The 72,089-nt window shown below is 42.1% G+C and overlaps 2 protein-coding genes across 3 annotated transcripts in view; one reads left to right on the top strand and one right to left on the bottom strand.

Annotated features, from left to right (window-relative positions):
* Positions 1-25,506: 25,506 nt before the first annotated feature.
* On the bottom strand, positions 25,507-35,738 carry ZNF75D (zinc finger protein 75D). Its single transcript, XM_011948753.1, has 4 exons — positions 35,465-35,738; positions 33,403-33,932; positions 30,706-30,832; positions 25,507-27,578 (listed from the first exon to the last, which is right to left on the bottom strand). Exons 2-4 carry the CDS (start codon positions 33,811-33,813, stop codon positions 26,869-26,871), a joined length of 1,248 nt encoding a protein of 415 aa, XP_011804143.1. The 5' UTR covers positions 33,814-33,932; positions 35,465-35,738; the 3' UTR covers positions 25,507-26,868.
* Positions 35,739-69,144: 33,406 nt separating this feature from the next.
* Positions 69,145-72,089, top strand: part of ZNF449 (zinc finger protein 449) — a 17,267-nt gene continuing 14,322 nt past the window's right edge. The window contains exons 1-3 of one of the 2 annotated variants that reach the window (XM_011948756.1): positions 69,170-69,209; positions 70,180-70,274; positions 71,378-71,831. In XM_011948756.1, coding sequence (XP_011804146.1) covers positions 71,478-71,831 — 354 coding nt within the window. In that variant the 5' untranslated portion in view covers positions 69,170-69,209; positions 70,180-70,274; positions 71,378-71,477. Of the gene's footprint in view, positions 69,210-70,179; positions 70,275-71,377; positions 71,832-72,089 lie in introns of both variants that reach the window. The other variant, XM_011948754.1, reaches the window with a different exon arrangement.

The following is a 72,089-nucleotide window of genomic DNA, read 5'->3' on the forward strand; positions in this document are numbered from 1 at the left end:
AAGTATCTCTCTTGACTCCTGCACCCAGCACATGCCAGGATCACTTTCTTCGGTACAACCACAGTGTTCTGTTTGTGCATCCTTTGAGGCTTCAACATGGTCCACCTTTGAAGTATGGACTATTTCAAAGACATAAGGGCAGCTCATAAGCACAACAAGGGACAGTAAACACTGGCCAACACATACATACCAGGAAGATGAAATATTGGTGTGCAGGTGCTATTCACAGTGAGCTTTCCAAAACTATCAGCTTATTGTACATTCCTTCTGTGTTGTTTGAAACAATAAATGCATTTAAGGCTGTGAATTGTACTTTACGTCTAGCTTTGGTCACATTCCATAAGTTACAGACAATGTTCTTACTTCTGATTTTGCATGTTTCTTTTTTCAGTTTCTGTTTCATTTCCTCCTTGCCTCAAGAACTGGACAATGTGGACATGTACCAGTCAATTTGTTGTTATATTGCACTTCGATTAATAATTGAGGTTCTTTCCATTCCTCCTTTGAAGTTTACTTAGATGTTCTTGCAGGCTTATATCCTAAAGACCATAGAAAATAAGGATTTGATGTGTAGAGCACACTTGTAGCATGCAATCTGGGGACTCACAATTGTTTTTGTTTCATCAGGACACAGAGTAGATGGCCTTGCTCCCTATTCTGAATGCCTGCATTGTTGTCTCTCCATTCCTTCTTAAGAATTTGCTGTTATAGAGCAATTTGTAATCTTTTGTCATGGAGTGATTTTGCTATAGAGAAGTTCTCTGTTACGGAGTAAGCCTTAACAGTAGCCTAGGTATGAAGGTAGCAATAGAAACGGGAGCTTAAATTGAAAACCTAGGAAAGACCTAGCCTCACTAAATCAAGCTCACAACAGTCTCCTCCAGAATCCCTTACTTGTCTTCCCTCCTGAACACAGAGAAAACCTGTAGGGGTCCCTCTAAGGCTTTTGCAACCTTGACCCCCGTTCCCGCCCCCCACCCCAGAGTCAGCAGGGATGGTTTCATAGTGTGGCAAGTATGTCGTCTAGGCTAAAATCCAGGAAAGTAGGGAATACACAGGGTAATCAGCCCCCAGGTTGCTCAGCATCAGGTAAGGGAGGAGAGACATTACACTTTGTGCACTTGCACCTGTAGCACACAGGCCATCCCAAGCAGAAACAGTCATGGGCACCTCCAGGAAACTGCACGGACTTTCTTCCTGCAACAATTTCTCATTTCTAGCCCGGTGATATGGGCTGAATACTGCCATATATAAACAAAGCTCATCCTTAAACCGGGGCTGGCCCTCTAATTCTTGCTCTCCAGTCCTCTGTAACAGATGTGAAGTAGAATGCATCCAGAGCTCATCCCTCCAGCTCTCTTTTGCATTTATACTAAGCTCACTCAGCCCCCACTTCTTGGTTGTTAACAGTTGGGTTTGGGGGGTTGGTGGATTCCTTTCTCCCATCCAGTTGTTTACAGTTTGCATTTTCAGACAGGACTTCTCAGAGGCCTAGCAAGTGTTGGTTTCACATTGTTAAGGATCTTGAGTATTAAAATGTTGCAAACATATTGATATATTTTAGATAATTACTTTAAATTGGCATCTCTAATACTGAACACAAGAATAAGAATGTATAAATTATTGAAGATTACTTCAAGAACTAAAATGTGAGGCCTTTCAAAAAAAGTCAGACGATCTCTGTGAGGTCTGAGAGTGTTCTCTTGAGTCTTACCAGCATTGCATTTTACAAACATTCTTCTTCAGACATCTCTTCCCAGCTAGATTCCCTCAAAAAGAAGGAGAAAGTCTGAAAGGTAAGCAGTGAAAGACAGGAGGTCTCTCATCCTAGTCTGCAGTATGACAGGCAAGACCTCCACTGCTCTACCTGCTGACCCTCTTTGGTCTATCCTGGGCAGAGTGAAGTACCTCCTCCCAAGATGTTACTCTCAGGGCAATTTCCCTCATGCTAAAGAGCACTCCAATGCACCAAGGCAGGAAAGAAGGGTGAAGGACATCTGTGGTTCTTGCTACAATTCTTCCCCTTCATTACGAGAGATGACATAATTAGCACTGAGAAATCTCCCACATGTTTACCAAATGAAGCCCCTTGACAAGTCTCCAGGTCTTTGTTACTTTCTTGGTTGTTGTTGTGCTAAAGATGGCTGTAAATGATGTCCTAACAATCTATGGCAGGCAGAAAAAATGCCCTTCAAGATGTCCAAGACCTATTTCCCAGAACAGATTAATACGGTACCTTCCATCACAAAAGGAAGTGTGCATATGTGATCATGTCAAGGGTCTTCAGTTAGGGACATTATGCAGTATTCTCCAGGTCAATCCAACCTAATTACAAGAGACCTTGCAAGAGGGGGGCAGGAGGGTCAGAGTGACATATGAGGACAGGAGCTAGAGTTTGGAGTGATGCCAGGATGGGACCCTGAGCCAAGCAATGTAGGTGTCCTCTGGAAGCTGAAAAAGGCAAGGAAATAGTTTGTCCAGGAAAGCTTCCAGAAGGAATTCGGCCCAGCTGGCACCTTGATTTTAGACTTCTGGCTTCCAGAACTGTACTAAAATAAACTTGTGCTGTTTTAAGCCACTAAATTTGTGGTCATTTGTTACACAGCAATAGGAAGCTCCTACACCTATCAACAAGAAGCGGCCGGGGGGTCTATGCTCCCTGCCCTTGCATCTTGACAGGTTGAGCTAGCTTTAACAGAGTACAGCACAAGTGAAGCTGTGTGGATTCTGAGGCGAGGTCCTAGAAGACAGCACTGCTTCCATTTTGTTCTCTAGGGGTAAAGGGGACAGACGTTGAGCACCAGTTAAAGGTCTGTGTCTATGTTAGTTTGATGCTTGCCCTGTGTATGCATGTGTGTAAACATTCATGCTTCCTTTGAAGAGAATGCTGTGCTGTGTTTACTTCCATATTGGCTAAAGGTTCCTCATTTGCCTTGTGTCATTAACACATCCAGTTGGAAAACCTCACAGATTTGTTTCTCTATGAGCACAATCTGCTTTTAAAAAATCACTTTCTGAATCCTCTGTACTTGAGTGAAGTGAATACCTCACAGCAAGGGATTTTATCACTTTCTAGCTGTACGTTATGGAGGAAAACATCAAAGGCCCCTTTCACGTTAAATTTGCTGCATTTTCTGTTTTACCATATTGCTTTACGCTGAAAGTATACATTTACAGAATATATTTGTTGCGACAAAACATGTTTAAATGCTTATTGAAAAATATCAAAATACAGGACACTGAATGAAAAGCATAACTTCTCTCTTGTCCAGTTCCAAAGTCTAGAGGCAGTCACGATACTTTCGTGATTCCTTTCAGGTATTTTGCTATAGAAGTTTTCTCTGGCATTGTGAAAATAATTTCATATTACATACATTGTCCTGTAAACTTACTTTCTTCGTTTTAGAATGTACACGGGTTTCATTGCACATTACACACAAAAATTCATCACGTTGCTTTCAATGAATGTTGTGTCATCCACGGACGGATTCACCAGATTTCATTCAGACAGGCCCCTGTTGATAGACATGTGAGTTGATCCCAATTGATAACCCCCTGGCAAGGGGGACAGGCAGAAGAATGTGGCAAGGCGATGACAAGGATCCGAGTACAAAATTGCTACTTCACACGGTCATGGATCCATTGTCGAACACAGTCTGGATATATGTTGACCTGGGGAAAGCAAACAGGATGAGCATCTTGATGGATAACCCCCTTACAAATGGAATGTTCAAAGTGGAAATACAGATAGATATATCACTTGGTTGGTGGGATTTTAACAACTTTTGTTTATACCAGTTATGAGGAAAAAGATCAAAGGCCCCCTCTAACCCTTAGCTTGTCATATTTTCTGTTGTTCCATATAATTTTACCCTGGACTCTACGCATAGATAGTATGTAACGTGACAGGAAGCATTTCAGTGCTCATAGAAAACCAATCAAATGTATAGCCCCCAGAGGAAAAAATCACATTGTCTCTCTCTCCAGTTACACTCCATTGTGGTCACATGTTATTTAACCATCCAAATATTTAAACACTAAAAAAGCTCACCAATGTTTGTAAAAATGGGGTCACAGGGTGTGCAATGTATGTACTTCCAACATGCTTGCTTTCTTCTTGTAATGATGTATGTGGCCAAAACATTACCATACAGAAATTCAACACATGTTTTTAATGGCTACAAGGTAATCCACTGAATGGATTCACCACAATCTATTCAGACAAGCACCTCCTGATAGACATTTAAGGTGTTCATATTTTATAAGTAATTGCCCAGTGCGGCCTGAAGGTAAATGATCTAGGAAGATGGCAGGGAGGTAAATGGCAGGGATCTGAGTAACAACAACAACAAAAAAAGTCACTTCTGAGTGCCAAGAAACTAGTTAAAAAAGAGATGGTGAACACACTCTCATGTTTTACTTGAAGAAGTAAACAGAGAAAGTGTCTTAAAGGTGAAGTTTGTACAAATGTTATGTTGAAAGTGGTAATCCAGAGAGACCATCTAGCTGGTTGTTTCCAAACTATTTTCTGGAAAGGTCGGGTCGTCCCTTTCCTCAGTCAAAGACGACGATTCTTTAGCCTAAAAATCTAATGGAATCTGCCCTGCCAGATTTTAGATTTGCTTGGGACCCATCACCACTTTCTGCTTTCTGATTTCTCCCTTTTGAAATGGGAATGTGTATCCTAAGCTTGTCCCGCTCATATAATTTGGAAGCAGATAGCTTGTCTTATTATATGGGTTCGCAGGTGGAGAGGAATTTTGCCTAAAGGTGAATCATACCTCAATCTCACCTACACTTCATTTAGATGAGATTTTGGACTTAGAGTTGATGACAGAAGGGTTAAGACTTTTAATGCTGCTGGAATGGAGTGAAGGTATTTTGCATGGAAGAACGACATGAACTTTGGGGGGCCAGAAGGCAGAGTGTTATGGGCTCAATTGTGCCCCCACCCCATTCAGATATTGAAGTCGTAATCCCCAGTACCTCAGAATGTGTTTGTGTTTGGAGACAGGGTCTTCAAACAGGTAATTTCATTAAAAATGTCCTCATGGTGGGCTGTAATTCAATATAACTGATGCCTTTGTAAGAAGGGGAGACTAAGACACAGACACAAAGGCACAGAAAGAAAGGCCACGTGAAGACAGAGGGAGAAGATGGCCTACCACAATCCAAGGAGAAAGGCCTCAGAGGAAGGCCACTCTGACTACGTCTTGATCTCAGACACAGTTCAGAACTGTGAGAAAATAAATCTCTGTTGTTTAAACTACCAAATCTGTGCCACTTTGTTATGGCAGCCCTAGTGAGCTAGTGCATATGAGCTTTTCAAGACACCGCCGATTCTCTTCAGGACGCACCCCGGCCCGCCTCCTCTTTGATTCTAGACCTATAACTAGACTCAGCAGGCCCCTCACTGTGAGCTACAAAGTGTGACCCATGAGGAGGTATATTATGTTTCACCCCAAGAGAGATACGTGATTGTTCCTACTTACACAGTTATCCAGAAAATACGTGTGGAAATGGATATTAAGTGTGTAGGATAATAATGGTGGAAGGGATATAAAGTCAGAACACGCTGAATTTATTGATATGGGCTGACGAATCAGAGATGGTGGTTTACCTGCAGCTCCAGGGGTTAGAAGGGGCTTCAGCAGTTTGGTCGCTTCACTGAAATGTGGACCTAAAAGATGGCCCACAGTAAATAATCTTGACATGCCAGACCTGCCCTGGTATTGTGTAGAGGGAAGGAAGGCCTAGGGAGATTGGAATATTAGACTAGATTTGTCATTTATGACCTGCTCACCCACCCTGGAAGGGTCCAGAGGACACACCTTTCATTACAGCCATGAGAAATCAATTTACGAACTGAGCTCAATCGTGTGAAATATATTCATGTTATTGTGCAACCAATCTCCAGAACTTTTCCATCCTGCACATGAAAGAGCAACTCTCCAGCTTTGTCCTTTTGACTTAGGATTGTCTTGGCAATGCGGGCTCTTTTTTGGTTCCATATGAACTTTAAAGCCGTTTTTTCCAATTCTGTGAAGAAACTCATTGGTAGCTTGATGGGGATGGCATTGAATCTATAAATAACCTTGGGCAGTATGGCCATTTTCACGATATTGATTCTTCCTATCCATGAACATGGTATGTTCTTCCATTTGTTTGTGTCCTCTTTTATTTCACTGAGCAGTGGTTTGTAGTTCTCCTTAAAGAGGTCCTTTACATCCCTTTTAAGTTGGATTCCTAGGTATTTTATTCTCTTTGAAGCAATTGTGAATGGAAGTTCATTCCTGATTTGGCTCTCTGCTTGTCTGTTACTGGTGTATAAGAATGCTTGTGATTTTTGCACATTAATTTTGTATCCTGAAAAGAAGACATTCATACAGCCAACAGACACATGAAAAAATGCTCATCATCACTCGCCATCAGAGAAATGCAAATCAAAACCACAATGAGATACCATCTCACACCAGTTAGAATGGCAATCATTAAAAAACCAGGAAACAACCGGTGTTGGAGAGGATGTGGAGAAATAGGAACACTTTTACACTGTTGGTGGGATTGTAAACTAGTTCAACCATTATGGAAAACAGTATGGCCATTCCTCAAGGATCTAGAACTAGATGTACCATATGACCCAGCCATCCCACTACTGGGTATATACCCAAAGGATTATAAATTATTCTACTACAAAGACACATGCACACGTATGTTTATTGCGGCACTATTCACAATAGCAAAGACTTGGAATCAACCCAAATGTCCATCTGTGACAGACTGGATTAAGAAAATGTGGCACATATACACCATGGAATACTATGCAGCCATAAAAAAAGTTGAGTTTGCGTCCTTTGTAGGGACATGGATGCAGCTGGAAACCATCATTCTTAGCAAACTATCACAAGAACAGAAAACCAAACACCGCATGTTCTCACTCATAGGTGGGAACTGAACAATGAGATCACTTGGACTCGGGAAGGGGAACATCACACACTGGGGCCTATCATGGGGAGGGGGGAGGGGGGAGGGATTGCATTGGGGAGTTATGCATGATATAAATGATGAATTGATGGGTGCTGACGAGTTCATGGGTGCAGCACACCAACATGGCACAAGTATACATATGTTACAAACCTGCATGTTATGCACATGTACCCTAGAACTTAAAGTATAATAAAAATAAAAAAATAAATAAATAAATAAAAATAAAAAAAAAAAAAAAAAAAAAGAAAGAGCAACTCTCTATTTACTCTCTCCCCAAACCCCATCCACATTATGGAGGGCAATCTGCTTTACACAAAGTCCACCAATTTAGATGTTAATCTCATCCAAAACACTCACAGAATCATCCAGGATACTGTTTCACCAAATACCTGGCTACCATGGCCAAGCTAAGTTAATACATAAAATTAATCGTCACAAGCCCAGCCATTATCCACTTGGTACCCATGTGCATCTCCTCAAACCGTATTTAATCATCAGATAAACACAGTAGCCAAGTCAATATTCCACCCAATATAATACAAAGATTGTGTGTACAACCAAATGCTCACTTTCTTCCGAAGAGGATGCAAGGGCTTTGAGTGATGTGTCATCTTCTTGATATCTTGTAACTTAAGTACTATACTGTAAAGTTAACAATGTTCAAGTACTATGATACAAAGTCAATGTTTCTTATGTTACAAGATAAGGGAATAAGAGAAGTAAGAAAACAAAGATGTTTGCCATATACACACACACAAGCATTTTCATGACAAAATGAGGAAATACTCATGACAGCTTCAGTCCTCATTTCTGTAACTGGTCACATGGCAAAAGTTGGCATTTGTAACTACAGCTTCTTCCCTACCCACTCTGCATTCCCCTTGCCTTCAGCAAGCATCTCTACTGGTCCTGGTTCTTTATCTGGTGTGGTGACTCGAATCTTCATTCCTGAAGGGTGTGGGCTATTAGCGGTCCTGCCTGGATCGGGCTGTTGGAGTTTTTCATTGACCTTAATCACAGAGCGTGGTAGTATTAAAAAGTGCACCAAGGCTTCTCAGGTATTTCTGACACACTCTTTCTGACATCCATTGTGGAGTAGTAGTCCAACGTTCACCTGGTATCAGAACCAGTCACCCAGCCAACACTGTAACTCCCTTTTTTACCTGTTGATTGAGAGGCATGGAGATTTCTAGTGACTGGATGGCAGTCTTAGCTTCCAGTTCAATGGAATCATTCTTGTGTCTCCTGATGGAGGTAGCATTCCTCCCTCTGGGTCAAGGCATCTAGGCCAGTAGGGCATAAAGTCGTGGGAACAGAAAGCTGAAATTTTGCTAGTGGGTCACTGGAGGCAATAGTGAGTAGTGCCACTCCCATTTCCACCCAGTGAGTCCTGGACCCGTGATTCCTGGCTATGGGAGAAAGAGCACCATATATTGGACACCGAGTCAGAGCATGGACAGTATTCTGGAGAACCTTTCCCCAGCCCTGCTAGGTACTATCACTTAGCCTGTTCTGTAACTGAGACTTCAAATGGCCATGGTATCTCTCTGTCAAGCCAGCTGCTTCAGGATGGTGAGTAACATGCTGAGACGAGTGATTTTCATGTATGTGGGTTCACTGCCACACTTCTTTTCTGTGCAGTGAGTTTGCAGTGTAAGGGCTAGTGGGAGAGAATTTCCTTGGACAAAGTAGTGGTGTGCTGGGTGTTTCCCTCCCCACTCCCTTGACTTGCTTATTCCCTGCCACCTCCAACCTTGTGAGAAGACTACTGAGAGAGTTTTACACCTGGTCCATGTCATTTGAGAAACAAAGGAACTGGTATTTGACCTATGCTGTGAAAAGTAAAGGCTAAAGGCAATAGCTGAGCTGTCTATCTGGCAGCAAAGGGACCAGCCTTGCTTTTGCTGCTGATAGGGGAGTAATATTTTGTGGAATAAGAGAGGACCATGCAAGAGTGGGGAGCCTTCTTGGGGTCATTTACAAGGAAATTCTGTCCCGGAGAGCATCTGGCCAGGGAGAAGACGATCTCAGCAGGAAGAGGCAGTGGGATGCCATCAGCTACAGAAACCAGGGTACTTGAGTCAGGGGACTGGGGACAGCATGGCCCTACCTGTGGCTCTATGGCTGGATGTTCTCAGTGAGGGATTCTCTGGGAATCCCACAGAGGCCTCAAGTGAACAAAATAGTCTTTGACTCTCTGCCAGCTGCCAGAGCACCTGAGCCAGTACACTGCAAGTCGCAGCCCACAAGACTTTTCCTTCCCGTCCCCTCTCCTCGCCAGACTTCCCATCTCAGCATAGCTCCAAACCTGGAGGTGTGGAAAAGAAACTGCAGCTAAAGGGTGCTGCAGAAGGGAGCAGTATTGGAAAAAAGAGAAGCATATGGCAGGACAAATGGAACAATCAACCACACTTCCAAAGGCTTACCCACTACTGAACCAGAAGAGGGGATAACTTTGCATTTTAAGGAAGTTGGAGTTTGGTTACCCAACCAAAACTCCAGCTGTGGCCTAAAGTGACCACAACACGCTTCATCAAAGAGCAGCCGAGTACATTCTGGGACTTTCCCAGATTCCATCCAGTAGTGCAAGGAAGAAATTGCCTTATGAACAGGATTGAAGAGCCGTATGAGACGAATCAAGAGGGGTGGTTGTTATTGTTTTAGCTTTTTGTTTTGCTATGTTTTCTGTTTGCAAATTTGCAATATAGTTCTCTCAACATGTGGCTAGGTCGGAATGTGTCGTGCACATTAACAATCCTATGAATTTCGTGCTATTCCTGTTCACATTTACAAATTATTGATATGACATTTAGTAAGCACCCTCTATGCATGAGCTGTTCTATTGTGACGGGGATACAGTGACAAAGATGGACCTAAAGATGAGACTTAGAGATGGTCAAAGCCTGGCCCACCGTCACACAGCCAGTGAGTTACAAAGCCTTGGCTGTGCACTGCCCGTCCCTGGCTTGTCCCTTGGTTCTGGTCTCTACTCCAATATCCCCCAAGAGATGCCTTCCTTGACAACCCTAGTATTGACTCCCTCGCCGGGCACACTGCACACCCTTACCTTGTTCATGGTTTCTCAAAGTACTTATTCCTATTGAAATTTCATATTCTTACAGGTTTGGTTGGTTATTGACAGTGTCCCCCACCAGAATGTAAGCTGTGAAGCTGTGGGAAGGGGGCTTTTGTCTTGGTCACGGGTCTGACTCTAGCCCCCAGAAGCACGGTCTGGCATATGGGTGGCATTTATTGGAAGGATGGGTCCTTAGAATCTCGGCATAGACTGCAATTCCCCTGACCCAGTTCCTGCTCTCAGTTTGGCCTCGATTTCTCTGTGCTCCTACAACAATCAGTACTACTTCTGCCCTAACATTAATTCCACTCCCTTGTATCTATTTGCTCATGTGTCTGGCCCATTAGAGGGTAAGGACCCCACATCTGTCTCATTTATCCATTATAGCCCAGCATGCAGCACAGACCTGGGCACACAGTGCAGGCATAGAAAATATATATTGGATTAAGTGGTTGAATGAGAATATACTTGGAGATGTGTGGAAGATCAAGAAATGTTAGTAATTAGGGAATCGTGCTTTTTATGTAGAAGGTTAATTGTAAACTTTTGTTGAATTGACTTGGATTTCAGCATAATGTTTAATATAATCAGAATACTTTTGATAAATGTTACGTCCCTTTCATGCCCCTCCTCAGTCCCATTGACCTCCTTCTTTCCCTAGAAGCAATCATTGTCATGATGTCATTGCCAGTCATAATCTCTTATTTCACGAAATGTTAGCCATAAATGACAGGCCAATGTTGAGTGTTGAACCTGGGGTAACGGTGCCACAGGAATACTACTGCCTCCATGATGGTCCTCAGCAGCAGAAACAACAGACACACAGCCACTGCCTCTGCCTCTCACTACTCCTCGCCCTCCTGTGGGTGAACCTAACTCCTGTTTCCACCCCAGTCCCTTTGGATATGCATTTCTGGTCACAGCAATTTACTTTTGGCCATGGAGTGTGGTTGTGTGTAGCTTCAGCTCCATTTTTCCTCTGTTCTTTGCATCTCCTTTTGGTCCATGGAGATGGTTATCTCACTTTTATGCAGGGATATATCTTTTTTACCTCTTTACAAAATATACCTCCTCTATCATTGTTGTGGACTTGGAGAAGATGGAGGATTTTTTTTTCCCTATGAAAGGTTACTATTTTGCTCTCCATTGAACATTTCTCCCGAGTGTAGCATATCTGAAATCAAGATGTGTATTATATTCTACGACCTTTTAGATTTGATGAAATGTGATAGAGAATTATACAGTGATATTGCACATTTCTCAATATCTGGTTCACACTATTATATATAAAAATAAATGGCCAGATTTGTAACATGCTATCTGTAATCGCTTTTGGTGGTGCCTGTTTTAAATGCAGAGAGAATCAGGATACTTTTGAGAAGTATTGATCTGATGATATAAATGTTGAATTGTTACTGAGAAGTGCAGACTCCTCTGTCTTTTATGTTTATGGGAGAATGAATTTGGCCAAGAGACAATTGAGCCACAAAAGAGAAATTATTGAAGGAAAATAGTAGAGAGTTTATTTAGAGAGACAATACATCCTCAATGATAAGGCAGAGCAGGCTGCTGTAAGAGAACAAGCCAACAGCAGTGAGATTTCTGTGTTGCCATTTTATTTATGCCCTGTTTTCTCATGAAGTCCTCGCCTCTGTCTTAAGCCTCTGTCTTTTTCTTTGTCTAGTTTTCCCAAGTCCCTGCCTTTTTCTTGCCTAGTTCCCACCCCAGGGTTGTGGGATACTCCCTTACTGTCAGTTGATGCACATGTGTTGGCCCAATGTTGGATATGAATTCTACCTAATGGGTGCATTGTTCATTATCACCGCCCCAGGAATGTTGTAGAGTGGTTAAATCTGTATGTATTGCACCAGCATATCTCTTAGGAATTTCTCCTTTGCCCTCTTTCTTTTTCACTTCTTTACAAAATATAGCTCCTCTATCTGGAGCTATATTTTGTAGCTAGCTACATTCTGACAGGTTAACTGCAGAGTGAGCGATTACTGGGCATCTTAAGGGCCATTTCTTTGTGCATAGGTATTTCCCCTCTTCTCTGCTCATATCTACCATACGTATTTTGGGTGGTCTCCGGGGTGTCAGATTTTCCAGACCTCATTTTTATCAAGGGCTCCTCCTTCTCCTCATGTCATGCCCCTCCTCAGTCCCATTGACCTCCTTTCCTCCCTAGAAGCAACCATTGTCATGATGTCCTTTCAGGTCATAATCACTTACTTCTATTCCACAAAAAGTTAGCCATAAATGACAGGCCAATGTGAGTGTTGAACCTGGGGTAACGGTGCCACAGGAAAACAACTGCCTACATGATGGTTCTCAGCAGCAGAAACAACAGACACACAGCCACTGCCTCTGCCTCTCATTACCCCTCGCCATCCTGTGGGTAAACCTGACTCCTGTCCCCACCCCACCCCCATCAAGACCCTTTGGATATGAATTTATGGCCATAGCAATTTACTTTTGCTCATGAAGCCAAACAGGCTGTAACTTCAGCTCCATTTTTCCTCTGTTCTTTGCATCCCGTATTGGTCCATGGAGATGATTATCTCACTTTTACTCAGGGATATATTTTTTTGCCTCTTTACAAAACATAGTTCCTCTATCATTGTTGTGGACTTGGAGAAGATGGAGGATTTTTTCCCTATGAAAGGTTACTATTCTGCTATCCATTGAATGTTTCTCCCCAGCATGGCATATCTAAAATCAGGATGTGGCCAGGCGCGGTGGCTCAAGCCTGTAATCCCAGCACTTTGGGAGGCCGAGACGGGCAGATCACTAGGTCAGGAGATCGAGACCATCCTGGCTAACACGGTGAAACCCCACCTCTACTAAAAAATACAAAAAACTAGCCGGGCGAGGTGGGGGGCGCCTGTAGTCCCAGCTACTCGGGAGGCTGAGGCAGGAGAATGGCGTAAACCCGGGAGGCGGAGCTTGCAGTGAGCTGAGATCCGGCCACTGCACTCCAGCCTGGGCGACAGAGCGAGACTCCGTCTCAAAAAAAAAAATTAAAAAAATAATAATAATAAAAAATAAAAATATGGTTAACAAGGAAATAGCTAACTTTAAATGATAGTGTCTAATATCTCAGTATACAGAAGTAATCTAGATAAACTGTTAAAAGTGAAATTGTGTACAGTGAATGGGATACATGTGTACAGTGAATGGGATAAATGTTTTAGGCAAACTTGTGTGTAAATTAAAATCTTAAAATTATTTCTGATGCACACTTAATATCTGCGTCATTTCCAATAAAGAAAGGGTTGTGATATGGTGAAATATGTTTCTAAAATCATGTATTGTTCTTATCTATAAACGCCCATATCTGATAGTTCAGGGTTTCTTGCTCTTTAGGGTTTCACTACAGTTTTAGGTTACTAAGGATAAGAATTCTAGTTAACACATAATTCTGCATACAAAAAGTGCCAGAAAGTGCTGTGCTAATAGTGAGAAAAAAGTAATTTTGTCTAATTCATAAGTTCCTAAACGTTAGTTCAAATTACAGATTTGAAAAGGTTATCTATGAAACAATGTAGTAAGGAACCAGTAAATATGGGGAAAAGATGTAGAAAAAGTTTAGATAATAAAATTTTCTTTAAAATATGATAGAGAATTGGCTAATTAACATTTTCATAGTTAAAGCTCTTAGTCTTGATTAATGCAAAATAAGTATTGTAAAGAAAGGCATCAGCAGTTTGGCAAATTTTTAAAATGTAGTTAAGCATGAAGTTGGATTTAGCGTTGAGCCAAATTTATCACATGCACGCTTTCAATTGCTTCACGCTATTTTAATGTTTTGCCTGTATACTGATGGCACTGCAGTACATATTGGTTGTTTGCCCAGAGTAAATCTCTTGATTACAGCAGGATGTATGAAGATATTGGTGAACTTAAGGTTATTATATTGTGTATCAGGAATAAAGCATTCATTGTGTGGGTTTTTTGGGGCTGTGCGTAACATGCCTCCAAGGTAGATTGAATAGAAAAAATTTAGGGTTGGTTTCCTGTTTGTTTTTTGTTTCTAATTTTTATTCATTTACTGTTTATTTTCCTCTGGCTTTGCTTGTGTATGCACATATCAAACCATATTATATATATAAGTTTCTAGTGGAAGGCTTTTATTTGGTTCTGTGAATTGATATTTTGTTTCCTATGCATTTCTAGCAAGTCATCATTTGTTCCATTTATCTGAAATTCCTAGGCTAACTTCGTTGGGACCACAGGAATTGATAGAGCACACCAGCTTTTTAATCTTACACTAACTTTTGGGATTTTAGGCTTCCTGATACTTTATATATGTTGAGTATACTTTTGCAAACAGAATTTGAGTCACATTTCTCTTTCTGCCTGATTTCTCAAAAATTTGTAAGCTATTTGAAAATATTCTTAATTCATGGCAATGGTTTGCATACAGTCAAGCGGGTCACTAGGGCCGCTCAGGGAGACAGAACCCAAAAATCTGGCAAGACAGCAAAAGGGTAAACATTTTTTACCATTCAGACTCTGGCCTCTCTCTCTCTCTGTGCAAATTGGTTAAATGAATGGTAAAAGTCACCATTTATCTCCTCTGTAAAGTTTTGATTAATACAAAAGAGAATTCTGAGGCTGGTCTTAAGCTGTAGTGAATCTGGTGTGTTTTGTGTGTCTTTCTGTATTTCTCTGTCATAAAGAGGAGTACCTCAGGATAAAATGCATGCCTAGAAAGGAACTTCCTCAATCTGATAAAGGGTATCTATGAAAAACCTACAGCTAATATCAAATTTAATGGTATAAGACAGAAAGCTTTCCTCTTGAATTCAAGAATAAGACAAATACATCCCCTTTAACCACTTCTATTCAACATTGTACTGGAAGTTCTGGCCAAAGCAATCAGGAAAAAAATGCATTCAAATTGGAAGGAATAAAACTATCTCTATTCCCAGATGATATGATCTTATCATAGAAAATCCTAAAGAATCCAGAAAAAATAAAACATATCAGAACTAATATATAAATTCAGCAAAGTTGTAGAATATAAGATCAACACACAAAATTCAGTCATATACCTACATACAAGCAATGACCAATCTGAAAATAAATTAATTCCATTTATATTATCAAAAAATAAAATACAGTGAAATAACTTCAACCAAGGAGGTGCAAGACTTGGACAATATGTACTATACAATAGGGCTGAAAGTAATTTTAAAAACATCTAAAAATGGAAGGACATTCGGTGTCCATGGACTAAAAGACTTAGTATTCCTGAAATGGCAATACTGCACAAAACAATCTACAAGTTCAATACAATCTCTATCAAAATTCCAATTTTTTTTTTTGTAGAAATGGAAAAGCCAACACTAAAGTTCACATGGAATTGCAAGACACACCCAATAGCCAAAACAATCTTGAAAAAGAGGAACAATACTGGAGGACTCTCACTTCCTTATTTTGAAATTACTGCAAAACCTATAATAATTAAAAACAGTGTTGTACTGGCATAAGGGTAGGCATATAGACAAATAGAACAAAATTGAGACCCCGTAAATAAAATCATACTTTTTTATATACCACATTTTCTTTATTCATCTACTCATGAACACTTAGGTTGATTTCATATCATGCCTATTGAGAATAGTGCAGCAGGAAATATAAGAGTACAGCTACATCTTTGACATATTGATTTCATTTCCCTTGAACAAATACCCAGTAGTGGGACTGCTGGATCATATGATTAGTTATATTTCTTTCTTTTTTAAATTATACTTTACGTTCTGGGATACATGTGCAGGTTTGTTACATAGGTATACATGTGCCATGGTGGTTTGCTGCACCCATCAACCCCTCATCTACATTACGTATTTCTCTTAACGCTATCCCTCCCCTAGGCCCCCACCCCCAGACAGGCCCCGGTATGTGATGTTCCCCCCACTCCTGTGTCCATTTGTTCTCATTGTCCAACTTCCACTTATGAGTGAGAACATGCAGTGTTTGGTTTTCTGTTCCTGTGTGTGTTTGCTGAGAATGATGGTTTCCAGCTTCATCCATGTCTCTGCAAAGGACATGAACTCATCCTTTTTTATGACTGCATAGTATTCCATGGTGTATATGTGCCACTTTTTCTTTATCCAGTCTATCATTGATGGACATTTGGGTTGGTTCCAAGTGTTTGCTATTGTGAATAGTGCTGCAATAAACATACATGTGCATGTGTCTTTATAGTAGAATGATTTATAATCCTTCGGGTATATACCCAGAAATGGAATTGCTGGGTCAAATGGTATTTCTGGTTCTAGATCCTTGAGGAATCACCACACTGTCTTCCACAATGGTTGAACTAATTTACACTCTCACCAACGGTGTAAAAGGGTTCCTATTTCTCCAATCTTCTCTAGCATCTGTTGTTTCCTGTCTTTTCAATGACCACCATTCTAACTTATGTGAGATGATATCTCTTGGTGGTTTTGATTTGCATTTCTTTAATGACCAGTGATGATGAGCTTTCTTTAAAATAGTTTGTTGGCCACATAAATGTCTTCTTTTGAGAAGTGTCTGTTCATATCCTTCACCCACTTTTTGATGGGGTTGTTTTTTTCTTGTAAATTTGTTTAAGTACATTGTAGATTCTGTATATTAGCTCCTTATCAGATGGATAGATTGCAAAAATTATCTCCCATTCTATAGGATGCTGGTTCACTCTGATGATAGTTTCTTTAGCTGTGCAGAAGCTCTTTAGTTTAATTAGATCACATTTGTCAATTTTGGCTTTTGTTGCCATTGCTTTTGGCATTTTAGCCATGAAGTCTTTTCCCATGCCTATGTCCTGAATCGTATTGCCTAGGTTTTCTTCTAAGGTTTTTACAGTTTTAGGTCTTACATTTAAGTCTTTAATCCATCTTGAGTTAATTTTTGTATAAGGTGTAAGGAAGGGGTCCAGTTTCGGTTTTCTGCCTATGGCTAGCCAGTTTTCCCAACATCATTTATTAAATAGGGAATCCTTTCCCCACTGCTTGTTTTTGTCAGGTTTCTCAAAGATCAGATGGTTGTAGATGGGTGGTGTTTTATTTCTGAGGCCTCTGTTCTGTTCCATTGGTCTATATCTCTGTTTTGGTACCAGTACCATGCTGTTTTGGTTACTATTGCCTTGTAGTATAGCTTGAAGTCATGTAGCATGATGTCTCCAGCTTTGTTCTTTTTGCTTAGGATTATTTGGTTATATGGGCTCTTTTTTGGTTCCATATAAAATTTAAAGTAGTTTTGTTTTTTTTTTTTGGAATTCTGTGAAGAAAGTCAGTGGTAGCTTGATGAGGATAGCATTGAATCTATAAATTACTTTGGGCAGTATGGCCATTTTCACAATATTGATTCTTCCTATCCATGATCATGGAACGATTTTCCATTTGTTTGTGTCCTCTTTTATTTCCTTGAGCAGTGGTTTGTAGTTCTCCTTGAAGAGGTCCTTCAAATCCCTTGTAAGTTGGATTCCTAGGTATTTTATTCTCTTTGTAGCAATCGTGAATGGGAGTTCACTCATGATTTGGTTCTCTGTTGGTCTATTATTGGTATATAGGAATGTTTGTGATTTTTGCACATTGATTTTGTATCCTGAGACTTCGCTGAAGTTGCTTATCAGCTTAAGGAGATTTTGGGCTGAGATGATGGGGTTTTCAAAATATACAATCATGTCATCTGCAAACAGAGACAATTTGACTTCCTCTCTTTCTATTTGAATACCCTTTATTTCTTTCTCTTGCCTGATTGCCCTGGCCAGAACTTCCAATACTATGTTGAATAGGAGCGGTGAGAGAGGGCATCCTTGTCTTTTGGTGGTTTTCAAAGGGAATGCTCCTAGCTTTTGCCCATTCAGTATGATATTGGCTGTGGGTTTGTCATAAATAGCTCTTATTATTTTGAGATACATTCCATCAATACCTAGTTTATTGAGAGTTTTTAGCATGAAGGAGTGTTGAATTTTATCGAAGGCCTTTTCTGCATCTATTGAGATAATCATGTGGTTTTTGTCATCGGTACTGTTTAAGTGATGGATTATGTTTATTGATTTGCATATGGTGAATCATACTTGCATCCCAGGGATGAAGCTGACTTGAACGTGGTGGATAAGTTTTCTGATGTGCTGCTGGATTTGGTTTGCCAGTATTTTATTGAGGATTTTTTCATTGATGTTTATCAGGAATATTGGCCTGAAATCTTCTTGTGTGTGTGTGTGTGTCTCTGCCAGGTTTTACTATCAGGATGATGTTGGTCTCATAAAATGAGTTAGGGAGAAGTCCCTCTTTTTCTATTGTTTGGAATAGTTTCAGAAGGAATGGTAACAGCTCCTCTTTGTACCTCTGGTAGAATTCAGCTGTGAATCTGTCGGGTCCTGGACTTTTTTGGTTGGTAGGTTATTAATTACTGCCTAAATTTCAGAACTTATTATTGGTCTATTCGGGGATTCGACTTCTGCCTTGTGTAGTCTTGGGAGGGTGTATGTGTCCAGGAATTTATCCATTTCTTCTAGATTTTGTAGTTTATTTGCATAGAGGTATTTATAGTATTCTCTGATGGTAGTTTGTATTTCTGTGGGATCAGTGGTGATATCCCCTTTATCATTTTTTATTGTGTCTATTTGATTTTTCTCTCTTCTTCTTTATTAGCCTGGCTAGCAGTCTATCTATTTTGTTAATCGTTAAAAAAAAAAAAAAAAAAAAACAGCTCCTGGATTCATTGATTTTTTGAAAGGTTTTTCGTGTCTCTATCTCCTTCAGTTCTGCTCTGATCTTAGTTATTTCTTGTCTTCTGCTAGCTTTTGAATTTGTTTGTTCTTGCTTCTTGAGTTCTTTTAATTGTGATGTTAGGGTGTCGATTTTAGATCTTTCCTGCTTTCTCCTGTGGGTATTTAGTGCTATAAATTTCCTTCTAAACATTGCTTTAGCTGTGTCCCACAGATTCTAGTATGTTGTGTCTTTGTTCTCATTGGTTTCAAAGAACTTATTTATTTCTACCTTAATTTTGTTATTTACTCAGTAGTCATTCAGGAGTAGGTTGTTCAGCTTCCATGTAGTTGTGAGGTTTTGAGTGAGTTTCTTAATCCTGAGTTCTAATTTGATTGCACTGTGGTCTGAGAGACTGTTGGTTATGATTTCCATTATTTTGCATTTGCTGAGGAGTGTTTTACTTCCAATTGTGTCGTCAATTTTAGAGTAAGTGTGATGTGGTGCTGAGAAGAATGTATATTCTGTTGATTTGAGGTGGAGAGTTCTGCAGATGTCTATTAGGTCGGCTTGGTCCACAGCTGAGTTCAAGTCCTGAATATCCTTGTTAATTTTCTGTTTTGTTGATTTGTCTAATATTGACAGTGGGGTGTTAAAGTCTCCCAATATTATTGTGTGGGAGTCTACGTCTCTTTGTAAGTCTCTAAGAACTTGCTTTATGAATCTGGGTGCTCCTGTATTGGGTGCATATATGTTTAGGATAGTTATCTCTTCTTGTTGCATTGATCCCTTTACCATTATGTAATGCCCTTCTTTGTCTTTTTTGATCTTTGTTGGTTTAAAGTCTGTTTTATCAGAGACTACTTTTTTTTTTTTTATCAGAAAACCCCTTCTTTTTTTCATTTGTTTGTTTCCATTTGCTTGGCAAATATTTCTCCATCCCTTTATCTTGAGCCTATGTGTGTCTTTGCATGTGAAATGGGTCTCCTGAATACAGTACAGTGATCGGTCTTGACTCTTTGTCCAATTTGCCAATCTCTATGTTTTAATTGGGGCATTTAGCCCATTTACATTTAAGGTTAATATTGTTATGTGTGAATTTGATCTTGTCATTATGATGCCAGCTTGTTATTTTGCCCATTCCTTGATGCAGTTTCTTCATAGTGTCGATGGTCTTTACAATTTTGTATGTTTTTGCAGTGGCTGGTACCAGTTTTTCCTTTCCATATGTAGTGCTTCCTTCAGGAGCTCTTGTAAGGTAGGCCTGGTGGTGACAAAAATCTCTCAGCATTTGCTTGTCTGTAAAGGATTTTATTTCTCCTTCGCTTATTAAGCTTTGGATATGAAATTCTGGGTTGAAAATTCTTTTAAGAGATCCACTGTTGGTCTGATGAGCTTCCCTTTGTGGGTAATCTGACCTTTCTCTCTGGCTGCCCTTAACATTTTTTCCTTCATTTCAGCCTTGGTGAATCTGACGATTATGTGTCTTGGGGTTGCTCTTCTCAAGGAGTATCGTTGTGGTGTTCTCTGTATTTCCTGAATTTGAATGTTGGCCTGTCTTGCAAGGTTGGGGAAGTTCTCCTGGATAATATCCTGAAGAGTGTTTACCAACTTGCTTCCATTCTCTTTGTCACTTTCAGGTACACCAGTGAAATGTAGGTTTGGTCTTTTCACATAGTCCCATATTTCTTGGAGGCTTTGTTCCTTTTCATTATTTTTTCTCTAATCTTGTCTTCATGCTTTATTTCATTAAATTGATCTTCAATCTCTGATATCCTTTCTTCCACTTGATCGATTTAGCTATTGATACTTGTGTATACTTCATGAAGTTCTTGTGCTGTGTTTTTCAGCTCCTTCAGGTCATTTGTGTTCTTCTCTAAACTGGTCATTTGGCCAGGCGCGGTGGCTCAAGCCTGTAATCCCAGCACTTTGGGAGGCCGAGACGGGCGGATCACGAGGTCAGGAGATCGAGACCATCCTGGCTAACATGGTGAAACCCCGTCTCTACTAAAAAATACAAAAAACTAGCCGGGCGAGGTGGCGGGCGCCTGTAGTCCCAGCTACTTGGGAGGCTGAGGCAGGAGAATGGCGTAAACCCGGGAGGCGGAGCTTGCAGTGAGCTGAGATCCGGCCACTGCACTCCAGCCTGGGTGACAGAGCGAGACTCCGTCTCAAAAAAAAATAAAAATAAAAAAATAAACTGGTCGTTCTAGTTTGCAATTTCTCTCACCTTTTTGCAATGTTCTTAGCTTCCTTGCATTGGGTTAGAAGATGCTGCTTTAGCTCAGAGGTGTTTGTTATTACCCACCTTCTGAAGCCTACTTCTGTCAATTTGTCAAACTCATTCTCTGTCCAGTTTTGTTCTCTTGCTGCCGAGGAGTCATGATCTTTTGGAGGAAAAGAGGCATTATGGTTTTTGGAATTTTCAGCCTTTTTGTGCTATTTTTTCGTCATCTTCGTGGATTTATCTACCTTTGGTCTTTGATGTTGGTGATCTTCAGATGGGGTTTTTGTGTAGACGTCCTTTTTGTTGATGTTGATACTATTCCTTTCTGTTTGTTAGTTTTCCTTCTAACAGTCAGGCCCCTCTGCTGCAGGTCTGCTGGAGTTTGCTGGTGGTCCACGTCAGACTCCGTCTGCCTGTGTATCACCAGCAGAGGCTGCAGAACAGCAAAGATTGCTGCCTGTTCCTTCCTCTGGAAGCTTCGTCCCAGAGGAGCACCTGCCAGATGCCAGCTGGAGCTCTCCTTTATGAGGTGTCTGTCCACCCCTGCTGGGAGGTGTCTCCCAGTCATGAGGCACGGGGATCAGGTACCCACTTGAGAAGCAGTCTGTCCCTTAGCAGGGCTCGAGCGCTGTGCTGTGAGATTTGTTGCTCTCTTCAGAGACGGTAGCCAGGAATGTTTAAGTCTGCTGAAGCTGCGCCCACAGCTGCCCCTTCCCCCAGGTGCTCTGTCCCAGGGAGTTGGGAGTTTTATTTATAAGCCCCTGACTGGGGCTGCTGCCTTTCTTTCAGAGATGCCCTGCCCAGAGAGGAGAAATCTAGAGAGGCAGTCTGGCTACAGTGGCTTTGTTGAGTTGTGGTGGGCTCCGAGGAGTTTTAACTTCCTGGTGGCTTTGTTTACACTGTGAGGGGAAAACCGCCTCCTCAAGCCTCAATAATGGTGGATGCCCCTCCTCCCACCAAGCTCAAGCATACCAGGTCGACTTCAGACTGCTGTGCTGGCAGTGAGAATTTCAAACCTGCGGATCTTAGCTTGCTGGGTTCCATGGGGGTTGGATCCACTGAGCTAGTCCACTTGGCTCCCTGGCTTCAGCCCCTTTCCAGGGAGTGAAAAGTTCTGTCTTACTGGCTTTCTAGGTGCCACTGGGTTATAACAAAAACTCCTGCAGCTAGCTCCATGTCTGCCCAAACAGCTGCCCAGTTTTGTGGTTGAAACCCAGGGCCCTGGTCACGTAGGCACCCTAGGGAATCTCCTGGTCTGTGGGTTGTGAAGACTGTGGGAAAAGTGTAGTATCTGGGCCAGAATGCACCATCCCTCAGGGCACAGTCCCTCAGGGCTTCCCGTGGCTAGGGGAGGGAGTTCTCCCAACCCCTTGCACTTCCCAGGTAAGGTTTATATATGTTTATTTAGTATTCCATAAAATTGTACTTTGTAATGAAAATGACATGTTTTATGTTAAATTTAGACAATAAAGAAAACTTTGTCACCAAATCGCTCAGAAATGGCCAAACCTCACTTTGCTTCTGCTCACCCTCTGTGAGCTGCACCCACTGTCTAACCAGTCCCAGTGAGATAAGCTGGGTACCTCAGTTAGAAATGCAGAAATCACCCGCCTTCTGCATTGATCTCACTGGAAGCTGCAGACCAGAACTGTTCCTATTCGGCCATCTTGCCAGTCACCAAAATCATACATTTATGGTCAACTAATCATCCCAAGTCTTACACTGAGATACACAGAGCCTAAAGAGGGACAAGGAAAATCTTTCTTGGCATTGCATAGGTCCTCCTCTCTACTTCCTCCCTAACTCCCAGCCCTGGAGCAGAACTGCTTCTCAAAGCTGACCTGGCCTCCTTCCCTCCCTTCCCAGATCTAAGAGTGATACTGTCCCTCTACTGCCCTCAAACATGGCTCCTGACCTCTCCCTTTATATCTCATGATTGCTTGTCCTTGAGAGTTTCCCTGGCTCCCTGTCCCTTCTTCCCCACCAGTGTCCCATGTATGAACCCACAATGGTAGGAAGGATCAGGTAGCATGGAGGGAGAAGAGGAAGGCAAAGAAAACAAGAATGAGAATGGGAGGGCTTCGCTGTTGAGCCAAGAACAGAAGTTTGTAGGTGACCCCCTCCTTTAAATGAGGAACAGTTTCCTCCCCAACATGGTCATCACCATGCCCACCTACCTGCCATTTAGTTTTTTTCAAGGATTAAAGGGGAGGTAGCAAGGAGAGCCTTTAAATTACTTGACAAAAGACTAGGCCATGATTCCGTTTTGTTTATTCTTCTCTCCCCAACTCTGCCTTTCCACTCTCAGTTATTGTGCCCATTCCTCTGGGAACAGTGGAACACAATAACACTCACTACACCCTGTCTTTGGGCCCCTCCTCTCCTTCCCTGAAAGAATAGAAGTGGCAAAGTGGCAGGAGCAGGATTGGCCTGTGGCAGACGGAACAAGGCAATGAAGGAGGAAGAGGTTTCTTGGGAGTGGAGAATGAGCTAGAAGGAACCCAAAAAGGCCCATGGGTAGAAGACATGTCATTGTTTGCTGGGAGGGAAAAGGTGGAGACCTGAGTCTGGCATAGGGTAGGCTTGCCCCACTCACAAGCTCTTGTGTCTCATCCACAGCAAGCAATAGCATTCTGCTCTGAGTCCCTGACTTCCAATCTCAGTCCTCACAAATGCACACAAGTGGAAAAAGCCTGCTGTCGTCTGCTCTCCCAGACCCTTTCTTATCTTTTTCTGCTCAGCTCATCTTCTCTGGGAGCACAGAGACTGGAAAACGAGTTCACACCCCCTCACACTTGGTTCAGGTCTTCAGTTCCATCTCTGCCTGTGGGATCAAGAGTTGGAGCATTCTGCCTCTTCATTCTATCCCATGAATGAATAATCTGTCCATTTCTCCAGTTCCTGAGCTTTTGTATGCTGTCTTTCTCTTGTGTCCTCAGAAAGGCAATGGAGCTCCTGTCTATTAGCCATGTGCTGAGAAGATGGTGGGCAGTTATGCAATAGAACGACATCTCTTCCCTTTATCTCATTCTGCCATTTATTTCCTTACTTCCCATGTCTCCATGGACATACGTTTCTCCTCTTTTTCTGAGTTGGCAAGGGATGACATGAGTAGTCAGGATGCATGGGGAATGTGGCCCTAGGAGACTGTGTCAGAGGGCTGAAAAGGCAGACTGGGCACTAATGAGCCAGCCAGGAGCCCTGATTTCTAGATCCTGTTCCACAGCCTCAGGGATAAGAATGTGCTTTTTCCTGGAGCCCTTGTATTCAAATGATGGTGGAGTATCTGAACTTGGAGTAACAAATCTCAATTCTCTGTTTCTGCTCAGACCCATCTAAAGGCAGTCACTTCCTGCCACTTGCCTTAAATAATTGATCTCTCAAATATAACCCATGTTCCCTGCTCTCAAACCCTGCTGATAATGATGCCAGTGTAGTTGAGGACCTGCACGATAAGCTTTGAAGGTAACAGGTATTATAACAGGGGTAAGCAGCTTTGGGAAAGTGGAGTGCTCTTTTGCTGACTTGTTCTGGGGGACTTTGCTGATTCTCGTGAGTATAACTGCTGGGTCCATTGATCTAGTACATCCTTGAATTTTTGAGTTTATAAAAATTCTTTATAAACTTCTTTATAAAAGCCACATGAATAAATTTATTTGAATGGTGGTATGATAGCAGCTATCCAGGATGCTAGCAAACATGAATTCACACAAAGAGAATGGAGTCCTCTGCAAGAAGTTGAATTTCCCCTTTTAGTTTCAAAGCACAATCTCAGATCCTTCTGGGTTGGGGGAGTGGTGAGGCAGTCATAGTCTCCAAGCCTTTAGGAATATAATGAGATCCTTTCCTCCCAGGTCATTTCCTCCTTTTGGCTTAGCACTTTCATTCTTTATAGTGGCCATTATATGGAGGTCACCCCTTTCTTCTTTCATTTCCACTTTATTGGCTTGAGGATGCACCTAATAGCGTAAATACTGTCCACAAAAATTCCATCCCTAGCCATCACCTCCCCTCCATTTTCAGGAATCTCAAGTTGAGGGTTTGTAGTATATTTTGGTTTTGTTACTCATGAACAGTATACCTAGCTGAACTGGGACATCAGTGTATTGTTTCAGGCTGACTAGAGAGGAGCACCTCTAGAACAGAATGAATGTCATGCCAGAAGGCTTCCAATCTGACCATCATTAGTGGGCCTAAAAAAACCAGCTAGAAATGATGGAAAACTCATTAACGAAGAATGCTTAAAAGCTGGGCAAGTAGACAAAGTTTATTTTCTTTTCTAAATAACTAGCTGAAGGAAGAATGAAGAAAGTTCCAAATGTTTAGGAAACACCGACTGTGGCCAATCATTGTGTCAGGCATGCTCACATGTGCGCATTTAATCCTCACAGTAGCCCTAAGAAGTAGGAATTATAACCCTCATTTTATACATTTGGAAACAGGCTTAGAACGGTCTCCTGGTGGAAAAAATATCTGAAGACGTCCATTTCAAAAAAGCAAACATTGGACATTTCTGAGCGATTTGCTGACAAAGTTTTCTTTATTGTCTAAATTTAACATAAAACATGTCATTTTCATTACAAAGTACAATTTTATGGAATACTAAATAAACATATATAAATAAGCCTTGGCCAACATTATAAACCAGGATCTGACATAGATATAAATCCATGACTTCCAACTTCCCTTGACGTCACATTATCTTCTCTTAAGAGATAGTCACTTTGGCTAATAGGGAAAAGAAGACCAGTAACATCAGAAAACAATTTCCATCTGGCCTGGTTCTGACTGGGGTCATCACTCTAAGCCATATGCCTTACTTTGCTCTGACACTTCAGGATGTTCCCTCCTGGTATCAGCTGTGCACCAAAGCTAAAGGTTCACAAGGTTCTCCTTGCCATTCTCAGTAAATCAGTTTTGCAAAATCTCCAGGCCTTCTTGCAGAGTATTCAGGCATATAGGGTTGTACTTGATCAGCCATAAAGATGGGGCTCCCTTTAGGTCCTGCAGCAGTATGGCACCAGTTTGAAAGCCTCCATACAGTCCACATAATAATGAAAGCCAGAAAAAGACCATTCACCACTTACCTGTGCTTTCTACAAAAAAAAAAAAAAAAAAAAAACAGATACCTGGATGAGGGCCGAGACTGCCTCCCTCATCATTTCATTGTATGTCTATGTTGAAACAGTCAGCAAGAGGAGAGATATCAAGTGCTTGCAAGGTCCCTAGGTCTGTTCTTACATTCAGACCTTTCCTTGCTACTTGTCATTCCTTGACAGAGACACTGTGGTAGTGGGTACTCAGGACAGAAGCAACGAGAATGGGACAATTCTCTCAGGGCAAACATTGAATCCTCTCTTTCTGTTACAGAGTAAAGTTTCCTGAGTCCTGGCCTTGATTGTTCATGTAGATAGAATGGTAACTATTGAAATTGTCCCTAGTTTAGTAATTCTCTCTGAGCTCCCTTAAGAGGGCCCAAGTACTCTTTCCATTTCTCTTGATAAAGAATAAAGAATGAGACTAAGAGACTTGACCATCATATATCTGTTGAGCACTTGACACTTGAAAAATGTAGATGACTGGGGGTGTGGAAGTTTTGAATAACCAGATATATACATATAGATAAATAGCTAAAGGTATTTCATCACTACATTTTCATTTTTTTTATTTATAAAATACTCCTTAAGTATCACTCTTGTGCTAGGCACAGAAGATGCAATGCTGAATAAGACAATCAGCTTAGATTCCTTTTTGTGAAGTGTGTAACATGTACCCTTCCCAAATGTTCTATTAATGACAGATTCCTATCATTGGGTGCCTCATAATTTTGTATTCTTTCATCATTTCTAAAGTCAAGGTCTACATGGTAACTTTCCTCAGTTTGAAGACAGTAGACATGCTTCCCTTCTTCTGTGGAGTTTCTGGTGTCTAAGAAGGCTTGATCGCCTACTAAAGTTTCTCTTGCATATGCTACATGTATAAGGCTGCTCACCTGTGTGAGTTCTCTGGTGTTTAATAAGGTGGGAGTTCTGAATGAATCTTTTTCCACATTCATTACATTTAAAGGGCTTCTCTCCTGTGTGAATTCTTTGGTGTGTGTGTAGATTTGTGTTATGACTAAAGCTTTTCCCACACCATGAGCATCTATATGGTTTTATTCCTTGATGGGTCATGAAGTGCTTATTAAGATCTGAACTCCATCTAAACCTCTTGTCACATTGTTGACATTTATAGGGTTTCTCTCCAGTGTGAATTCTCTGGTGTTTAATAAGATCAGAGCTAACTCTGAAGCTTTTCCCACATTCCTGACATTTAAAAGGTTTCTCCCCTGTGGGGCCTTTCCCATGAAGATCCATAAGTTTTGGAAACTCTTGTTTACAAGTTGCAAGTTTCTTTCTTTTCTTCTTTGGAAAAGCTCGATGCCATTTCTGTACACTGTGTGTATCACCAGGATTTTCCCTGCCCATTGTTTTCTGGGCAATTTTCATTCTGGTCTTTTTTGATACTTTGCATCCTGATGTTTGTATTTCTGATGTAGAAACAGATATAGGATGATTATTTCCAGTGTCATTTTTTAGCTTTAACCCTGTCAGAATAAACAGAATAATCAGCCATCTGTGTCCCAGTGCAAGAAAGCTACATAAATGGAGAGAAAAGTCAATGATGATTGCTTTAAACGAAATACAGGAACAAGTGATTTCTGGTCCAGTCTGGACAAAATGGCATAGACCCATTTCTCCTTGATCCTCCCTGATAGGCACAACAATAAACCCATTAAGTAATACAAGATAACTAAAAGAAAATTCTTAAAATGGTAAGAAAAAGACAAACTGGTTTGGGACCCCATAACAAGAAAAATAACATAGCAGGGTGGCTTATATCCCCACACCCAACAGAAGAAGGCAATTATCAACAGAAGCCTGCCTGGGTAGGCTTATTGTTTCCTAAATGTAAAAAGAAGTACAAATAAAGCCTTGTTGATTGAACTCTGGATAAAATAGAATATGTGACTAACACCAATGTGCAGTTGGTCTTGGGCAAACATACATGATTATATAACTTTAGCACTGGAGCTGCTGGAAAGGTAAAAGCTAAATGGAGTTTCTGCTCTTCTTTACGTTTTCCATGAACTAATGACAACTTCAGAAGACTAGTAGGATTGTGTACTTTGTAGTTCAGATGGCTACATCGTTGAGCCTTAACTTGCAGCATATTTCACTATATTTGTAATTTTCTATTTATTACAACTGGACAGCTCCAAACTCTTATTACTATTTAGTATCTTGTAGCTAGGTAATAGTTCACTTTTTGCTTAATTTCTGCAAGCCAATAAAAGAAAATGTATTTAAGTATCGAGATGTTCAAAGGAAAGAGTAAAAAGTATTCCTGGGGAAAAAGCTCTGTTTAACACATGTTTTATTGGATTGCATTATTAGCTGATTTCACTCACTTTATATTTGCAAAATAATTGACATTTCTAATATTTATTGAAATTGCTTAATTTGCACACCCTGTACTCTACACACAAAAAAGTATCAAATATAAGAATGAAGTTAAAATTGTGACTGATTCACTGTAGCAGCATGAATTGCCCAGCTTTTTGAAGATACAAGCTACAATATTTGTACTTCCCTATGTCTGTGCCATAAATGCTTGAAAACATTAAAGTTTTCTGGTTTTATTTTTTGTATCAAAATAATCAGTGTAAACCTTGGTTGGTCCCTGAGTTCACTGATATTTGAGGTAATGGGGACCTGCAGACATTCTGACTAGATTCACTACCATGTGCCTTTGACTACTTCTCTTTGATATAGCAAAATATTTAATTGAGAAATCACTTTATGTTACCATGGTGGATTTCCAGTGTGCTACAGCCGTTTTCCTTTGGATTCCCATCAGTGGTGCTGCTCAGTGGCTTGCATATAGACTTGCTATGAAGAAATGCAGAGGCAGCCCATGCTGCCCTGTTTCAAAGTTGAACTCTTTAAGCCCTTGGGAGTGGGCTTCACCCGCTATTGCAGAGGCATTTTGCATTTGCCTGTGGCAAGCAATTCACCTTCTCAGGCCAGGCGTGGTGGCTCATGCCTGTAATCCCAGCACTTTGGGAGGCCAAGACAGGCGATCACTTGAGGTCAGGAGTTCGAGACCAGCCAAGCCAACATGGTGAAACCATGTCTCTAATAAAAATACAAAAATTAGGCAGACATGGTGGCACACACCTGTAGTCCCGGCTACTCGGGATGCTGAGGCAGGAAAATTGCTTGAGCCTAGGAGGTGGAGGTAGGAGTGAGCCAAGATTGCACCACTGCACTCCAGCCTGGGTGACAGAGTGAGACTCTGACACACACACACACACACACACACACACACACACACAGAGAAATTCACCTTCTCAAACCAGTAAAATACAGACTTAATTCATAAGGACTGGAGCTACACATTAATACGTATCACTTAGAGCAAGAGCTATGTTCTAGGAACCAAATCACAATTTTCAGTCATGGAACAATATATGCCATGGCAGAAGACTTTACATGTGATCTGCTCTATTTTCATGTGATAATTTAAGCTTTGATTGCCCAGTAGTCCTTTAAGATAACATTTCTGCTTACTGCTACTGGATTTTTGTTGCAAAAATATATTAATGACCCACATGAAACATACTAAGTGAATCATTATAAACAAAAGGGAAAAATGATTAAGAGAAAATTAAGTGACTGTGTTACACCACTTATCCCAAACCAGAGAATAAGCCATTTCAAGCAACATCTTTGAAGAGTCGTGTGGTGTGAATTGGTTTGTATATGTTGGTATGTATTTCTTCACACATTCATATACACTCAAGATACAGTTGGCCTAATTATAAATGGGGGCATTGGTAAAACTTATGAAGTGTCCTCATCCTGAATTGTAATTTTCTCTTACCTGTAAAGTAAAATTTAGATCAATCCCATGTCTTTGTTAAATATATTTTTTACCAGTCCTAAATTTAGGGTTTATTTCTAACTAGATCAAAATAAATGTAAGTTGTGGAACTCATTTTGAATATGATGGATATGCTCTACATTTAAATTTCAAGAGGCAATAATACTATTGGAATTATGTGAATTCTAACTCATTTTAACAAGGCAACCTGACCTGCATAGGATCACTTGAATGTTATCTTTTTTAGGATTACACTAATATTCTTCTCACAAAAGGTCTATAAAATATTGTAGTTGGAAAAAGGATTGTATCAAAATGTTTGGAAATTAGAAACTTTTCCTTAACTTTTATTGATATTGACTTGAATTATTATTTTCTAAACTAAGAGCCATATGCCTACCTGTAAATCTTTCCACATATCATTTACATTTTTGTATTGTTATTGTTGTTGATTTACAGATTAGTTATTAATTTGTTTGTAGAATAATGCAATTGATGTGCATGCTTTTATGTTTTTTAGAAAAGGGTGTGTTTGGATGAAAGTTAAAAAAAGTAAAATCTTCCACAGTCAAAACAAAATAATTCTATTTAGAATGCGGAAGTGTGACATGTATTTATAAAAAGCTCTCGAGGGGATCCTAATAATCCATTTATTTCCCACACATCATCAAGTTGAGAATCAGTCAGCTGTTGGAACACTGGGACTCTCTCACAGGCGTGCATTTTCCATAAACAGAGGACATAACATATTACTTAACTTCTACACAAAGGGAAGGAAGAATCTTTACCTAGAGAGATGACAGTCTCATAGATATCCTGCATTACATCATTGTAGAGAGTCTTCTCAGGAGGATCCAATAATTGCCATTCTTCCTCAGAAAAATACACAGCCACATCTTCAAATGTCAACAAACTCTAAAGAAGAGAATGGGCTATAGTTTAGTACTTGCCACTTCAGAAGCTGTCCTACCACCCATTTCTGAATTACATGGTAGGCCAGGTGCTGAAGATGTTAACAGTACAAGATTTAGAGTAAAAAAGTGAGAAGGCAGAAAGGAAGGAGCAAAGAGGATCAGTAAATCACCTGGGAGGTGCCCAATTCCCACTGTGCCAAGCCTAGTTGCCTAGAGAACAATTGGGGCTAAAATGTCTCAAAGCACCTGCTGGACACTATGAGTCCTAGGCAGTAGGGACAAGCAGAGACAAGGCCACGGTCAAGTCACCTGAAAAAAGCCAGAAATAACAGCTCACCGGGGACTCAGGCAGGATGAGTTTAGATGCCATCTTTCAGTCTTTGGTTCTTTTCTGCTCAGAAAAAGCTAACATCTGTTGATCATGCACAGCTGTGTGTAGAAAATAGCCAGGGAAAATTTCTCTTTCCTATTTACAAACATCCCGAGCTGATTTCTAAAATACAGAACATCAGGATGCCTTCAGTAAAGCTGGGTCACATTGACAAGTGTGTGTCTGGTGCCAAGAAGTGGCCATCTCATTGTAAATAAGAACCAAATATCTACCACTCATACAACCAGTTCCCCAGTTCATGAATTCTTTAGATTTCACAAAAGAAATTAATCAAAGGAAATCTATTCATTTTTCCTCTCATAACATAAGCTGGGCAAGAATTGAAGGTTTGAAAATGAAGGGCTCAGGTCCTCCAGTGTACAGTAGGTAATGTGGGAGACTTTTGTTTTTTATTATTTTTTCCTAGTGCTCAATTTTCATCACATTCTGCCACTGATAGGCCATGTCTGACCCCAATTTTTCCTACAACTTGTGAGGGGGAGGTGGCCCCACCTGTCCCTGTTCCATCTTCTCCTCTCAAGTTTCAAAGGAGTAGAGTCTACAGTGTGAATAGCAGGGTTCTGTGGTTTGGATATTTCTGTCCCCCAGGCTGACCCCCACTTTCAACCACCATTGACCCACTATACTCCCACATGGGAGACATTATAGCTGCTAGCATGGCTGGCCACCTGGAAAATTCCCATGGCATTCTAGGTGAACTAATTACCATCACAGCTCCCAGGAGAAGACAATTATGATGAAGCTCCTCACCTCTTTCATATACAGGCTGGGTTTCTTTGTGAGTGTTCCAGCCCAGCTGTTCTTGTAGTACCCGGTATGTATTCCAATATTCTTTCTGGAACACACCCATTGGTTGGGGCTCTGCTGGCTTCCACTTGAAGCCTGGGGCCACTGCTGTTCCTCCCAAGAGCACTGCCTCCTTTCCCAGCTCATGGGCTGTGACCTAGAAATAATCCCCATCCTCATTAGCACAGAACTTACTTTTGGTTTTGGGGTGGTAGTGGAGGGAGGAACAAGAGCAGAGCCCAGATTTGGGGAATGCATGACATTAGAGAAGTAATAAAAAGAATGAAGAGTGCCACTATGTTCTCATAAAGAACTATACTCAAAATCTGGGATAATTAGGATAAAATAGAAAAAGCTGTGACTACTGCAGATCCCCATCCCTCAACCCAGTGGCCCCCACCCCGATGCACAGAGCCCTGGCTCCAGCCACTAGCAAAGTTGGGTGGGCAGCCTGTTCCCCTACTGGGGGAACTTTCACTGGTTTGCTTTCTTGGATCCTTGTTTTAGTGAATTTTTATCTTTTGGTTTTCTGTAAAAGAAAAGGAATTGAGTAAAAAAAGCTTTCCTGTTAGCCAGTTTCCAATCATCCAGGAAAGAATTTCACAGGGAACGAAGATGGATGGAAGAATAAATGGGGAGAAGAGTTGGGCTCCAATCTCTCTTCACATGATTTGGTAGTAATAAGACACCAAAAATATGCCCTGCCCTGGATTTTTCAAGGTAGGCTCCTGAAAAAAGGAAGTGTGCTGCCATCTGCCAAGAACAAACCTTGGTTTCCCATTCACCAGCAGGGCCAACAACAAGCCACTAAGTGAGGGCAATGGAGGCTCTTTCCTTCCAGCCCAGAGATGTGTGTTCCTGCTACAGAAGATACTACCCCTCAGCATCCTGATTCCCTCCACTTCTCTCTTGACAATTGTCTCCTTTCCATATCCTTGTTTCCTATTTTTCTTTCCATTTTGTTCTCTTTCTCTGCAGTCTCCCCAGAGCCTCTTGATTAATACTTCTGTTTGCTAACCTCTCTCTCCTTTGGTCTCTGTAAGTGCTGCCTATCTTGTGGATCTTCTCCCCTTTCCCAACTCTTTCTTGCCCTTTATTTCTCTGTTTCTAAGAACTCAACTGTTTTCTCCTTGCCGGTGCCAGACTAGGCCCACCACCATCAATTCACCCTGGCCCTAGAGAAGACAAAATGCATTTATTTCCTCTAAGACCAGGAAAGGCTCTGCTAGGAATTTTGAAACCTGTGGACTGACTATTGCTGCATGTATGTCATTTTAGATCCTTGCTAGCTGTCCTAAATGAGCAACAGAAGAGCAACTTAATCTAGTTCTTCCATTCTGATATATTCACTTTTATCCTACTTCATTGTACATGTAGGGAATCTTTCTTCTTACCTCATTCTTTGTTCCATCAGGCTCCCTCTGCAAGAATTCCACCAGGACCAGAGCCTGTTTGACATTCTGTGGATGATGCTTCTGCACCCAGTTCTGGGTTTCCTTGGGCAGAATGCTCAGGAACTGCTCTAACACCAGCATTTCCAAGATCTGCTCTTTTGAGTGGATCTCTGGCCTCAGCCACTGATGGCATAATTTCTGAAGTTGGCTGATAGTCTCAAGCGGTCCAGTTGCTTCATGATAACGGAAGCTCCAGAAGTGCCTGCAAGCGCTCTCAGGACCAAGACTCTCTATTTTTGCGCTGTATTTCTTACTCTGACTGGAGTTCTCTTTCACAGACCCACTAGTCTCCCACATAGCCCCCATCTGGGGGTTTGAGCATGAATCCGCCTTCAGCTCTCTCATCGTCATTTGCTCTAGGAACAGTTTTACTCTTGTGTGTGACACTGACACCCACCTGGTACCACCTTTGACAAATGAGGGTGCATCAGGTTTGGTACCAAATCAATGAATTGTTCTTCCCAAGAGCACTGAGGGAGAGCAGAAGAAAAGTACATGTCAAGAAGAAAACCACATGACACATATTTACTTGCTATTTACTGTAAGAGGAAAATGAAGAGAGAAGTTCCTGTCTGGCTTCTCCTCTAAAATCAACTGTCAAGAATTGGAACATTCATGATGTTAGATTACTCAGAAGGTAAGTTTCTCTCCTTTTCTTTGTTTTTCAACTTTGAAACAAAGCATAGCTAAGAGAAGACAAATGCCAATCAATGTATTTCCTGTTTTTTTTTTTGTTGTTTTATTTTTAACAGTTGAGGAAAGATTGGTGGGTGAGAAAACTGGCACTAATTGGCCAAAAGGAGCTTTGAGATTATCCAATACTTAATCTGTAGGTTTCCTGTTCTATATTGGCAAATAGGGCCTATTTGAGTTTCTTGAAACTTTAACAGATCATCCCAATCATTTTTCTTTAGTCAGAGGAAAAATAGTTTCTATACCCCTTCATCTCACTTAGACTGAAGCCTTTACTAAATGGAACTCTTAATATTCCCTTTTATACTGTATCAATGCTGGTAGGAGAACTGAGACAGCAAGATCAGAGTAGAAGTAACTAGAGAAAAAGTAAGCAAATATCCCCCCGCTAAGCAAGCAGATCATCAACATTTGATGTGGCAGGGTGTAGTACTTCTTTGAAAGACTTATAAAGGGCACTGCACAGGTTTGTACTTGTGTATTAAATCTTTTGTTTTCTTTAACTGGAAAACTTTACAGATGGCCTTCCTTTACATATATACAAATGTCAGGTGGTTAAAAACAAAAACAAAAGAGAGATGGTGATGATTAAGGTTCTTCATAGACGGGAAGGGTCCTAGTAATGGTAACCTTTCTCCTGACTTAACATGTCCTCAGAACTGATTTTCCCTGAGGTGATCCAGCAGAAACAGCAACAAAATTCTTTCAAGGATGCCACAGGTATTGAAAATAATGGTTGGCTCCTTGCTGACCATTCAGGCTCAGGAGGTACAGGAACACTTCGTGTGTGTGTGTGTGGGGGGGGTGTATATATGTATATTTTTCAACTTTAATGTTGAAATTACCCTTTCTTTAGTGTTATGTTCATAAGCCATCAAAAATCAGGAAGTTTCGCTGGGTGTGGTGGTAGACATTACTGCCCCAAATCCCCATCTCTGATTCACTACGACTTCTAGATCAACCACAGGGGTGCCCACAAGAACTCTGAACGTGGGCAGCCTTTGAGTGTGATTCACTATCATCCCTGGGTTATATTTGTACATCCGGTAGAAAGAAGTTGCTTCCGTAGGTAAGAAGTGGCTGTAGGAGCCTGCGGTCAGGCGGCCTCGTTGTGGACAAGTCCCACCAGCTCTCCAGCCGATCTGCCGCCTGCCAGTGGCGCCACTGCCTACTGAAAAATACTGTATCACGTACCCCACCCCCATTCCTCGCTACACAGCAGCCCCAAAGGCTGCAACTGGCAGGAGTGGCCGGTATTTCTCAGGACATCGCCAGTCGAATCTAAAGAGAAAATCAGCTTATCGGTTACCTTCAGTCAGCTCTGGCTTCCCCGGAGGCCACTTTCCTCTTCCTCCGCTCGACTACGCCTCTGTGGCCACGCCTCCCTGCTCTGGGTAGCAAAGCTCTGCGCTGCTGCGCGAATGTCAGGAAAGCGCAGGATGCCTGGCGAGTGAAGCTCCAAGATTTGGGGAGTCTTGGAAAATCAGTTCCCTCATTCGATCCCTCCACCTCCTGAACACCTGACCCCGACTCACTCTTCCAGGGTCGAGGTCTGTGGACCTGAACCGGAATCAACCAGAAAATGAAAGATGCATTTCCGGTGGCTTTGTGACAGCTACGCCTAGCCATCCCCCTCCCTCTACCTGCGAAGTCTCAGCCTAGCCAAGTTAGGAACTGTCCCGGGGGTGCTTTCCATCCCAGAAGAACCAACCTCCTGCTCCAGTTAGGTCCTGGGTGCAAGAAAGAGTTAATGCTACCGGGTCTCTAGCCCTGCTAGAAGCCTAGAGAAGCCCCTCAAATGACTCTTCCCTGGGAGCCATGTAGCTTAGAGACTCCTGGTGCCAAGGTCTCCTATCCCTGATTTGCCAGGTATTGTGCATCCAGATTGTTCCTGCTGGCTTCCCAGAGGCTGGCAGCCCATTCTGCTAGGAGCCTCACCCAGTAAAGGTTGCCTCCGCAAAGGTCTAGGGGCCACAGAAGAGTGGCTCACAAAGTCAGAACCACTTCAGCACTCTTGTGGGCAGAGCTGTGTACTGGGCCTTCCTGAGTCTCAACCAGAGAGAGCTCCAGCTGTAGTCACTAGACTTATCAAAAGCCTCTTTGAATAAAAGGCAGTTTGGTCCTGGTCAAGCCTCTCGTTAGATCAGAAACAACAGCCCCCTATATTTTCAAAACCATATTCTAGTTATCAGACACATGCTCCCCAACGGTTATCTTGTTTTACTCTTGTTAGGTAGATTTTAACCTTTTGAGATAGGTCCCATTTATACTTCTCTTTGACATATAAATAATTTGAAATGGTATGACATGACTTCACCTACTACTTCATGTTCAGGGTCACATAGATTACCGGTGGCAGATTTTAGCCAGGACTTTAGGTATCCTGTTGTCATATCCTGTCATTTTTTTCTACCACATTATGCTTTCCCTGGAGGACAGAAATCTTGCTTCCATCTTTATCTCCTGCAGTGCTTAGCATAGTTCTCTGGGTAAGGTAAGTATTTCATATTTACAGAATCATCTTTCTAAAAAGCCGAATATCTTGGGTTGTCAGTATTCTCCAAGTTTTCAGTATCTACCAAGTGTTGAGCCATTTGGACAAAAATTGCCAATGTGAATCTAACAGGAGAAACTGGGTGTAGCTTAGTTTTACAATGGGGATGAAACTGACATATTTTGGAAGCCAGTGTGAAAACCAACTCAGAGAAGCCAAAGAGATGTCTGCATGTCCAGGAGGAAAATAAAAAGCACCTGTCTGACTTTTTATATATAAATGCAGATGACACTAAGTTAAAGTCAATCATCATTCAAAATCGAAGCTCCCCAAAGATATGTAAAAGGACACAGTGCATTATCTATGATATATAAACTTAGTAAAAATGTTTGGTTCACCAGAGCATTGTCTTCAGAATGGTTCTTTCAAAACTATATTCTGCAAGTCAGGCATTTTCAACATAATATTTTATAACTCAATGAAGAGGAAGTCAGGGCACTGTGACTTCTGTATAATTCCCAGACTTACATTTCAATGAATCACTAACCAGTGAGGATGGTCAGATAAAAGTCATTTTCTGTCCCCTAAACACTTCAACCTTGATTCACCCAATAAATCAAGGTGTGATCTTGAGCTGCAAACAACTTTATAGGTGGAAGCAACTTAAAGAGAATACTGTAATTTTGAATAAGGTCATGATGAGCAAGATAAAGAAGGAAAAAGAGTTTCCGAAGTTAAACCTACAACCCAAGAACGCATGATTTTTAAGTGAGCAAAGTTGAGATGGAGTAAAACAAACAACTATAGCAAATACCTAAGATGTCTTTATAGAAAGGAATCTGAAAATGATGAAGGTTTAACCAGTAAACATTTTTCGTGGTCTGGAAACTGGAAGACTGACATCAGGGTGCCAGCATGGTTGCTGGATTTATGGTAAGGGTCTTCTTCCTAGTCATGTCTTCACAAGGCCTTTTCATGGTGTATATATGCAAAGAGACAGATGGAGATCCGATGTCTTTTCTTATTTTTTCCATAAGGACATTAATCCCATCATGGAGGCTCCATACTAATGACCCCATCTAAACCTGATTACCTGCCAAAGGCCCCACCTCCAAATACCATCACATTGGGGATTACAGATTCCACCTAGGAGTTTTGGGTGTACACATTCAGCCAATAGCAGCATAGAGGAGGAAAAATATAGATCAATTTTCGAGAAATATGGAAAACTGGAAACCAACTTAGAAGAAGATAGGCTATAAATGAGAATGAAGAAAAGGGTTACCTTCCCCCACCCTCAAATTTGTGATTACAAAGGAAGTTGTTCAAAAAAAGAGGAGAGACTGATGAAGAACAACAACAGATGGCTAAATTTAAATGATGTGCTGTGAGACAGAGGTTGGATAACCTCACTGATTTTTTTTTGATTCTACAACTGAATTTTAAAGGTTTCATTTCATGCTGAAGGAGATGCAACAAGTAATAAAGAACAGTTTCAGAGTAGATTCAATTCTAAAATTGGTAGCTTTCAAAATCAAGGCTTCACAATAGTGAGTTGTTAAACATGACTTTGATTTCTGGTTCTAGAAATTAGAATTTTTTAAACTGCTAAATTATGATATAATTCATGAATTACATCATTGAAAGTATTCTAAATAACAGTGTTTTTTAAATATACTCAAAGAGTTGAGTAACCAACATGGCAATCAATTATAGAATATTTACCTCACCCCCCCAAAAATATTGAACCATGCAGCTTTAACTTCTCATTTCCTGTCATCCCCCACCTCCCAATCAGCACCAACCCTAGGCAACCACTGATCTACATTTTTTCTCTATACATTTCCCTATCCTGGATATTTCATATAAATGGAATCATATTATATGTGATCTTCTGTGTCTCCATTCTTTCCTTAAGCATAATGGTTTCAAGCTTCATCCATATTGTAGCATATGTCATTACTTCATTCTTTTTTACTGCTGAATAATATGCCATTGTGTGGATATATGACATTTTGTTTATCCATTCATTGGTTAATTGGTATTTGAATTTTTTCAATTTTTGACTATTATGTATAATGCTGCTATGAACATTTGTGTACAAATTTTGTGTGGACATATATCTTTATTTATTTTACATATATTTGTAGTGGTATAATTGCTAGACCGTATGTCAACTTAATGTTTAAACATTTGAGGAGCTGCCAGACTATTTTCCAAAGGGACCACACCATTTTACATTCCCCCTAGTACTGTGTGAGGGTTCTAATTTCTCTACATTCTTGCTAACACTTGTTATTATATGCCTTTTTAAATTATATCCATCTTAGTGAGTGTATCGTGACATCTCATCGTGCTTTGATTTGTATTTCCCTTATAATTAATGATATTGAGCATATTTTCTTGTGCTTATTAGCCATTTGTATATTTTCCTTGGAGAAACTTTTTTCAGATCCTTTGCTCATTTTTAATTGTTATTTGTCTTTTATTATTGAGTTGTAATCATTGTTTATATATTCTAGACACAAGCCAGACATATAATTTGCACATTTTTCTTCCATTCTGTGGGTTAACTTTCAACATTCTTGATGGTGTCCTTTGCTGCACAAAATATTTTAATTTTGTAATGTCCAGTTGATCTATTTTTTCTTTGGTTTCTTATGTCACATCTGAAAAAACAGCCACCTAATCCAAGGGCACAAACATTTACACCTGTGTTTTCTTTTAGACCTTTTATAGTGTTAGCCCCTAATTTATTTAGATCTTTCATCCATTTTGAGTTCATTTTTGTGTATGATATAAGATAGAGGTACAACTTCTTTCTTTTGCATATGGATATTCACTTGACCTAGCATAATTTGTTGAAAGACTATTTTTTCCCTATTAAATTGTTTTGGCACCCTTGGTGAAAATCAGTTAACTCAAGGTGTATGGCTTTGTTTCTGAACTCTCAATTCTATTCTATTGTTCTAAATGTCTAGCCTTATGCAAATACCACACTGTCTGGATTATTGTTGCTTTGTAGTGAGTTTTGAAATTACAAAATATGAATCTTACATCTTTGTTCTTCTTTTTCAAGATTGCTTTAGACTCTGGGTCCCTTGAATTTACATATGAATTTTAGGATAAATAGGTCAGTTTCTGCAAATAAGTCATCTGAGAATACCATATTAATGTGGTATTCAGTGTTCAATCTTCTTTATGCAGCAGAATATCACAGCTGAACAAAAAATGATCAAAAGTTGGCTCTTTCTCATACAAAGAAGCAGAAGAAGGAAATAAACTGAATGTTATAAAGCTTCCCCTTGCCCCTGCACTTTTTTCCAGGCATAAAGTGATGGGACAAAGCAGGAAGCATTCATACTTGGAAATCGACAGCTCAGGGCCAAATGGACCCTATGCAAAAGGGGAAAGTCAGAAGTGGACCTTCATTGTGTCGACTTAAAAATCACACAATTTGGCCAGGCACGGTGGCTCACGCCTGTAATTCTAGCACTTTGGGAGGCCAAGGCTGGCGGATCATGAGGTCAGGAGATCGAGACCATCCTGGCTAACATGGTGAAACCCCATCTCTACTAAAAATACACAAAATTAGCTGGGTGTGGTGGCACGTGCCTGTAGTCCCAGCTACTCGGGAGGTTGAGGCAGGAGAATCACTTGAATCCAGGAGGCAGAGGTTGCAGTGAGCCAAGATTGCAGCACTGCACTCCAGCCTGGGTGACAGAGTAAGACTCCATCTCATAAAAACACACACACAGACACACACACACACACACACACACACATACACACACACAATTTATCCATTTAGAAAGGAGGACTTTATTTCTTAAGTAGGGGATGACAACCTGCAGGAGAGAAGTGCAGCCTCTGACTGAAAACAAAAAGCAAACACTTTGAGGGAGGGAAGGATGAGGCAGGGCTTTATGCTGAACCATATGCATGCTTGGTTGGCCAAGCATAAATATCCAACAAGTGTATTAGTCTGTTTTCACACTGCAATAAAGAAATACCTGAGACTGGGTAATTTATAAAGGAAAGAGGTTTAATTGACTCACAGTTCCACATGGCTGGGGAGGCCTCAGGAAACTTACCATCATGACAGAATGTGAAGGGGAAGCAGGCACCTTATTTACAAGGTGGCAAGAGAGAAGTGAGAATGCAGGAAAAACTGCCATTTATAAAACTGTCAGATAAGAACTCACTCACTATCATGAGAACAGCGTGGGGGAAACCATCCCCATGATCCAATCACTTCCCTCCCTCAACATATGGGGATAACAGGTCCCTCCCTCGACATGTGGGGAATACAATTCAGGATGAGATTTGGGTGGGAACACAGAGCCAAACTGTATCATTCCACTGTTGGCCCCTCCCAAATCTCATGTCCTCACATTTCAAAACACAATCATGCCTTCCCAATAGTCCCCCAAAGTCTTCATTCATGCCAGCGTTAACTCAAAAGTCCAAATCCAAAGTCTCATCCAAGACAAGACAATATCAAAAGAAAATGCATTACTTCCAAGATACCATGGGGATATAGGCACTGGATAAATGCTTCCATTCCCAATGGGAGAAATTGGCCAAAACAAAGGGTCTACAGGCCCCATGCAAGACCCAAACACAGTGGAGTAGTCATTAAATCTCAAAGCTCTGAAATAATCTCCTTTAACTCCGTGTCTCACATCCAGGGCATGCTAATGAAAGGGGTAGTCTCCCATGGCCTTGGGCAGCCTCTTCACAAGCTGGCCTTGAGTGCCTGCAGCTTTTCCAGGCACGCGGTACAAGCTGTTTGTGGATCTACCATTCTGGAATCTGGAGGATGGTGGCCCTCTTCTCACAGCTCCACTAGGCAGTACCCCAGTGGGTACTCTGTGTGGGGGCTCCAACCCCACTTTTCCCTTCTGCACTGCCCTAGCAGAGGTTCTCCATGATGGCTCTGATCCTGAATTAGACTTCTGCCTGGATATCCAGGTATTTCCATACATCCTCTGAAATTTAGGTGGAGGTTCCCAAACCTCAGTTCTTGACTTCTGTACACCCACAGGTCCAACACCACGTGGAAGCTGCCAAGGCTTGGGGCTTGTACCCTCTGAAGCAATGGCTCAAGCTGTAACTTGGCCCCTTTTACCCCTGGCTGGGAGCTATGAATATTCATGAAGGGGGGATATGTGCATGTGGGATAAACAAACACATATATTACACACATCTCATGTTCACTTTGGGGCAGAGACTTAACATTTAAATACATTATATTTAGGCCCTATACATCAAAGGTGAAGCAAGGATATGAAGGCATTCAGTGTGCAGCCTTAATCTGGCCAGAATCAGTTCATGTTCAGTGGTCTCTTATCAGGAGAGAGTTATTGAAATCCGACTCTTGTCCAATAAAAGCTGTAGTTATGGCTTGTGGAACAGGTGAGTGGAGGTCAGTAAGCCAGCAAGTGAGTGAACTGCAATTGTTTCAATATTGCTTATCTCTAGGGCAGTGCTTGTTTAGCTGCTAGAGAGAAAGAAAAGTTTTGTGGCAATGAGAACATACTTTATTCTTTAGGTGTAGCAGAGCGGGAATTAACCCTTGACTGGCATGGCCTTAGGCTTTGTTTATAATTTGGTATCTTATTGCCACAAAGAGTGCATTTAATTAGTCTTGTGATCTCTATTTGAACAGTAACAGTGGTCAGTTGTGATCTAAATCACAAAAGGAAGGGAGTATAATGTGGTAGTGTGTGCAAAGTTTTGCATAGGTCAGGGATGGGCTAGCCAACTGTCAAGCTGGAGCAGATTAATGGTCCCCAGATGCCCACCAGCAATGGTCAGGTGCCTAGACTCAGGGATACACAAGTATAGAAGTTTCCCAGGAATATACTTAAGTATAGCCTCTTTCTAAGCCCCTACAGCCCGCATTGCTGTAAACAGGGACTATGCCTGGTCTAATTCAACTCTTTTAAAGCTAATCGAGAAGACAAGCAGTTGGGCTCCTTAAACAGAACAGGAGGCCCCAGTCACCTAACATAATGCTCAAAGAGAGCAGCCGGAAGTTGTTGTAGCTTCTCAGCATTTCATCAATAATCACTGATTTGTAAGACTGGAGATAGAAGAAAAACAAAAAGCAACACCCGTGGAGCTGGGCATTGCAAGTCCCATCTGAACTGCGACAAAAAGGACTCATTACTAGACTCCCAACACAAGCTTGAGAAGGCCATCTGTGGCTGCCAGTGGCTATGTTAGTGCTGAAATGGATCACCATCCAGAACAGCATTTCCAAGAACCCCTGGGGATAGGGGCACCCACTACGGGGACAGTATACTGAGGAGCGTGGACCTGGATGAGCATAGGTGGGTGGGAGCAAGCTAACCAGCAACTCATCCCATTCCATAGAGAATATAATGATAGGAACATGAATAAAGTTCCAGCTGCTGTGGGAGACCTGGAGAGGAGGAGGTTTGTATTCCACATGCTGAGGAACCTCTCAACAAGAGGTGAGACACTGCCAACTTGGGCCCCTGCAGCCTGAATGGTAAGAATAGAGTTTCTGACAAATGCAGCCCAAGATCTCCACGAAACCCCAGGGAGAGACCTGTGCCCAAAACCCAGCATGGTACATCTGCAAGCAGGACACACTACAAAAATTCTGCCTTCTTTTCCCCAGTGGGAAGATTTTGATGTCTACAATGCAAATGTTCCCTCCATGGCTAACCATGCATCTCACAACTCTCTGGGACAGAGGTCCTACAACCAGTTTACAATTAAAATTGATAATGGATAAAACATTTAAAACATGCTACCTATAGAGAGGAAATGTAGCTCCAGTACAATGAAGATTTTCACAAACGGTGAATATTGACCTATTTAAGGAACAGACAGTGCCAAAAAGATTCTGACACTGACTTACATGTTTAGACTCCGGCCCTGCAGAACTAAGTCTCACCTTTGCATCTACAGGGCTGCTTATGGCAACTGCCATGACTCTCTGCCTTGGGGGCTTTTTATCTTATCCTTAGAGCATGCTGGACTTGACCCAAGGCCAACTGGAGGTGACAGATTTATATCACCCCTGGGGGAAGTCCTTTAAGAAGTATGGTTGGGTATTTGGTGGCTAAATACCCTCAAGACTTCTCATCCTACCCTTGGGATGAATGTCAGGTGTGTGTTCGACACAGTTGCCCATAGGATCCCCCTGAGAATTAGCTCAAATTACCCACACTGGTAACCTGTTAGATTATTCTTGCCACTTAATTGGCTGCATTCCTTCTACATCTCATAACACCCCTACCAGCGCTACCTGAGAATCCCTCCTACATAGGCACTTTCTACTCATAAGTGTGCCTCAGGATCTATTTTTAGGGAATGCACATTTGAACACCTTGTATGCTAATTTACCCTCACACTTGAATGTCTGGCGAGAAGTAGAATTGTAGGCTCAAAGTTATTTTGCACCAACAGCTGAAAGATGATTCTTTCTTTCCTAGGCATTTCTGGTTACCTCATTAGCTCCCTCTCTCTTTTTCTCAACTGAAAAAGTACATCTCTTGAGAGAATTCCCTCCCCACTCTGCAAGCCACTCTCATTTTAAATTTATTTGATTATACCGTCTACCCACTCCCTCCCCCAAACTTCAAGGGAGATGAATTGAGACCTCTAAGTGGGCTCCTTAAAGTCACCTCCTTCCAGAAATTTAGGGCTGCAGGGCTTCTCCAAGTGTCCACTCAGTCGTCCTTCCACCTTCTCTAAATAGGGCCTCTCTTGAATCCAACACTCCCAGACTCTGCAATGTTAGTAAACACCCTCTCAAAGGGAAGTAGCTAGAGTTCATCTGCTATGGTCTCAGGTAGCACAGAGACAGGTGAGAAGTTAAGAAATCATGTGAACAAAAGGCACATCCAACCAAAACCAGTGAGAAAACAGCTTCCATTTGTAATAGTTGCATTAGGGGAAGGATTTATTGCCAGTGTGCAGGCAAGCCACGTCTCCTCATAATAGTCATTTTAGTTCCTCATGAAAACCTCACTATAAAAATCACAAAGCCCTGTCCTCACCATTATCCCTCTGACAGCCTGGAAAATCCATGTCCTGCAACTAGACAATACCCACCTGGGTCACACTTTAATGGTAACAATATAGTTATTCTAGATCAGATACTTGGAAGGGAATACGGCTTGAGACATATGCATATGTCTCAACAAACAGGTCCAGTTTTAGCATAAGATTTTCCAAGGCATTACAAGCCCACCTGCATCCCAGGTCCACAGAATAAAAGTGTGGAGTTCCACTGCTCTGAGCTTTGGGAGGGGGTTACACAGTTGTGCGAGACACAGCAGTGTTTAACTGCAGTGTTTAATTTCTGCAACTAAACCCTCCATTTACATGAACTGTGTATTATAGAGGGAGTAATTGCAGAGTCATGACAAAGACTGGATGCAGAGATTGACAAGCAAGTGGGAAATTCGATCTAAGACTAATTCCCTGATTGGAACATGGAGGACAAAGTTACTGATCACTACCCAGGGAACCTGGCAAGATGCAGTGGGTGCTGTTAATCTACACAAAGGAGAAATTTTAATGAAGGGATTTTGCACAAGCCAGGGACAAGCTCTGAGGCTAGGATAGCTGAATGTTTCATCCAGGAAGGAGACATGTAGATGGCACACAGCCACGGGATATACCTACTTCCTCTCCCAGCAAATTCCACTTACCCTATTCTGCCTTGAGCCAGAGGAAGCCAGGTGATGGTTGCCAGCATTTGAATCTTGCAGACTGTTGGCATTAGGTTCTGAGAGCAGTCATGAGTAATCATAGTAACCATGACTTCACTTGGTTCTCAACCAATCAGGCCCTGGGATTCAGGGAAAAAGAGAGAGTGTGCTAAGGAAAGAAGTCATGTTTCCTCTCACTGCTACTTGGTTTGATACTTGTCACCTCACCCTAGATGAGCCAATCAGAAATTTTTCCTGATAATTTGGAGTTTGGAACTAGACCCTAAAACTCAAGTGATTTTCCTCTAAGTTTCATTACTGCCATTTCTGTATAGAGAACATTATTTAGAATACCTACTATTGAGTTCTGTTGAGCTACCCTTGTTTCTGTCCTTGTGAAACATGTTTGCTGCTTTGATATCTTGAATTCCGTAAACTACTTATGTTCTTCTAATTAATTATTTTGTTGTAGAAGTTCCCATTTTGTATTACATGCAACAAATGTAAGCATTATCAAAGAAGTGTGTGGTTCTGCACTGTGCTTTATCAAGTGTACCAGAGCAGAGCTCTGAAGTATGTAATCTGGTGCACTGAGGCCAAAATATTTGTGGCAGGGGCATAGAGGTTTCCAGGCCAGGGTAGAAACTCTGTCCTTTGTAATAAAGGTAAGAAATGTAGTAGGTAATCTAATATCTTCCTATGAGGAGTGGTCTTTTTGGCCATTACATGAGGCCACAAATATATTTTGAATGATTGTGGAGGTGATTAGGGAAATTTACTGAAATGTCTAAGGATAAGGCAAAGTTGGGAGGACCAATATGGTTCTGCAAAAGATCAGTTCAGAAGTCATGAGGACCTGAAATGGAAGTAATGGGCACACAGTTAATTCTTGGTCAAACCTGAAGTAGAACTTTTGTCTTTTAGTCAGTGGTGTTTCTCATTATACCACAGTGTTTAGCTTTGAAGGATGAGAGTCAAAATAGATAAGCCAGTGTGAGAATCTTTTTGGCATTCTCTAAATATTTTAATATTCTACCTACTGTTTTTTAGTCTTAAAAATTATCTTTGCAACTTCCAAACAGACATTTGTCAGATTTTTGACGTATATAATAAAAATGGTATAATTTCAGAACCTTAAGAGGATCTTGGCTGGGCACGGTGGCCCATGCCTGTAATCCCAGCACTTTGGGAGGCCAAAGCGGGCGGGTCACGAGGTCAGGAGTTCAAGACCAGCCTGGCCAACATGGTGAAACCCTGTCTCTACTACAAGTACAAAAATTAGCCAGGTGTGGTGGCGCGCGCCTGTAATCCTAGCTACTTGGAAAGCAGAGGCAGGAGAGTCACTTGAAACTGGGAGGCAGAAGTTGCAGTGAGCAGAGATTATACCACTTCACTTCAACCTGGGTGACAGAGCAAGACTTTAATCACAAAAAAAAAAAAAAAAAATCTTAGAATCTAGAAAATAAAATATATGTTCCCAATCCATACTAATTGGCCTTTAGAGCAGAATATCCTTAATTCTTAAGCCATATCATTAATTAAATAATATAAATTTAAAGTATGTGTGTATATATATATATGTATCTTATCATTGTCTTCTTGATCTCAGAAATATTAAAATGTAAAAAAGTAAGCATGTTGAAATATAAGAAAAACTGCTTATAGCCCTTATCTGGTTGTCTGGTTACTGTTTTATTGGATATACATGATACTGACAATTGCTTTGAAGTATTTTTGATGGTTTTGGCAAATAAATGTTTATACACATTAGGTGATTTTTTAAAATGATGAATGATGGTTTCCAATTGTGTTTTAGCATCCTCAAGATCTTCACTTTTTTCCCTGTGAGCTCTTAATATGGAGAAAAATATGGGTCATTTTCCTAATATTATGCTATTCTTACTTTATGGGAATAATCTCCATTTGTTATGATGTACAATTCTTCTAATGCATTATGGGATTTGTTTGGTTATTTTTCTTCAGGATTTTTCCATCTCCATAGGTGGAAATGATCTTATGGTTATCTCTCTTTATGCTCGCCTTGTCAGGCTTTGAAGTCGCTACAGAGGAAACAAATGAGACTTAAGGGGAATCAAGGTTGAGGTGCAGTTATCTTAGTCCATTTTGTGCTGCTATAACAGATTACCACAGACTCAGTAATTTATAAAGAACAGAAATTTATTTTCTCACAGTTCTGGAGGCTGGCAAGTCCAAGATCACAGCACTGACACCTGGTCTGGTGAGGGCCTTCTTGCTGCATCCTCACATGGTGTAAGGTAGAAGAGGTAGAGAGGATGAATGCTGTGTCCTCATATGGCAGAAAAGTGAAAGTGGGTGAATCCATTCCTGCAAGCCCTTTTAATAACAGCATTAATCCATCCATGCATCCATGAAGATGGAACTCTCTTGACCTAATCACCTCCCAAAGGCCACACCACCGAGCACTGCTGTATTGGTGATTAAGTTTCCAACCCATGAATTTTGGAGGGGACACATTCAAATTATAGCAAGGTTTACTTATATAATTTTATATTTTTAAATAGACTCCAGAATTGTTTCTATTTTGATTAATTAGAAAGAGGAAACATTGTTGATGTAGGAAGAGAAGCAATTAGTATTGGATGTTTATGTAGGAGTGAAGTCCCCATAAAGGTAAAATCTTCATGAAGGCCATGTGCACAGTGGAGGGATTTGGGAAAGGGATTAAACATCTCTCCATTGTTACAGGAGAGTAGGCAGAGAAAGCTGGAACGGATGACAGGATGTTGATAAAGGAGCTCATGTCTAATGGCTTTTGTGTCAGATTCGGGGAATGAGATGTGACTGCAGAAGCAGAGGTTGACGTGATGGGAACCAGCAACCAGTGAATGTGAGCAGTATGTAGAAGCTGGAAAAGGCAAGGGAATATATTCTTCCCTAGAGTTGCCTGTGGGGGTTCAGTCAGGCTGGTGGGAAAATTTTAGTTATAATAGCCACAAATGCTCCTGAAAGGCCTGAGAGTTTGCATAACTTCGGTAATAGATCTGGCTGAAGGCAGCCACAGTCTCTATGCAGGAGCCAGAGAGCTCAGGGTACAAATACAAAGGAATGTAGAGTAGTTTATCTAACTAACTTGTTTACTCATGTGGTCCTAAGACTAACCTTTGATTTACTATGGGTGCTTAATTGCTTTCTACTGGGGAAGTCCACAATGTCAATTACCTTCTAGTGGTGTTGACTCAAGCCTTTGTCAATTAATCTTTACTGAATAAATGCGAGTCTCACTAGCTGGTCGGACCTCGGCTGCTATTAAGTGGCCCAGACACTCAGCTGAACTGGTAAAGCAAAATATCTGTGTGTCAGTGTACTTTATTCATCCATTGTTGAGTCAGGGTCTGTGGGACGGACCCCCGCAGCTGCCAAAAGGAAGATAATTCTGTCAACCCATTTTAGAATTCTGACTTTCATAATGTTAATATATTTGTGTCATTTTAAGCTACTAAAGTTCATGATTATCTGTTAGAGCAGCAACAGAAAACTAATACAAAGGCCTTAATCAAGGCCTTTCAACCTTGACATCAAAGTTCAGGAAATATGCCATAAAGTGCCATTTAGTTTTTCCAAGTTTAAGAACAGGTCAAATTGAGCTGTTAAATGGAGATGCAATGGGGATAATTACCACTTTCTCTGTCTCTCTTTCTCTCTGAATGTATTTATATAGAGAGAGATAGGTAGGTAGGTAGGTAGATAGATAGATAGATAGATAGATAGATAGATAGATAGACAGACAGACAGGATAGATAGATATAGATATAGACATATAGATACAGATAATGGGTTTCAATACTTAAAGGCCCTGTTTTAATTTATATTTGCCTGCATTATTTCAACTGGTGGAGATGAGGTAGTGTGCACAGGGTTTATGGGGTCCTTTTAAAAATAAAGCTGATTGTAAGTGTCAAACACTTAATTTTAACTTTTTACTCATTGAGTCTGAGTATCCATGCCCACTATGAGATAGGGCAATGGGTACTATAGCCATGGTATAGTAACAGCAAGGTAACAGTTCTGTTGTTTAAGGTAAGGCATACTTGCGTATCTTCTATTTTATGTTTGATAACTACCCTAAGAATATAGGGGGTACTTTGTTTAAATGTAGTGGGATCCCCAGATACAGCTGTACTTTGGACCCCAGTACTGATTAAGGTCATGAAGGTTTACCAATTGGTGTATTTTAGCAGGTGTTACAATTACTTCTGAATCCAGAGGCATAAAAACAAATCAGCACCCTTTTGTTTTTCTGTTGTATATAGTATTTTAGTAAATGTTTGCCTTCCAATTGGGTCAATTTTGTTTCTTCACCCTTGTATTCAGGTTTTTTAAGGAAGTGCTACATACACTTTGGGGGGTCCTCCCTACCCTGCTCATATTTATTGGTTTCTTCTTCCAGATAGTCTCAAGTCATTATTATCAGAGTTAGCAGCCTTCCTTGTGGCAATGGTTGCTTTACTGGGTTTAAGGATACTGGGCTTAAGTCGGGTTTGAATGGGCCCCTTGATTGTGCAACAGGGCACATGAAAACATCATGAGCATTTTCCAGTAACATAATCAGGGGTTCTGCTGTTACAAAGTCATAGGCTGCAGTGACAACAAAAGCATTTTGTAGGTCCTAGTGAGTCTTTTGCTTTCAGAGAGCATGAAGTCAGCCTGTCACATGGTAACTGTTCTTCCTCCACATGAGTGACCACCTCATGGGCACATAGATTGCATACGGCATTATTCTTTCCATTGAAAGAATGGGGCCAATACCTGGTTGAGACACACAGACAGTAGTCACAGGGTAAGATTCATTCCCCTGAGCCCAGTGACAGTCATGGCTTATTCTGGAATTCAGACAATGTAATCTGAGACACACAGATCATTCTGGAACCAGACACAATTACTTTGTAACATCTGTTCCCTAGACACTAAGTTATCTTGGCCTCAGAGCTATTCCCTGGCTCATGCAAAATCTGTTAACAGGCCAAGAACACTGTTAAAATATTTTGGTAACTTCTGTGGGAGGAGTTACCACAATCTGTTAACAGTATTCATTGCATTTCCACAGGTCCACTGGGCAATGATCAGCAATTCTGACTTTAAGATCCAATCACCCAGTGAAGGCTACAAGAGAACTCAGTACAAGGTAGTATTCCCTGTTCTCCCTCAATCTCTACATCCAGCTTTGGTCATGACTGTAATTATCACTTTTATAATACACAACTCATGTAAATGGGGTGTTTAATTGCAGAAATTTAACTGAGAGTACTCATATGTTTCAAGCCATATTCCCTTCCAAGTCTCGGATCTAGAGTAACTATATTGTTACCATTAAAGTGTGACCCATATGGATATCGTCCAGAGGCAGGACATGAATTTTCCAGGCTGACAGAGGGATAATGGTGAGGACAGAGCTTTGTGTTTTTTATAGTGCTGTTTCCCTGAGGAACTAAATGACTATTATGAGTAGATGTGGCTTGTGTTAACATTGGCTCCCCACTCAGTCTCACATAAGAAGGGAGGAAACTGAGGTACAAGTGCCTGAAAGTGGGACATTTGTGACCCAAGTCACAAACTCTGTTGTTTGAGTGGCAGGAAAGGCTCAGTCCTCCAGGTTTTCTTCTACCCCAGGTAGAACCATGTAAAGACCCTGAGGCCGTGTTTAGTGTTCCAAACAAGTTGGAGAGGGACAAGAATCATTTGCTTGCCTTTCACAGGGATCAAGAGGAGGCATCCTAAATAAGTGGAAAGCTGTGGCTCAGAACCTAAACTAATTGGGTTCACATCCTGGTACTGCCACATACTAGCTATGTGACCTTGTGCCAATTCCATGATTTTCCTGTGCCTGTCTCCTGCCCTAGATAAATAGGAATGACAGTTGTACCCACCTCAAGCTGTTATGAGGCTAGATGAGTTTCTGCATGTCAAGCCCTCAGAGAAGTGCCTGGGAAGCAGACAGTGCTCAGCTGAGGAGGGTGAGTAATGTTCGTATTGCTGGTGTTGTTATTCTTCTCATTACCGTATTACTGGTAAAATAGGGGGCGCCAAGGGAGCCTAAGGGACTAGACAATAGATATCTCCACCTCTTCACTTTCCCTCTGCAAGGAGAACCTCTTAAAGTCACAGACAGGGTTGACAATTTTTCCCTGGCTACATCTGTTCTCTTTCCTTGAACTCCATTGACAGGTTCACTGTCTATGTTTGTGTGGGTTTTTGGTTTTGGATGACTTCCCTCTGACCAGGCTCCTTGTGTTTCAGTGCTAGTAATAATTCCTTTGGAAGATATAGGTGAGACAATGACTGCAGGTCAACTTGCCTTAGTGTTGCCTGTCCATGTCTCAAATCTATACCTCTGAAGAATCTTATTTCATTTAAACATCACTGACAGAATTGGCTGGCACACATATTCTCATGCTTTTTTTGTGGAAATACACTCAAAAATGACACTTATACAACTGATAGTCGCAACTCCTTTCTTACACTCCTCCAACTTACATTCCTATACCAGAACTTCCATCATCACTACACTGTAAATTCTTCTAGACCTTGTTTTCTGCATTTACTTTTATATATGGCTCCATGAAGAAACAAAAATAGGATGATAAAATGCATAATGTTTTGCAACTTTCTTCAATTACCACTTCTTAGAGATATTTTTCATGCCTTTTTAAAAATTATTTATTTACTTATTTATTTATTGAGATGGAGTCTCACTCTGTAGCCCAAGCTGGAGTGCAGTGGTATGATCTTGGCTCACTGCAACTGCTACCTCTTAGGCTCAAGTGATGCCTCAGCCTCCCGAGTAGCTGGGACTACAGGCACATGTCACCATGCCCAGCTAATTTCTTGTATTTTAGTAGAGATGGGGTTTCACCATTTTTCCCAGGGTGTTCTCAAATGCCTGAGCCCAGGCTATCCACCTGTCTCAGCCTCCCAAAGTGCTTTCATGCCTTTAAATAGAGAACCCCATTATCTTTTTCAATGGCTGCTTTTTATTTCATATTATTGATATAACAATCTATTAACAATAGGAATTCAGAAAAATTGTCTTTATTTTGTCAGCCAAGGAAATCACCCAATTTGACAAAAATGTAAGGTACACACAAGTTAAACACATAAAAGAAGATATTGTACGCTCCTCTAAGAATGAATTATGAAATAATAGGAATAATATATCCAGTTCACACTGGCCATCAGATATATCTGAATATGATTTTTTTAAATACTGGGAATTATTCATGAAACATTTTTATATGTTTAGTGTTTGACACTATTATATCATTATTTCTAGTTTGAAAAATTAATTACTATATCATTTCTGCCACCATTTTAATCCATGAATTCAGTGCAAGCACAGTCATGAACCTCCATATGATTTTGACATGAAACAAAATGAGCTGATTATTCAATTAAAAGGACAAGAACACATATGGGAATAACCTTGATAGGGAGCTTGACCTACAAGATATGAAAACCTACATGATAGATTTAGAAATTAAAACAGGAATGAAGATTGCATCAATAAAACAGAGCAGATTCTAGATACAGACCCGTGTGTATGACAGAATCAAAGAAATAATATCACTGGCATTTTAAATCAGATCATGGCCCAAAGCAATCTCTTGTGACTGCTGCTGGGAGCAGAGTGTGTTAGTGTGTGTCTGTGTGGGTGTCGGTGTGTGGGGGTGATGTGATAGGGATGTGATAGTGGACAGTGAGGAAGAGGCCCCTGGGTCCACTCGGTTATCTGGATTTCATAATTTTTACCAGGCTTTCTTGGTTGTGCTGTCTTTCTGAGGCAACGTGAAGTCTACCAGTCATGGACAAAGGACTCTCTGAAGTCAGTCCCAGCACACCTGCACCAAATATCTGGGGGAAGGCAGATGAATACTTAAAGTCCAACATGTCCCCCAACAATGTGCTGAGTTTTTTACTCAGTAGACAACTGGGGAGGCACAGAAATGATCTGGATCTGACAAAGTGATTGTGGATGCTGACACGAGCAACACCAGGGTGGAGTTGGCCTTTGCCAAAAAAATTCATGTGACTTACAAGCACATGCCTACACAGAATCTTGGAAAATAATTTTTAAAAAAAGTATTAGAAAAAAATTCCTCCCTAGCTTCAGCTATTGAAATAGAAGCTGTGTTTTCATTTATTTTGGTTTGATATGTTTTTATGCTGATATGGCTTTCTTGAGTTACACTGGACAGGGGATTCTATTCATTCTAAACATTCTATGCAGGAGCACTCAGACACAGGGGAGATACAGGTCATGCTGCAGATCACATTTCTTCCACCATAAATCTTTTTTTTTTCAAAGCAAGGGAGTAGTTAGGCTAGTACCAGGCCATGCAAGGACCCAAGACTCTTCTCCATAACCATTTTGAAGAGACATCCATCCAGTTCTCCTCTAAAACCTAACTGCTTATCCAGATGAAAAGATATTTGAGAATAATGAACCCATGAGTTGGGTGGGAGGTTTAGAATATCTTTTTATTCTGATGCTCATGAGAGTACCATTTAGAAACTACAGCATTGTGGATTTTTGGTTCTATTTAATATTAAAAAATTAGAGCACAAGGCATTTTAATATTGAGAACAGCATACTTTCAGATCCTTCTAAAAGGAATTGTTCTTCTCATTGTCCCCAAAGAAGTAGAATCCCCAGGTGCATTTATTTGTGCCATGTGAAATAAATCTGTTTAGGCCACAGCCAATTGAAGAGAATTCATTTGACTGACATGGAACTAGCCCAGAGGATAAAAAGACTGTGACATGGCTTCCAGGAAAGAAAAAGCTAAAGGAGTGGGAAATACAGGTATTCATTCTGAGACAAGGGAAATGAGAATTATGTAGGCAGTTGGTCACTGAGAAGTGAGAGCTCAAGCTGAAGAGGGAACAGGGATTGCAAAGAGGTCAGAGTCATGGTGGATATGGTCAAGCTTAAGTTAGGAGTAAGATGAAATTAACATAAGGTCAACTATTAAAGCCATCACAGATTCCAAGCATTTCTCTTGTCGTTTCATGTGAGCTGCAAAATAAGCCTGCAAGCAGTCCTTCTGTCCCCTCTTCCTCTCCTCCCAAATTCTCTGGGTCTTCACAACCTGTCTAGCATTCCTCAAGGCTTCTTCCTGTCTCTCTATCTCCACCTACATCTAAGGGGCTGTTACTGTCTCTCCCCTTAGCCAGGTTTCTTCCAGATTTATGTTAGGTAGAAAATTTAACCCCTCTATGTCCTTTTCACCCTCCTCTCTGTCCCTGTCGCCTTCTCTGTCCCTGCTTTGATTCAATATTGCCAAAAAATAGCCACCAACCTCTCTTCAGAGGATGTCCCTGGCTGTGGGATGAAACAGGGAGGGGTTAGAGACTACCAGGTACAAGGGCCTCCTGGGTGCACTATTGGTGGGAACACTGCCTGGACACTCCTACATTGGTGACTATTTACCTGCAGTCCAGCATCAAACAGTGGCTGCGATGTGGAGAAAAGGTGGGGAATGGAGACTGAAAGAGCAGCAGGTAGGCCAAGAAGGAGTCAAACCCACAGGAGCAGAGGCCTATAATAGCCAACCTCCTATACCCCATGGCCACACAACTGAAGAGACAGAAATTAGGATGCATAGTTACACATGGATAAATCTCACCATCATATTGAGTAAGAAAACAAGTAGCATAGAAGTGTCCAGTAGTGCTTATGTTATGCTCTGAAAGCTTGTTCCCCACCCCTCCACTTCATATGTTGAAATCCTAAGGTGATAGTATTAGGAGGTGGGGTCTTTTGGAGATGATTGGATCTTAAAGGTGGAGCCCTCATGAATAGGATTAGTGCCTTAATAAAATAGGCCCAAAGGAGCTCATTCACCCCTTCTGCCATGTGAGGAGACGCTGTTGTATAAACCAGGATGTGAGCCCTCTCCAGGCACTGATTCTGCTGGCATCTTGATCTTGGACTTCCCAGCCTCCAGAACTGGGAGCATTAGACTTTCTTTTTATTATGTTACCCAGTTTATGGTGTTTTGTTATAGCAGCCCAATTGGACTAAGTAAGACAAGTTTGTTACACACAAAGATAGTAAAGATGCAAACTAGTGTAGCAGGACATTCAATTGGTACTCTATCTAGTCTCAGACTTGGCTGACTTCCTAGAAAAATTGATCAACTACTCATCATCTCACAGACAGTTGCCTGTCCATCCACAGAGAATTGGTAAATAAGGTAATCACAAACAGTGGAATGAACTCTGACTACTCATCCATGTGAGGGTATGTATGCACATGGGAGAATCTAGGTAGGTTGGAGACCAGAGAAGCCCCACTTCACGGAGGTTGTAGAGTATGCTAAGTTTACAGAAGGAAAGTACCCTTCACCTCAAACTTACTGGGGAAATTAAGTCTCTAAGTGTTCACTGGGAGGGCTCGATTTGTTGCTCCAGAAGTCAGAATCACAAGTAAAAAATCCAAAAGAGGAGTGACTGGCAGAGAGAGAGAGAGAGACAGAGAGAGGTAGAGAGAGAGAGAGGCAGAGAGAGAGAGGCAGAGAGGGAGAGAAAAAGAGAAAATTTGGCTGGGATTCTCCTAAGAAGAATATTCTTAAGAGATCTTAGAGGAGGTTATGTGTAACCTTAACAGAGAAATTCTTGTGCAGGTGAACCTCAGGACTGGAGGCTGATTGGAGTGTTTTATTCTGTGTCATGGAAATACTCTTACCTTTCACACCTCAGTTTCTGCCTGCTGCCTCTCATTGGCGCACTAGTCAGAGGGCAAGAAAGGCCAGGTGATATAGCCTTTATGTGTCAAGTATCTGGGGAACAGAGCAGTATAGAGAAGGAAGTAGGATGTATCTGATTAAACAAACTGAGAATAACAAAAAATAATCCACCACTTTTCCCAAAACCAGCACCCACTGTTGCTTTGAGTAGATGAAGGAACCCTTTGCCTAGCACAGGGTACCACACAAAGTCCCATTAGCCCTTATATTATCATAAGGTGAGGTCACTTTTCATCATAATCCCACTTGAAATCTAAATTGTAAATTGTAACCTTAAGGCTGATGAGACATTTTCCTACACAGTATCATGGGATGGATGAAGAACAGATCATCCCCGGAACCTATCTTCCTGCAAAACAACTTCTGCCAAAATCTCAAAATATTGCTGGATCTTTACCTGGTGGGGCAACCAAAGTTTTAATTCCCCCCCAAAAAAATGTCAGTCTAAAAAAATCTCAGTCTTTAGAGGTGATATAATTATGGAATTGTAGCATTTTTACAACGAACATCAGAACTGGACACAGGAGTGCTAGGAGGTACCCCCGTGAATCCCCTCAGTTCCAGAAATAATCATCTTTTCATCTCTATGAAGCAGCAAACTGAAATTCCTCCTTAATAATTCAGTTCACTTACTTATTCAGCACCCCTTCTCAGCTATCAGTTTTGCAACCTCAACAGCTTACAACGGACAGGAAACAATTGGTCAATGTCAGTTTCCAATTTATTGGAACCACGGATATGTTCTATGAGAGAGGCATATTGTCTTGAAGACTTTAACCTGAAAACCACCCTATTGCTATTTTGGCGGGAAGGAAAAGAGAAAATCTGTAAATGATTTTTTGGTATAACAGTGGGAGGGGTCACTTTCTACCCCAAGCAACCTATGATGCCATTCCCCCAGGCCAGGTTGGGGGAGAGAGTGACCCTTCCCTGGGCCTGCTCCACAGGACCAATCATGTCCATGCTCATCAGCCTTAGGATGCCTCCTGGCCTCTGGTTTCCTTTAGTTTGTCTAGGGGCTCACAGTCCTAGTCTGATAAGTTCACCTGTGGAGCCTGACCAACATCTGTTGTCCAGTGCCTGGAGAACCAATGCCAAATATCCAGGGAGATCCTTGATCATTCCCAAAGGCTCTCAAAGAAAGCAGCACAATGCCCACCCCTGCTCGGCCTTCTAGGTGTAGGGAAAGGAACAGGAACAAGAAGTGGGAATGAAACCAAGAAGGGGTGGACCCCCTCTCCCTCCATCTTTTCTATGGGTTGCCCTACTCTCTCTCACTCTACTTCGAGCTAGTGCCACCTTGAAGGAAAAAAGATGAAGGGGCTCCCTGCTGTGTATGGAGGGGCCTGTGCTCTGGGAGATGATCATAACACATAGCTCCATGATTCCAGTGCAGGGTCTCTGATTATCGCCCAGTGTGTCATGTGTATTTATACATGTGCATGCTCGCTAATACTATTTCTTCTTAGTGCCAGGGAATCCAGTGCCTGAAATACTTTCTTTTTAACCTCACATTTACCCCCAAGACCACAGTTATGAGGGAGCATGTGGCCAGAGAAGACTGGAGGTCCAGAATCTTTACCTCTTTACCTTCCCTGTATGCTACTACTCCTGGGCCTCTTAGCAGTGGCAGCACCTTCCAAATCCTCTTCACCCTTAACCTCTGTTTGGACCCCAAGCAACTCTACATACCCTCTAGTCCCAGCTGCTGCAAGGACCTTTTCTTTTTACTTCCCAGCTTGAGAAAAGAATGTGTGTGAGTAAAGGACCTCATGGGGATTAAAGAACAGGAGGGCAGAATGGCTGGGGCAGTGATGGGAGGTTGAAGTTTGGGAGGAGGTAGACTGGGAAAAGTAGGCAGGGCCAACTTCTCATAGGACCTTGTTATATCTGAGAAGGTTTGAGATCTTCTTCTAAGTTTGATGGAGAGTACTGACTCTCCCCTTTCCCTATTCCAGTGCATCATGGGGAGCAGCTCCTGAATGCCCCTTCTCTGGGAGGCACTGCTCTCCTGGCTTATTCTAGCTCGACCACCAGGACTTACCTAATGCCTCCCTGAGGTTGCCCTCTCACTCCCCTTCTGCCCCTCTAGCCAATTTAGTCTCCAGGATACTCTCCCTACCTCACAGCTATGGTGACTTAGGATCAACCTTCAAGGTAATTCCAAGGAAATGATGAAGCTGTTTACTCTCCTTGGCAGGATGAGTGAGTTGTGTTCTGAGTGTTGGGAGAAGAAAACAGATCAAAAGCTGAGCTTGTGCTTTACCTGCCCTGGCATCGTATATAAAGACTCCACCTGCAAGTCCTGAGCACCCACATATATACACTCATATATAATTGTGCTATATGCATGTCTGTGTGTATGTATAAACCAGTACTTTGCAGATATACATAGCTCAATGATCTATCACAAGTAAAACCTGGAACTGCCATCCAAATAAATAAATACAACTTGCCAGCAACTTTGAAATCCCACACCTGGCCCCTCTTAATCACAACATTCTCCCTCCCTCTTAAAGGTTACCACTATCCTGAATTTTATGGTAATCATCAACTTATTCTTTTTTTGTTTTTGCTTCCCTACCTAAACTCACATCATTAAATACTATCCTTATGTTTTCTTCATTAAGAAAAAGTAACTTTTTGTTATTGTGGTTGCTGTCTGAATGCTCCTGTCCCCAAATAATTCATATGTTGGAACCTAATACTCAATGTGATAGTATTAAGAAGTGGAGTCTTTGAGAACAGATTAATTCATGATGGCTGTACCCTCAGGAATGGGATTAGTGTCCTTTTAAAGGAGGCCTGAGCGAGTCCCCTACCCACTTGTGCCATGTGAAGACGCAGCAAGAAGGCACCATCCATGAAGCAGGGAGTGAAGCCTCTCTAGAGACCAAACCTGCTGGTGCCTTGATTTTGGACTCCCAACCTCCAGAGCTGTGAGCAATAAATTTCTGGTTTCTGGTACTTATAAGTTATCCAGTCAAAGGTTATTTTGTTATAGCAGCCCAAATAGACAAAAAGTGTGGTACATAATATGCAGGAACATGTTCAAAGGAAAATGGAATGAAATATCTAACCATATCTCAGGAGTCTGGCTCCTGGCCAAAAACATATGACTTACTTTTTAGGCAGGCCTCACGATCTTGGTGAGAGGCGGCCCTCCTCACATCAGAGGTGGTCCACAGCCAATGCATTGCACTGTCCAAAGGGAGTTGTAGTCAAGGGCTCAGTCTCCTACCCAGGCAGCCATCCTCTTACCTATATCTGCATTCCTAGCCCTAGCCCTATTCCTAGCCCACTTATCTGGGGCCTTTAGCCCTGGTGCCTCTGCCTGAACTTCCTTATGGGGAGAGGGAAAGAAATCTTCAAGACACCTTTCTCCATGTGGACTCAGTACTCAGAACTTTTTCACTCCAGGCCTTCCCCTCTCCTTATTCCCAGGTCTGTAAAACCACAGGAACCTTTGTTCAGGGATCCCTTGACAGTGAGACTATTCTTCATGCCTGTGCTGATCCACCTGACCCTTGAGTCAGTGCTATTCCATGGGGGAAAAAGGAACAGGATGGAGTTGGCACTTTCTCTGGTTTAGCCTCTTGCTTACACTATCACAGTGAGTGATTAAAGGCTTGACTGTTACTTTCGTCTTGACTTGTTGTCCTGACAGGTACTCTGACACCTAGCAGCTCACCTCAGCCCTTGACAATGCCAAGAAAAAGAACATTACCATCACCCCCAGAAACCCCTCATTCTTTTTCCTCATTTATTTTTCCCTCCTTCCTTCCCAGTGGTAGTGAACTACTATCGTAACTTTGAACATTATAGTCTGGTTTCACTAGTTTCTAATGTTTATTTAAATGGACTCATACAGAGATATTTCTTTTGGTCTGACCTTTTTATTCAAAATCAGGTTTGTGAGTCATTCACATTCTTGCATGAAGTTTAGTTCATTCAATTTTGTTGCTGTATAGGATTTTATTGTACAAATAGAGCACAGTGGACTTAATCATTCTAATGTTGATGCTCATTTGGGTGTTTCCAGTTTTAGATTTTATAAATAAGGCAGGTATGAATGTCCCTGTATGTGTGTTCTGGTAAATATGTATTTCTGTTGGGTATATACCTAAACATGGAATTGCTGATAAAGTTTTGAGGTCTTTTAGATGCTGCATGTAATATAAGAAAAGTAATCAACAGTCTGGACAGGAGAACTTAGAGAAAAATGTGTTCTTCCAATCCTGCTAATAGCCTGATGCACACTGGATGTCTCTTTCATTAGTAGCTCTCCCACTAGTGAATTCTCACTTTGGTCAGTGTGCTCACCCTTGGGTTTATTAAAAGGCTTCAACAAGGTCAGGCATGGTGGCTCACTTCTATATTCCCAGAGCTTTGGGAGGCCAAGGTCAGAGGATCACTTGAGGCCAGGAGTTCTAGACCAGCTTGGGCAACATAGTGAGATCCCATGTCTACAAAAAATTTAAAAATTAGCCAAGCAAGGTAATCCCAGCTACTCGGGAGGTTGAAGTACGAGGACTGTTTGAGCACAGGAGTTCTAGTCCAGTCTGGGCAACATAGCAAGAACCCATCTAAAAATAAATAAATAAACAATAAATAAAAAAATTAAATGATGGGGATGGTACTCAATCAGGGCATGGACAAAGCAAATGCATGTGCATGCGTACGCACACACACACACAGGCATAAACACACAGATGCACAGAAATTACTTAAAATATCTCCCTGCAGGCATTCCACACTGATAGTTCATAATTAAATTCAGCCCTCTGAGTTGAACTCATAATCTACTAAAATGGTGTGATTTCTGTGCTTTACATTCAATCACTGGCCAATGTCATTAAGTTTTTAGGGACTTCCACTACTCAGATACCTGCAAAGAAGTCCTTTAAGTTCTTTCCCAAGGACACACAGCTAGTAAGTTGCAGAGGCATGATTGGAACTAGGTGTGTGTTATCTGTAGCCTGTGTGCCCTTAACCCTACAGCACCTAGAAGGACATGGAACTTATCTGCATGTGGGGGCAGGTGAACAGATATTCACTAAAGGTATGTTGAAAATGAAGATAAGGAAAACTAACTTTTTTCTTGCCATCTAAACAAAATGCTTTTCATATTTTTTTATTTTCATCTTGTCCTTACTTTGTATACACACACACACAATGTATATAATTTTTCTCTCCCAACTTACAGTCATTCCACTAATGTTATTACTTTGTTTTTGTAACCTGTGTTTTTAATTTTATTTGAAAATAAATGCACTCTTTCTGATTACAAAGCTGGTTTCTTACTGCAGAGACTTTTAGATTCATAATTTCATAATGGCACAAAGCAGAGAATAAAAGGTGAACTATACTGCCATAATGTCAATCATCCAGAGAGAACAATTCAAATTTTTACTTTTATTCATTTTTTACTTTTTAAAATATTTGTAAACATTTTTATATATTTCCTTCTACTCAGTTCTCTACATACCTACCCATTTTTCCTGTTATAAAACTGGAGTCACGTGAAAACTTTCAACTGTACCTTCATTTTGTTCAGGACAGAGTCTTGAAGACACCCACATGTAGGTGGCAGGAATGGAGGAGTGCATTAGGTAATTGGTGTCAGTGGAGGTAAATATTGGAATCCTAAATGCAAAGAGAGTTCCAAGCACTCATCAAATGCTTCTGAGGGGTGAGATGTAAAGGAGAACTGCTAAGAGGAAGTGGCGTTCACCACCGAGATGTTCCCTTATGTCATTGGAAAGCAGGCCAGTAGGAGTCTAGAGCGTCAGTTCTAGACTCAGGGCAAAGGAGGGGTCAGGAAGGAGAGGGAGCAAAGACAGGGTGTGTCTCATGTCAATTTGGTGTTTGAGGTAAGCAGAGAGGAAAGATGATGCAATTTAAGGATTTTGGGGGTTGAGAAGCTCTGAGAGGTAGAGGATCTACTGTCATGTGAGAGAGGGATGAGATGCAAGGAGGAGGAAGGTCACTGATGCAGCAGGAGCCAGAGCTCGCAGGATGGGGAGGGATCAGAGACACAATGAACAGAGGAGGAAGCAACAGTTATTCCAGCTGGGAGTTGGGTGCATCTGTGGAAAGGTGTGCTCAACAGACCTGTTCCTCTCTCAGAGAACATTCCTTCCCCTTCCTGCTCTACATTCTCTTCTGTCTCCTGGTTTCTGCACAAGACAGGTAGGCTCAGAATTGTCACCACAATCTAGGGTAGAGAGGACTCTAGACAGCTGGGGCAGCCTGAGGGCACTGTACACCTGAGGGGGTGTCAGAGGATGGAAGCAGATGGTACCCATCAGTACCAAAGATTCCAAGAAAGCATGCAATTACAAGTACATATTTCTTTTCTTTAACTCAGGTTTTCTTAATTTCGTTTTAGCATGGAGAACTTTCATCCATATAATAGCTGATAAGGTGTTGTAAAACTGCTGTTTCATGAAGTTCATCTAGAGAAATTTCCTAACGTACATGTAAGCATTTTGGCAACACTTGGAAACTCTGCAGATGTTGGCACTTTTTAGTAGATCTGTAATTTGAAGTAACAACTGAGCTGATCAGAAATGTGACTCTCTTTATAACTCATCTCAACGTGCTCATAAACTCTCAACCAAACCTTGCCACTTAAGGTGACTCAATTCCTTCTGATTTAAAATATAATCACTTTTGGGCAATTAATTGCTTATTTTGTTCTTGACTTCAGTTGCGTAAAGTTCAATATCCTTATGAAGGCTGCCCTATCCTCTCATGTGCCCTTCCCTGCTCTCCCTCCTTATCCTTCCCCCTTTTCCTCTTCCTTCATCCACTCCTCATGCCCCCTTCTCTTCACCTCCCTCCTGCTATTCTTCCTCCTCTACTTCTCCTCCTCTTCTCCTGCTTGTCCTCCTCTTCCTTCTCTCCCTCTCTCCCTACCCAGTCCTCACTTCCTTCTCCTTCAACTCCTCTTCTGCCTCTCACTCTTCTTCCCCTCGTCTTCCTCCCCAAGAAATTATCTGGCTACAGACGATTGCAGCAAGGAGGATGGGCCTGTCCCTTTTGCTCCCTCGTCTCCCTTGGTCTTTGAGTGTTTGCCATTTTCCCCTCTATCTTCGACAGATAAGACTGACTCTTCCTGGCCTTTGGCACACAGATGCTGGTATTGATGGTTTCCATCATGGCCTCCAGTTAGGACAGCTACATACTCTGAACTATTCTCTTCCAAGTCCTGGTCCTTGTCTTGCTGACCAGTCTTCTCAGTGCCTCTATGGAATCTCTTTCTGGGCCTGCAGCTGGAACTCATTCATGCTACAAATGACCCATAGGGAATCTAACAGCACTGTGGCAAGACCTCTCTTTCCTAAATGCCAGGCTGTCATTTTTGAACTCCTGTTGCCGCTTCTTGTTGGTGTGGGGCACTGAGGGCAGGTTTCACTCCTAGAACTACCAGTAGGATGTGAGGCAGCATGCCATTATGCTCCAGGATTCCCAGTCTTTCATGGTTCCTGTCTCAATACTCCCCACTTCTTTCCCAAGCCTCCCTCCAGGGTCACTGCATACATTTACACATATTGTGCACTCTGCAATTAAAGTAGATTCATTCACATGCAATATATCCTGGAGTTGTGCAGTGTACAGCCTGCCTGACAGTACATATTAACCCTGTGCCCAGCCCCCTCCCTCACTCCACCTTGCTCAGCTCTAGAAGAGCCCTACTCCCTCCTAGGGGTCAGATAACAGCACCTATATCTCTCCGAAAGATTTGAAGTTCAGCAAATGTATACTTAAACACAAGTTTAGCTCTAAGAAATTGTACTCTGAACTTCTCTCCATATATAGCAGTCACTGAAAGAGCTGTGCACAACTTTGGGCACCACAGTACTTAAACAGTGATAGGGGCCGGACGCGGTGGCTCAAGCCTGTAATCCCAGCACTTTGGGAGGCCGAGATGGGCGGATCACGAGGTCAGGAGATCGAGACCATCCTGGCTAACATGGTGAAACCCCGTCTCTACTAAAAAATACAAAAAACTAGCCGGGCGAGGTGGCGGGCGCCTGTAGTCCCAGCTACTCGGGAGGCTGAGGCAGGAGAATGGCATAAACCTGGGAGGCAGAGCTTGCAGTGAGCTGAGATCCGGCCACTGCACTCCAGCCTGGGCGACAGAGTGAGACTCCGTCTCAAAAAAAAATAAAATAAAATAAAATAAACAGTGATAGGAAGAATGTGGAGATGGTCCCAATGAAGGGAGACAAATTCAGAATTAGTGCAAATGCTTTTATAGTTGTGATTCACTTTATGTACTTGATACATGAAAACAAACTTAAGCGTTATTCTTTCTTCTCATGTGTGCTTCAATGTAGAAATTATGTCATATTTAGGTCTTGTTTTATGTTTTCCAGACTTTCCCAAGTTTTTTTCCATGAGGATTTTCCTACGTATGGAAAAGTTGGAAACACTGTTCAGTAAACACCTGTACACCCTCCACCACAATGCAATGATTAGCTTTTGGTCATATTTTATGGGCATCATTTTTAATCTCTATATAATAGTTCATCAAATCAATGCATCTTAATTTTTTTAGACAATCCCCCCCATTTTGGATATATTCCTTGACTCCAAATTCCCAAAATTATAAGTAGTAATGCTTAATGATAATCTCTGAGCACAAAGACCCTTCTTCCTGAATTTTTAAAGCCTGTGACAGCTGATAAGCTAGAAAGTTGATGCCAGTGCCCCTGAAATTTTCATCTTTGAGGAAGGGTCTAAAGAGACTAATAGAGAATAGAAATTATAAGTGAATTCAGAAGAACAAGTACCTTGATATTGCTAGGAACACGAAACTTAAGAGAAGGCACAGTCTCCTGGGACTCTGTGAGTGTGTGTTTATGGGGGAGGTGTGTCACTGGATTCTACTTGTTCTGCCCAGGAGTACAGGCGTGAGTCACTGCACCCAGCCCATGAAATGTTAAAGTGGATTTATCATATAAGATCTACTCACCCATGCTGGAGGATCCAAAAAACATACGTCTCATGACTGTGAGAAACAGATTTGTGAGGGGAGCCCCTGCAACCCCAAAAAGCTTTGTAATTGTTCTTGTTTATAGGTCAGAAATTCTAGTGGAAACTACTGCCACTGACCTAGTATAATTAAATGTAATGAGGATAGCTGGATTTTGGGGTGGCAGGGGCCAAGTGGGGGCACTTAATTGACAAAGACAAAGTGTGCATAGTTACTGTAATGGGCAGCAGATCCAAAGCAGCAATAAGAATGGTCTGACTCACAGAGACATATGGCATTGATTAGTCGATCATAGTGTCCCTTGAAGAGAAATAGATGGGCAGTCTAATAAATTCTTACTTGATATATATAAGTGGATGAGTTCTAGATTGAATGCACAGAAGTCTAACCTGAATCACCAAAATAGTCCTAGCCCTTCGATCAATTCCCAGATTTGAGCCAATTTACAGACCCAGAACACTATGAATAAAGAAGGACTCCACTACAGTACACTGCCAAAAATATATACTGCTAATTTTCTGCAGCTTTCCCCAAAGAGATCTATGGCTTTAGGGGTCAATGTGCAGTAGGGAAAATGAAATAATCAAACTTTTCAGGGATTACTGTACATCGCTTCTGAACTAGCAGTGATTGCAAAAGCCTCAAAATGTCACTGCAGTTCACCTGTCAGAGTTAACAGTTTATGGTGGTCAGGTGATTAATGGAGTTTTAGTTCAGGTCTGTCTCACAATGGGTCCTCTGGGTCTCTAAACTTATCCTATGGTTATTTCCCCAGTTCCAGAGTGTATAATTAGAAGAAAAATACTCAGCAACTGACAGAATCTTCATACTATTTCCCTGATCTGTGGAGTGAAGACTAATGTGGTAGGAAAACCCAAGTGGAAGCCACTAGAACTGTCTTTACCTAGGAAAATAGCAAACCAAGAACAATATCACACTCCTGGAAAGATTGCAAGAGATCAGTAATACCATCAGTGACTTCAAATATGCAGACATCCCCATTTAACTCACCTATTTGGCCTATGCAGAAGCCAGATGGATCTTGGAAGACTGAAGTGGGTCACTGTAAACTAAGCCAGGTGATGACTCCAATTGCAGCTGCTGTTCCAGATGTGGCTTCATTTCTTGAGCAAATTAACACATTCCCTGGAACCTAGTATGCACCTCTTGACCTTGAAAATACTTTTTTTCTCAATAACTGTTAGTAAAGACCACCAGAAGCAATTTGCTTTCAGCTGGCAAGACCAGGAATACACGCTCACCATCCTACCTCAGGCATATTGTATATCAATGTTCCAGCCCTACATCATAGTTTAGCTCACAGGAATCTTGATCACCTTTCTTTTCTACAAGACAACACACTAGTCTATTACATCGATGACATGCTAACTAGACCTAGTGAACAAGAAGTAGCAACTACTCTACACCACAGGGCTCCTCTAAGTATCCATTGGCTCCAGTTTGAAATCTCAGTATCCACTGGCTCCATGACTTTCATGCTGTTTTGTAAGGAAAAGGCTCTTCTGAAAACACTTCTGTGCTAGGTCTATGATGTATGGTCTAGGAACCAACCTGCCATCACTTATCATCATGACAGGGCTCAATAGAAAAGAAAAATTATGACAAGAATCTGAGGGTAAACCTTCAACAGAAAACCACAGTCTGTCCCTTTGACTCATCCCAACAAGAGAAAGGGATGGTTTAAACTCAAGGTTTTTATGACGCCATGACCCTGAGTTAATGTGTGTATGTGCTTGTGTGGAGGGTGTGGGGAGAAAGCCCATTTCAGTACACACATGTTCCCCATAGGTCTTCGGTCCCTCCCCCACCTTCTCCTGATGCTCCTGTTCCTCTCATTTAGAGAAGCTTACTTGGGTGCCCCCGGGGCAGTGACCCCAAAGCCTCAGTGCCAAACTGTCTAAGTTCACAATTAACTGAGACCCATCTCTGCAGAGGAGACCAGACTGCTGCCCCTAACCTAACAGCAGCTCACAGTTTCAAGCGCTAGCTGTGTGCCAGCCGTGCGATTACCACGGACATACTGCTCTCCCTTTAATCCTCCAAACAACCCCAGAAGGGTCTATTACCCTTTCTGCATTTGACCAATGCAGAAAGTGAAGCCCAGCCAAGCAAGAGTCACTTGCCCAAAGTCGCACAGCTAGTAGGGAGCAGAGCCAGGAGTTGAAAGCCCCCTTTGATCGACCTCCAGAGCTGACACTATGACAGCAACACTGCCTCCCCGTGGAAACTAAAAGCAATAGCTCAATCTTCACTGCACTGGGGGGAAATCTGGAGGATGAATGTTCCAGAGAAGACTACCAAAAAAAAAAAAAAAAAAAAAAATCACTGGCCCGTGTAAGGTCTACTGAGGGCAATCAAGAAAATCTGAATGGGGAACTAAGACAGCGAGATGTCTCAGTCCTCTGGACCCACCAGACCCAGAACCCTGTGAATAAAGGGGAGGCTGGGCCTCCTTGAGGAAGATGGCAGATAAAACCTCTTTCTCACTCACCTATTCCCTCACTTTCACAAGCTCTATCTTTTAAAAGTCATGCATATACTTTAAAAGAGTTACAGCTTCTTCACAGCTCGCCTGCTGCACCTTCTGCACCCTGCTGTGGATGTCCTGGGACAGGATAGTCACGAACTGTTCCAGCACCAGCAACTCCAGAATCTGCTCCATGGAGGGCATCTCAGGCTGAAGTCACCCATGGCGAAACTCTAAGAGCCGCCTGCGGGTGTCCCGGGCACCAGCAGCCTCTTGGAAGCAGAACCCTCAGAAGCACAGGTGGGAGGCCGCCAGACTAAACCTTGGGTCGGGCGGTAGCAGCAGGAGTTCTGGCTCCAGGCGTAGGAACTTCCATAGTTTCCCTCTCACAGGAGGGGAACCCTTTCCGCTCGTGGGAACCCAGGCCAGAAGCCACTGTCAGGCTCCCAGACCACCTTGGCCCCGAAACCAGTTGTCCCCGCCGGCGAAGGCGCCCGGGGCCGGGAGAGAGGAATGATGGCTTCAACAGGAGTCCGGCATGCCCGGGTTTCAAGTTCCAGCCGGTAAGCCCAACTTTGGACCCGGCGGAGCTGTCTCCAGTAGCTTCGCCTCACTGGGCTTGGGACAGCGCAGCTCCTGCCCCCGTTTCGCTTCCACCAGGGCCTCCGGGAGGTACAAAAGCAGGCAGCTTTCTCCTGTCTGTCTTGGACCCACGCAGGACCAGGCCCCCGCTCCACACGCAGAAAGTCCTAGCACTGAAGTTAGGCGTCTACGAACCAATTTGTCAGCTTAGGACCAACGATAGGGCTGCGTTTCGCGAACGACACCATTGCTTCAGGCGGCCATTGGATCAGGTCTCGCCACAACTCGCAGCTGACCAATCAGAAAAGAAAATTTGACTCCAGGACAGGACCAGCGAGGGACCAATTGAAAGACAAGAGGCGGGGCCAGCAGGCAAGTCTTAAGACCCCAGAGACTTCTGTGGCTGTGGAAGGCAGAGGGTAATGGGCGGGGTCGCTAGATCGAAGCTTAGGTCTTGAAGATGGGGATACTAAAAAGCAAATCCAAAGCCACTGTGAACTGCAGGCGGACGACCGGAGTCAAAATCTTCAGGATGGTTTATTAAAATGCGAATCCCCGGGTTCCTGTGAGATTCAATGCATTAGGGTAGCGGGTGGAGCCCCGAAATACAACTTTTTAACAAGCTCTCCCTACAAATTCTCCCCACACAGCCAGGTTTAAGAATCACTGACCGTGTCATAACAGATTTAAAGGTGGTCCCCACCCGCTCCAGTTACTCCAAGGCTCAAGGAGCAGAAGCGCTCATTTGGATCACGACCCGGGGTTCACCCCACCCAACACCCTCGGACTAAGAAGCGCTTAAACAGGAAACGGGAGCCCTTCCAAAACAGCTTGAGGCTGGTCGAAGCCAGGAAGAGTCCCAGCCCCTCCCACGTCAGCATCCCTGTGGGCGCACAGCGCGGCGGGCGGCGTGTGGCCTGTCGGGAGATGTAGTCCGCAGCGCAGCCCTGCGCCTGCGCCCTGGGCAGTTACCGGTGAGCTTGGGAGAACCGTGGGCGCTGAGGCGGTGAGTCCCCGAGCGGCCAGAGGGCGTGGCCGTTCCCTGGGGCGCGGGCGCGGGTAGCGGGGCTCCTTTCCCTAGCCGGGGCCATGCCAACTGGGTGATTCCAGCTGTGCCCCGGACGGCGGGCGCCGGAAGGAGTGGTGGGCGGCGGGCCCCTATCCGGCCAGGGTCCCCACCGCCACTCCCTGCGACCCGACCGGGCCTTCCCGGGAGTCCTTCTGGGCTGGGAGCCCCCCTTCAGGTGGCGGGACCTCGTCACCCAAGAGTGAACAGGGGCCGCGCCCGAGACACTAGCATCCGATTCTGAACCAGCTTTTAGACTTTTTAGGGACGTGTCACTCTTGCCGTTCCTCGAGTGCTCTCTACACACATCGCTTTTCTTATAGGCCCCATGAGGGTGGATTCTCTACGAGAGGATTTGGAGATAAATCACTGGTCTCATAGTGAAATGAACGTTTCTCTGGGAAGGGTCCATCAAAGGAAACCCGAAGGGTCCATTCCCTGGTAGACGTGGTGGATGGTTTTGGGTCAGTCAGGGAAGGGCTGGCCAGCTGTGAGGCTGGAGCAGATTAACGGATGGGTCCAGAGCCAAAAACAGCACAGTTCCTGGATGCCCTCCAGCAACGGTTAGGTGCCTAGACTCTGGGAAACAGAGGCCCCCTAGGAATGACTCCTGACAAGCAATAAACTTTAATTGAGTGCTTCCTCTGTGCTGGGCATGCTGCTATTCGCTTCCCATGCAATTGGATCCACGGAGAACATTTTATAAAGTAGATGCTATGATTATCTTCTGTTACAAACAGAGGCACTGGGTATCAGGGTCACACAGCTAGCAGGTTATCATACCTAAATCGATCTCCTAAAGTCAAGCTACCATCATGTTAAAGGAGGATACAAGGACAGAGTGCTGATTTGGGTTGACTGGGTAGGAAGAGAGTCATGAGTATTTTTTTTCCCCTTGAATCCCCTCCAGAGAAGAGAACAACTACAGCAGCTGTCTCAGCATATGCGGAGAGAGAGGAACCATGGCACATGGGCAGATACAGGTCTTGAGACGTGTAGAAACATGTATATGACTGTCTCTGTGACCTCAAAGTCTACACCAAGAACATTTAGACCTTTTGATTGCTGGAGAATATAGATTTTGACATAATCACCATTTCCCTCTGGCATTTACCATGTGACCTTAGACAAGTTGTTCAATCCCCCTAAGCCTCAAACCTCAATTCCCTCATCTGTGTCCAGGGGATAATACTAGTACCCAGCTCCTAACCTTGGGTGAGGGTTAATTGACTAGTATATGTGGAATGCTTAGAACAGTACCTGGCACATAGCATGAACTCAATATCCCTTGTTAAGAATGCATAGCAAATTCCTAATGGCCTCCCTATTGCAGTGTATTTGTCACGTAGGAAATCCTCTTGGAATGCTGTGATGGAGAGGAGTGGGGAAGGAAAGGCATGGGGTTACTGGGGGAATTACGCAGACTCGGTAAGGGCAAGAATGAGAGATGGACAATTTGCTGCCTTTGCAAACCATGGCTCTACCTAAGTTCACTTTGATCCAAGGCCATTAGAGGGTACTTAAAGCTAGATGGACTTTCAAAGTTTTATGGAAGTATTGTTAGTATTCCTTCTCCATTTCTTTTGAGATCTACATATATTCAGAAACACATGACAATTGGAAATAAGCTGGGAATAGGTTAAATGCCAAGAGATCTATAAAGGTTCATTTATTAATAAATTCAGGGTCCTTAGCCTGGGACCATGGAATTCTAGAGCAGAGCTGTCCAATAGACCTTTTTGCAGTGAAGTCTATTAAGCATTTGAAATTTAGCTAATATTACTGAGAAGCTAAATTTTTGACTAAACTTAAAGTGTCACATGGGGCTGTTGGCTACCATATTTGACAGCAAGCACAATTCTAGAGGCTTTGAGATTTTATAAACTTTTGAAACTAGATGCAGAATAGGACGTGTATATGTATTTTTCTAGGAAGTGAGTCTGAAGCTCTCATCAGATTCTCAAAACCAAGAGAAAAATAATGAACTGCTTTAGGTCTTTGGTAAAAAAGAAGTTAACAGAGGTTCTTTGGTAAAAAAAGAAGTTAACGGAAGTAAGCCCTCTTGTGACCATTCCTGTTTCTCCTTTCTCTTTTTTTTCTGTCCTTAGCTGTAGGTGGCTCCCTCCCACCCCAAGGATTTCAGAGAGAAACGAGTTGGAATCTGAGAAGTGAGGCTCCAGGTAAACTGTGAACTGCTGGAAGGGTGCGATGGCTGTGGCCCTGGGTTGTGCAATCCAGGCGTCCTTGAATCAAGGCTCCGTGTTTCAAGAGTATGATACTGACTGTGAAGTTTTCCGTCAGCGCTTCAGGCAGTTCCAGTACAGAGAAGCAGCTGGGCCTCATGAAGCATTTAACAAGCTCTGGGAGCTTTGCTGTCAATGGCTGAAGCCAAAGATGCGCTCTAAGGAACAAATCCTGGAGCTGCTAGTGTTGGAGCAATTCCTAACTATCCTGCCCACAGAGATAGAGACCTGGGTGAGGGAGCACTGCCCAGAGAATAGAGAAAGAGTTGTGTCACTGATAGAAGACTTGCAGAGAGAACTTGAGATACCAGAGCAGCAGGTAAGAAAAGAATGTGGGATCTTTGTGATTGGTCCAAAGGAAGTAGTTGCGGCAGCTGGGACTAGACCACACATTTGTCTCTGTGTCATTCCCCAGCCTCAAGATTTCTCCAGAGTTCTTTTCCTTTTTCTCTTCTGCTGAACTCAGCAAATGAGTCAGTGCTTTTAACTCTATCAGACTCTTTCCCTTCTATAACAAATAGTTTGTAATGTCCACTTTCCTATGCACAAATGAAATTGATAGACAGCATAATCTACT

This window comes from Colobus angolensis, unplaced genomic scaffold (genome assembly GCF_000951035.1).
Source record: "Colobus angolensis palliatus isolate OR3802 unplaced genomic scaffold, Cang.pa_1.0 Scaffold283, whole genome shotgun sequence".
Taxonomy (NCBI): Eukaryota; Metazoa; Chordata; class Mammalia; order Primates; family Cercopithecidae; genus Colobus; species Colobus angolensis.

Excerpts from the sequence above, each read along its gene's own strand:
- ZNF75D (XM_011948753.1), bottom strand. The coding sequence starts at position 33,813 with ATGACGATGAGAGAGCTGAAGGCGGATTCATGCTCAAACCCCCAGATG. Across the intron at positions 30,833-33,402 it reads CTGATGGAACAAAGAATGAG|AGTTTGTTGACATTTGAAGA; the intron begins GTAAGAAGAAAG and ends TCTCTTCTTTAG. Across the intron at positions 27,579-30,705 it reads TGAGACTGTCATCTCTCTAG|GGTTAAAGCTAAAAAATGAC; the intron begins GTAAAGATTCTT and ends TTATTCTGACAG.